Here is a 61,277-nt window from a genome sequence, read left to right as displayed (position 1 = left end):
TGACAGAGGCCACGTCATGTGATCTGCTTCAAACAGAGCTTTATTTAAAGGCACACTGCGTAACATTTCGGACTTCACCATCAGTACAAAACAGGCTCCTGATGATCAGCTCAGCTCAGAACATGTTATTACTGCAGTGGTTCATCAGAGAACGAACCTGTTTCAATCTCACATCCTGCTGACTTTAATCACATCTTCTCCATGGAGACGAGATGGAGACGCTCCCACCCCCGGGACATGATTTACAATCAAGTGTTAGGAGAGCGGAGCCACTCACAGCAACAACACATGTTTATGTTTAACCCCTTAACTCCCACCTGGACCGAGCACATTTTCTCCAGCTTTACCCCAATCCAAAAGCTTCTGGAAGAAAGGTGTGAAAATAGCAACAAAACTGAGACGAAAACAAGGATGAAAATGTGAAAAAAGTGAGAAAACATTGGCGAAAAAGTGACAAAAAATTGACAAAAAAAGGAGAAAAAATGGACGAAAAATTGACAAAAAATGGACGAAAAATTGACAAAAAAATGAGAAAACATTGGTGAAAAAGTGACAAAAAATGGACGAAAAAGTGATAAGAATTTGACAAAAAAAATGCTAATAATTTGACGCAAAAGTGACAAAAAATGTACAAAAATTTGACAAAAAAATGAGAAAAAAGTGACAAAAAATGAGAAAAAAGTGACAAAAAATGTACAAAAAATGACAAAAATGGACAAAAAGTGATAAGAATTTGACAAAAAAAATTGAATAATTTGACGAAAAAGTGACGAAAAAAAAGACAAAAAATTGACGAAAATTGACAAAAAAATTGACAAAAAATGACACAAAAAAGACAAAAAAATGACAAAAATGTGATGAAAAATGTGCCAAAAATGTCATAAAAATGTCACAAAAAATTTACGAAAATTGACAAAAATGTGATAAAAATTTGACAAAAAAAGTGACAAAAATGACACAAAAAAAGACAAAAATGTGACAAAAAGTGAAAAAAATGAAGAAAAAAAAATTACAAAAAAGTTACAAAAATGAATTGAATACCACAAAAAGTGATGTAAAAAAATCTGATGACATGAGGAAAAAGATCAATTTAGTTTTGTAGGTCTTTCAAATGAGGCGTTACACTGGCCTACAGGATTTGGGTAAAGCTGAACTGGAGAAAATGCTCTGGGTTCAGGCGGGAGTTAAGGGTTTAAATAAAAGAACAATCCAGAACAATGTCTCTCTCTGACCTGTCACAGGCTTATCTCAGGTCAGTCCATGATTCAGGTCTGTCTGAGTCACATCCTCACCATCACGTCCTCCTGCTCCTCAGACGAAGCTCTGCTGATGCTTCAGTGTGACCTGGGACCCTCTCAGCTTCAGCTCAGCTTCACACGGCAGATCCCTCTCTTTTCCACTGTCTGGACATTCTGTAAAAGGATTAACATCAAGTAAGTGTCCGCCATTGTGTAGCTGTGTTAGCATAATGCTTTAAAACATGGTTGTATAAGCAATAGTATAAACAATTAGAGTCAGGGCCAGTGGGTCACACGTGAAACACACAGAACTGCAAATAATCATAATAATACTTCATTTATTTTATTTCATTTTAATACAAATGTTAACTATGGCAAGTTTTAATCAAACAAAATCAACAACTGTAGGAATATAGTGCAAAATGTAAACAACAACAACAGCTACAGTGACTTTACCTCATTCATCTGTGACTCAGAGAAAATGTGATGTTTTAAAAGTCATTTTTTAACATGAACATTTGTTGATGTAACAACCTTTGCAAAAAACGTTTGAAGAAAGAGGAAGTTGATGCTACAAAGCAGTGTTAATTTCGTCGACTAAAATATTTAGTCTTAATTTTAGTCAAAGTGATATTTTTGTGACTAAAATTGGACTAAAACTAAATTAAAAGTTTTTCATGAGATTAAAACTGTGACTAAAATGTCCAGATGTTTGAGTCGACTAAAATCAGACTAAATAAAAATGAAAAGGAGAGACTAAAATCATCCAAACTTGTATTGACCGTCTGAAAAAGCCTCATATCATTTAAATTCTCTGCCAAATGAACAGGTCTGAGCTTTGTTCATGTGGAAGCAGCTCCATGAAGTCGAGGACCACGATTAAATATGATTATAATGAATATTCTAAATGCAAAGTCGACTAAATAAGTCTTAATTTTAGTCGAGTAAATTGACATGTAATTTTAGTCGACTAAAACTAGACTAAAATTGAAACTTTTTTTTGACTAACTCTTGACTAAAATTAAATTACATTTTAGTAAAAAGACTAAGACTAAAACTAAACTAAAATATGTTGTCAAAATTAACACAAAGCTGTGATTGATAATTATCAAGACACCACAGTGTTTCCTTCACTCTGCGAAAGGAGTGAAACAGCGCCCCCAATTTGACGCTGGTGGCCAAACAGTGTACTGCATCCACATTTACCATCGAGAATGAATGGGAAGAGTTCGTTTTAACCACATGCTGGGCCTTAAATAAAACTGTCCATGTTAGTTACACATACTCACGTACTTGTACTGAAGTAACTGTACTTTACCAGTAGTTTTCTCATACAGTTACTTCTACTTGAGTCATACTAAATGAAGTATCTGTTTCTTACTTGAGTAAAAGTGTCTCGTTTCCTGATGTTCGTGAACGCGGCTCCAGCCTGATGCCTTGTGCTAACTGTTAGCTGCTGTAAAGTTAAGTTTCTGTAAGATTCTCCACAGAGGGGGGGTCATGGCCCCCCCTGGCCTCTGTCCCGTGGTTATGACGCGGTCATCGTGTCGCTGAGGTCACTTTTCACCTCCTCCTCTTTGTTTTGTCCAGTTTTCCACAGTTTCAGCTCCGCTTTAGCCGCGGAGCTAACGCGAACCGGACGCGTGAGAGTGGACTTTAGACCTGGGGGGTGTCCGGGAGTGAAACCTCTGACAGCGCCAGCAGCAGCTCCTCTGTGCTCCTCAGAACCCCCTCAGATGGACCTCCAGATGGACTTCCAGACGCTCTGCTCTCAGGACTTCTACGCGCGGGTGTCGGAGCGGAGCGGCTGCGGAGCGGAGCGCGGCGTTCCGGAGGCGGAGGCGCGGCGGGAGTTCAGGCGCTGCGGAGGTGAAGGGTCAGGCGTGAGAGGAGCGGGGGGTCACGGGGGGGGCGCGGGGGCTCCTGGGGGGTCACGGGGCTCCGGGTCACTCTGGGTCACGGTCTGAGTCTGTGTTTGTGAAACAGGAGTCACGTACTTGGATCACGCCGCGGCCACGCTGTTCCCGGAGTCTGCGCTGAGGAACTACTGTGAGGACGTCAGTGCCAACCTGTACGGTGAGGAGGCACCAGCTTAATAATAATAATAATCATAATAATAATGTATTATTATCATTATTATAAACCAGTGTTAATTTTGACAACATATTTTATTTTAGTCTTAGTCTTTTGACTAAAATGTAATTTAATTTTAGTCAAGATTTAGTAAAAAAAAAAAACTTTTCAATTTTAGTCTAGTTTTAGTCGACTAAAACTGCATGTCAATTTTTTTGCATTTATAATATTCATTATAATCATGTTTAGTATCACTTTTTAGGTTCGTTTTTTCAGACACTAAGGTTAGAGAAAAACCGAACCTAAAAAGTGATACTAGAACACAAGCAGACACAATGAACGTTACGAAGTTTAATCATGTTTAATGTTGTTCCTCTGCTTCATGTTTCTGCTCCACATGAACAAAGCTCAGAGCTGATCCTTTAAACATGATCTGAGGCTCTTTCAGACGCTCAATACAAGTTTGGATGATTTTAGTCTCTCCTTTTCAGTTTTATTTAGTCTGATTTTAGTCGACTCAAATATCACTTTGACTAAAATTAAGACTAAATATTTTAGTCGACGACATTAACACTGTTATAAACTACTGCTGAGACTGCGGCCCCCGCGACCCAGTCCCCCAGATAAAGCGGAAAAAATAGATGGATGAACTACTGTGAGGACGTCAGTGCTAACCTGTACAGTGAGGAAACATGAGCTCAATGACGGGCGATTTAAGGATACCTTTTCCCCTTTATCTATCTATCTATCTATCTATCTATCTATCTATCTATCTATCTATCTATCTATCTATCTTTCTTTCTTTCTTTCTTTCTTTCTTTCTTTCTTTCTTTCTTTCTTTCTTTCTTTCTTTCTTTCTTTCTTTCTTTCTTTCTTTCTTTCTTTTTTCCTTCCTTCCTTCCTTCCTTCCTTCTTTCCTTCTTTCCTTCTTGGTCATGTTTTTACTAATATTTTTCTACTTTTACACATTCATGATTATTATTATTCATTTTTTTCCCATTTTTTTTTCAAAATTTCTGCCACAATTTCTCCTTTTTTTGTGATCTTTTGTTTTTTTTATTGAAGTGTTACATTGCATTGGCATTTTGCACTTTTTTGCATGCGTTACACTTTCATTTTACACCCTCTTTGTTTCCCACGTCCCCATTTCCCTTGTGTTGGGCAGAGAAACTCAACAATGCGTAAAAAGCCGTCCCCAAAAATGAACGTCCCTTTTTTTTTTTCAAAGAATAATTTTTCCTACGTTATCCCAGTTTATTTATAATTTCCCTGTTTTTCCCCTCATTTTTGCAGTTTTTTCTGTACTAATGTTTTCCCTATTCCTCCCCATGTGTTTCCTCATTTTTTTTCTAAATGTTTTCCTTATTTTCTCCACATTTTCTCCCATTCTTCCACATCTTGGATCCTCTGCTCCTGTTCTGAAGTGTTATATCTGATGTGAGACTAAACCGTCCTGAGGAAGATGGAGCCCTGTGACTGTCAGGCGCTCAGGAGAGGGAGGGGGGTCATGTGACCTGACGGCGCCGCTCGGCCTCACATGTTCTCGCTCCGTGACCAACTGACATTTCTCTGATTTTCTCCTAAACGTCTCGTCATGTTTTACTCAAAGATCTGTTTTCAGCTCGTCCTCCACATTTGAAAAGATCGAAAACAGCTCCATCCGTCTCCTTCTCCAAACCGCCGAGGACAAAGCTCTGGTGTCAGGAAGTTCACGTCCTACTGGTGTCCACAGAACAGAGCTCCACAGTCCCGCCCCTGCAGTCCTGTGGCTCCGGAAGCAAAAAATCCCTGTCTACACGACCGTTGATTTTCCAAAAATTCAAATATTAAGAGTTTAACGTCACCGCAAAAGCTCAATCAATCAATCAATCAATCAATCAATCAAAACAACTTTCTTCATCCCAATGGGCAGTTCTGTTCACTGCTCTCTGGTCATAAAAAACAGTAAATGGAAACACATACGAGCACATACAGACGTCCTGAACTGTAAGAGCATCAGAACACAAGAGGACCAGGAAAAAAAGAACAGGATAAACTCTGCCTTCCTCGATGTTGTCATTTAAGTTTCTGACAACTAGGGCTGTGCAATTAATCGAAATTCGATTGCGATTTCGATTACAACAGTAAACAATTACAAAATTAGCATAATCGCAAAAAATCGATTATAATATTTTTTTTCTAATTTTTTAATTTTTTTACATTTTTATTTTTTTACATTTTTTTTTCTAATTTTTAATTTTTTAATTTTTGTCCTTTTTTTTATGGGTTTTTGTCTTTTTTTGCTGGATTTTTGTCACTTTTTTGATGGATTTTTGTCACTTTTTTGATGGATTTTTGTCACTTTTTTGCTGGATTTTTGTCACTTTTTTGATGGATTTGTGTCATTTTTTTGATGGATTTTTGTCACTTTTTTGATGGATTTGTGTCATTTTTTTGATGGATTTTTGTCACTTTTTTGATGGATTTGTGTCATTTTTTTGCTGGATTTTTGTCACTTTTTTGATGGATTTTTGTCACTTTTTTGATGGGTTTTTGTCTTTTTTTGATGGATTTTTGTCACTTTTTTGATGGATTTTTGTCACTTTTTTGATGGATTTTTGTCACTTTTTTGATGGATTTTTGTCACTTTTTTGATGGATTTTTGTCACTTTTTTGATGGATTTTTGTCACTTTTTTGATGGATTTTTGTCACTTTTTTGATGGGTTTTTGTCACTTTTTTGATGGATTTTTGTCACTTTTTTGATGGATTTTTGTCACTTTTTTGATGGATTTGTGTCATTTTTTTGATGGGTTTTTGTCACTTTTTTGATGGATTTTTGTCACTTTTTTGATGGATTTTTGTCACTTTTTTGATGGATTTGTGTCATTTTTTTGATGGATTTTTGTCACTTTTTTGCTGGATTTTTGTCACTTTTTTGATGGATTTGTGTCATTTTTTTGCTGGATTTTTGTCACTTTTTTGATGGATTTTTGTCACTTTTTTGCTGGATTTTTGTCACTTTTTTGATGGGTTTTTGTCACTTTTTTGATGGGTTTTTGTCACTTTTTTGATGGATTTTTGTCACTTTTTTGATGGATTTGTGTCATTTTTTTGATGGATTTTTGTCACTTTTTTGCTGGATTTTTGTCACTTTTTTGATGGATTTGTGTCATTTTTTTGCTGGATTTTTGTCACTTTTTTGCTGGATTTTTGTCACTTTTTTGCTGGATTTTTGTCACTTTTTTGATGGATTTTTGTCACTTTTTTGATGGGTTTTTGTCTTTTTTTGATGGATTTTTGTCACTTTTTTGATGGATTTTTGTCACTTTTTTGATGGATTTTTGTCACTTTTTTGATGGATTTTTGTCACTTTTTTGATGGATTTGTGTCATTTTTTTGATGGATTTTTGTCACTTTTTTGATGGGTTTTTGTCTTTTTTTGATGGATTTTTGTCACTTTTTTGATGGATTTTTGTCACTTTTTTGATGGATTTTTGTCACTTTTTTGATGGATTTTTGTCACTTTTTTGATGGATTTGTGTCATTTTTTTGATGGATTTTTGTCACTTTTTTGATGGATTTTTGTCACTTTTTTGATGGGTTTTTGTCACTTTTTTGATGGATTTTTGTCACTTTTTTGATGGATTTTTGTCACTTTTTTGATGGATTTGTGTCATTTTTTTGATGGATTTTTGTCACTTTTTTGCTGGATTTTTGTCACTTTTTTGATGGATTTGTGTCATTTTTTTGCTGGATTTTTGTCACTTTTTTGATGGATTTTTGTCACTTTTTTGCTGGATTTTTGTCACTTTTTTGATGGATTTTTGTCACTTTTTTGATGGATTTTTGTCACTTTTTTGATGGATTTTTGTCACTTTTTTGATGGATTTTTGTCACTTTTTTGATGGATTTGTGTCATTTTTTTGATGGATTTTTGTCACTTTTTTGATGGATTTTTGTCACTTTTTTGATGGATTTGTGTCATTTTTTTGATGGATTTGTGTCATTTTTTTGATGGATTTTTGTCACTTTTTTGATGGATTTGTGTCATTTTTTTGATGGATTTTTGTCACTTTTTTGATGGATTTTTGTCACTTTTTTGATGGATTTTTGTCACTTTTTTGATGGATTTGTGTCATTTTTTTGATGGATTTTTGTCACTTTTTTGATGGATTTTTGTCACTTTTTTGATGGATTTTTGTCAACAAATAATCGTTTGAATAATCGTGATTTCAATTATGACAAAAATAATCGTGATTATTATTTTTTCAATAATCGAGCAGCCCTACTGACAGCAGTCGGAATGAAGGACTTTGAATAGCGTTTCTTTTCTGTTGGGGGACGACATATCGGCCCCCGGAGCCATCAGAGCAAAGTGCGACCGCAAGACATGGTTTTGTTGACCCAAAATCGATGGAGTCTTTTGGACGACTCTTTTCTTCCAGACTGAGGCGAGGTCTTCAAAACGCACACCAGGAATCTGACCCCACACTTTGACAATGTGGTTCAGACGGTTCTTGTTTTCCACAGACCGGCGTCAAACCAGCAAATAAAAGAAAAGGTTAAGACACTTTCAATAAAACAATGATAAAAGTTACTTAAAGTATTTGCTGATGCATTAAAAGAGTTCAGTTTCCTCGTCAGGTGAACTCGCTGCTGTCCACGTTTCACACTTTGCTCTGTGTTTTTATCAAATCGTAGAGAGGAATCAAAAACAGTCCCCAAGTCCTTAAAAGAGTCGACCTTTTCCACCTCCTCCCCCGTGGATGAAGCTCGGTTTGGGGCGCTCTGGATTCCTCCTAAAGTCAACTATGGAGCAATTCATGACCATAAAATGTTCATTTCAATCCAAAAAGAAGACTTGATGTTGAAGAAAAGGCAAAGGTACAAGGCTGTGACATCATTCACTTCCTGACTATAGAAACTCCGTATCCCAGGAGCCATTGCGACATCGCGCCCGCTGGTCAAGGCAACCAGGTTTTCAGCAAACACGGCCAGTTTCTGTTACTTTCAGACAAAAGTTCTATATTATTTCACTGTTAAACAATCTGAATCTGCTAATGGAATAAACATGATGGTGGTTCGTTTAATTGGACATTTTTCTGACGTTTTTCTTCCTCTCAGTGTTAGATCTGGATAAAATGTCCACTCTCGGCCTGCATTATGTTGGAATACATTGTTTATAATATGTCGTCTACATTACAATAAATAAACACGTGTGGGAACGTGAAGCTCCACCAATCAAAAGCCTGGTAGTAGATCATGGGTCCAACAGGTTCATGATCTGTGACCTGAGGTTCCTCTGTCGTTCATCTCGTCCAGACTCTGAGCCTTTACCTCGCTCGTCTGCAGCTAAAGGTGTTAATGTGGTTAATGTGGTTAATGTGGTTAATGTGGTTAATGTGGTGTTAATGTGGTGTTAATGGTGTTAATGTGTCTCCACAGGAAACCCCCACAGCCACAGCCCGAGCAGCCGCCTGACACACGACAGTCTGGAGCGAGTGAGACTCAGGTGACGAGGCTGAACCTTCACACGAGGAGCTCCTCCTCTTTTCCTCCTCTTTTCCTCCTCTTTTCCTCCTCTTTTCCTCCTCTTTTCCTCCTCTTTACCTCCTCTTTTCCTCCTCATTTCCTCCTCTTTTCCTCCTCTTTTCCTCCTCATTTCCTCCTCTTTTCCTCCTCATTTCCTCCTCTTTTCCTCCTCATTTCCTCCTCTTTTCCTCCTCTCTTCCTCCTCTTTTCCTCCTCATTTCCTCCTCTTTTCCTCCTCATTTCCTCCTCTTTTCCTCCTCATTTCCTCCTCATTTCCTCCTCAGTTCCTCCTGGTTTCCCCCAGGTTTCCTCCAGGTTTCCTCCTCTTTTCCTCCTCTTTTCCTCCAGGTTTCCTCCAGGTTTCCTCCAGGTTTCCTCCTCTTTTCCTCCTCTTTTCCTCCAGGTTTCCTCCAGGTTTCCTCCAGGTTTCCTCCAGGTTTCCTCCTCTTTTCCTCCTCTTTTCCCCCAGGTTTCCCCCAGGTTTCCTCCAGGTTTCCTCCAGCTTTCCCCCAGGTTTCCCCCAGGTTTCCCCCAGGTTTCCTCCAGGTTTCCTCCAGGTTTCCTCCTGGTTTCCTCCAGGTTTCCCCCAGGTTTCCCACAAGGTTTCCTCAAGGTTTCCTCCAGGTTTCCTCCTCTTTACCTCCTGGTTTCCTCCAGGTTTCCTCCTGGTTTCCTCCAGGTTTCCTCCAGGTTTCCTCCTCTTTACCTCCTGGTTTCCTCCTGGTTTCCTCCTGGTTTCCTCCAGGTTTCCTCCAGGTTTCCTCCTCTTTACCTCCTGGTTTCCTCCTGGTTTCCTCCAGGTTTCCTCCAGGTTTCCTCCTCTTTACCTCCTGGTTTCCTCCTGGTTTCCTCCAGGTTTCCTCCTGGTTTCCTCCAGGTTTCCCCCAGGTTTCCTCCAGGTTTCCTCCTCTTTTCCTCCTGGTTTCCTCCTCTTTTCCTCCTGGTTTCCTCCTCTTTTCCTCCAGGTTTCCTCCTGGTTTCCTCCTGGTTTCCTCCTGGTTTCCCCCTGGTTTCCTCCAGGTTTCCTCCAGGTTTCCTCCTGGTTTCCTCCTGGTTTCCTCCTGGTTTCCTCCTGGTTTCCTCCTGGTTTCCCCTGGTTTCCTCCAGGTTTCCTCCTGGTTTCCTCCTGGTTTCCTCCAGGTTTCCTCCTGGTTTCCTCCTGGTTTCCCCTGGTTTCCTCCAGGTTTCCTCCTGGTTTCCTCCAGGTTTCCTCCTGGTTTCCTCCAGGTTTCCTCCTGGTTTCCTCCTGGTTTCCTCCTGGTTTCCCCTGGTTTCCTCCAGGTTTCCTCCTGGTTTCCTCCAGGTTTCCCCCAGGTTTCCTCCAGGTTTCCTCCAGGTTTCCTCCTGGTTTCCTCCTGGTTTCCTCCTGGTTTCCTCCAGGTTTCCTCCTGGTTTCCTCCTGGTTTCCCCCTGGTTTCCCCCTGGTTTCCTCCAGGTTTCCTCCAGGTTTCCTCCTGGTTTCCTCCTCTTTTCCTCCAGGTTTCCTCCTGGTTTCCTCCTGGTTTCCTCCTGGTTTCCTCCTGGTTTCCTCCTCTTTTCCTCCAGGTTTCCTCCTGGTTTCCTCCTGGTTTCCTCCTGGTTTCCTCCAGGTTTCCTCCTGGTTTCCTCCAGGTTTCCTCCTGGTTTCCTCCAGGTTTCCTCCAGGTTTCCTCCTGGTTTCCTCCAGGTTTCCTCCAGGTTTCCTCCTGGTTTCCTCCAGGTTTCCTCCTGGTTTCCTCCAGGTTTCCTCCTGGTTTCCTCCAGGTTTCCTCCAGGTTTCCTCCAGGTTTCCTCCTGGTTTCCTCCAGGTTTCCTCCAGGTTTCCTCCTGGTTTCCTCCAGGTTTCCTCCTGGTTTCCTCCTCTTTTCCTCCAGGTTTCCTCCTGGTTTCCTCCTGGTTTCCTCCTGGTTTCCTCCAGGTTTCCCCCTGGTTTCCTCCAGGTTTCCTCCAGGTTTCCTCCTCGTTTCCTCCTCGTCTCCTCCTCGTCTCCCCCTCGTCTCCTCCTCGTCTCCCCCTCGTCTCCTCCTCGTCTCCTCCTCGTCTCCTCCTCTTTTCCTCCCCCTCTCCTCCTCGTCTCCTCCTCGTCTCCTCCTCTTTTCCTCCCCCTCTCCTCCTCGTCTCCTCCTCGTCTCCTCCTCTTTTCCTCCCCCTCTCCTCCTCGTCTCCCCCTCGTCTCCCCCTCGTCTCCTCCCCCTCTCCTCCCCCTCTCCTCCTCACCTCCGCCTCTCGTCCTCGTCTCCTCCTCGTCTCCCCCTCGTCTCCTCCCCCTCTCCTCCTCGTCTCCTCCTCGTCTCCCCCTCGTCTCCTCCCCCTCTCCTCCTCGTCTCCTCCTCGTCTCCTCCTCGTCTCCTCCTCGTCTCCCCCTCGTCTCCTCCCCCTCTCCTCCCCCTCTCCTCCTCGCCTCCTCACCTCCGCCTCTCGTCCTCAGGATCCTGCAGTTCTTCGACGCTGACCCGGACCAGTACTCGGTGGTCTTCACCTCGGGCTGCACGGCGGCGCTCCGGCTGGTGGCCGAGACCTTCCCGTGGCGCCCGGGCAGCGTGTTCGGGTACCTCACGGACAGCCACACCTCGGTGGTCGGCATGCGGGGGCTGACCTCCGCCCTGGGCGCCGCCTCGCTGCCCGTCGCTCCCGAGGACTTCACGGACGAGGAGGACGAGGAGGACGAGGACGAGAAGGACCACGAGGACCACGAGGACCACGAGGGCCACGAGGAGACGCCGCACCTCTTCTCCTTCCCGGCGCAGAGTAACTTCTCCGGGAGGAAGTACCCGCTGAGCCGCGTGACGGGCGTCAGGGCGCGGCGCCTGTACCCGGCCTCCGCCCACAGGGGGCGCTGGAGGGTCCTGCTGGACGCCGCCTCCTTCGTGTGCACCTCCCCGCTCAGTCTGAGGCGCTGCCCGGCCGACTTCGTCCCCGTGTCCTTCTATAAGCTGCTGGGCTTCCCCACGGGCCTGGGCGCGCTCCTCGTGCGCCTCGACGCCGCCTCAGCGCTAAAGAAGAGGTTCTTCGGAGGCGGGACGGCGGCCGCGTACCTCGCAGGGGAGGATTACTATGTGGAGGCGAGGAGCACGTCCGACAGGTAAGGGAGGCGCAACTGGTACATCCACTCACCGGGAAGCACAGAGACAAGGAGCGAGAGGCTCAGGCATCCTCACGAGGTTAAACGAGGTTAAACGAGGTTAAACGAGGTTAAACGAGGAGAGAGAGGCTCAGGCATCCTCACGAGGTTAAACGAGGTTAAACGAGGAGCGAGAGGCTCACACATCCTCACGAGGTTAAACGAGGTTAAACGAGGAGCGAGAGGCTCACACATCCTCACGAGGTTAAACGAGGTTAAACGAGGTTAAACGAGGAGCGAGAGGCTCAGGCATCCTCACGAGGTTAAACGAGGTTAAACGAGGAGCGAGAGGCTCACACATCCTCACGAGGTTAAACGAGGTTAAACGAGGAGCGAGAGGCTCACACATCCTCACGAGGTTAAACGAGGTTAAACGAGGTTAAACGAGGAGCGAGAGGCTCAGGCATCCTCACGAGGTTAAACGAGGTTAAACGAGGAGCGAGAGGCTCAGGCATCCTCACGAGGTTAAACGAGGAGCGAGAGGCTCAGACATCCTCACGAGGTTAAACGAGGTTAAACGAGGAGCGAGAGGCTCAGGCATCCTCACGAGGTTAAACGAGGTTAAACGAGGAGCGAGAGGCTCAGGCATCCTCACGAGGTTAAACGAGGTTAAACGAGGAGCGAGAGGCTCAGGCATCCTCACGAGGTTAAACGAGGAGCGAGAGGCTCAGACATCCTCACGAGGTTAAACGAGGTTAAACGAGGAGCGAGAGGCTCAGACATCCTCACGAGGTTAAACGAGGTTAAACGAGGTTAAAAGAGGAGCGAGAGACTCAGACATCCTCACGAGGTTAAACGAGGAGCGAGAGGCTCAGATATCCTCACGAGGTTAAACGAGGTTAAACGAGGAGCGAGAAGCTCAGGCATCCTCACGAGGTTAAACGAGGAGCGAGAGGCTCAGGCATCCTCATGAGGTTAAACGAGGTTAAACGAGGAGCGAGAGGCTCAGGCATCCTCACGAGGTTAAACGAGGTTAAACGAGGAGCGAGAGGCTCAGGCATCCTCACGAGGTTAAACGAGGTTAAACGAGGAGCGAGAGGCTCAGGCATCCTCACGAGGTTAAACGAGGAGCGAGAGGCTCAGACATCCTCACGAGGTTAAACGAGGTTAAACGAGGAGCGAGAGGCTCAGACATCCTCACGAGGTTAAACGAGGTTAAACGAGGTTAAAAGAGGAGCGAGAGACTCAGACATCCTCACGAGGTTAAACGAGGAGCGAGAGGCTCAGGCATCCTCACGAGGTTAAACGAGGTTAAACGAGGAGCGAGAGGCTCAGGCATCCTCACGAGGTTAAACGAGGAGCGAGAGGCTCAGACATCCTCACGAGGTTAAACGAGGTTAAACGAGGAGCGAGAGGCTCAGGCATCCTCACGAGGTTAAACGAGGTTAAACGAGGAGCGAGAGGCTCAGGCATCCTCACGAGGTTAAACGAGGTTAAACGAGGAGCGAGAGGCTCAGGCATCCTCACGAGGTTAAACGAGGAGCGAGAGGCTCAGACATCCTCACGAGGTTAAACGAGGTTAAACGAGGAGCGAGAGGCTCAGACATCCTCACGAGGTTAAACGAGGTTAAACGAGGTTAAAAGAGGAGCGAGAGACTCAGACATCCTCACGAGGTTAAACGAGGAGCGAGAGGCTCAGATATCCTCACGAGGTTAAACGAGGTTAAACGAGGAGCGAGAAGCTCAGGCATCCTCACGAGGTTAAACGAGGAGCGAGAGGCTCAGGCATCCTCATGAGGTTAAACGAGGTTAAACGAGGAGCGAGAGGCTCAGGCATCCTCACGAGGTTAAACGAGGTTAAACGAGGAGCGAGAGGCTCAGGCATCCTCACGAGGTTAAACGAGGTTAAACGAGGAGCGAGAGGCTCAGGCATCCTCATGAGGTTAAACGAGGTTAAACGAGGAGCGAGAGGCTCAGGCATCCTCACGAGGTTAAACGAGGTTAAACGAGGAGCGAGAAGCTCAGGCATCCTCACGAGGTTAAACGAGGAGCGAGAGGCTCAGGCATCCTCATGAGGTTAAACGAGGTTAAACGAGGAGCGAGAGGCTCAGGCATCCTCACGAGGTTAAACGAGGTTAAACGAGGTTAAAAGAGGAGCGAGAGACTCAGACATCCTCACGAGGTTAAACGAGGAGCGAGAGGCTCAGACATCCTCACGAGGTTAAACGAGGTTAAAAGAGGAGCGAGAGACTCAGACATCCTCACGAGGTTAAACGAGGTTAAACGAGGAGCGAGAGGCTCAGGCATCCTCACGAGGTTAAACGAGGTTAAACGAGGAGCGAGAAGCTCAGGCATCCTCACGAGGTTAAACGAGGAGCGAGAGGCTCAGGCATCCTCATGAGGTTAAACGAGGTTAAACGAGGAGCGAGAGGCTCAGGCATCCTCACGAGGTTAAACGAGGTTAAACGAGGTTAAAAGAGGAGCGAGAGACTCAGACATCCTCACGAGGTTAAACGAGGAGCGAGAGGCTCAGGCATCCTCACGAGGTTAAACGAGGAGCGAGAGGCTCACACATCCTCACGAGGTTAACCTGAAGTCTGTCAGATATAAAGTGAGGCTCACAAACCCACAGGTTTAACTTCTGCTAAAGTCAGACAGAAAAACTCACATTCGTCCTTGACTTGAATCATTTCACAGAAATATTAAAAACTCCAAAAGTTTCAACAAATCCATAAAGTTGTACAAATGACTGAAATAACTTTACAGATTTAACCCTAACCTGAGTAAGGTTTTGATATTTTAACTGTTATAATATATATCATATTATACAAGAATAAGTTTGAACACTCACCTTACAACAACAACAACAACAACAACAACAACAACAACAACAACAACAACAACAACAACAACAACAACAACAACAACAACAACAACAACAACAACGATCCTGTGTCTGAGTCTCCATAACAAAGTCAGTCATGATGATGCAGTTATTATCACATTATATTATATTATTAGTATTATCATTATTATGAGGCAAGGCAAGTTTATTTGTAGAGCACAATTCATACAGTTCACAGTTGCATAAATACAAGAAAACAAATAGAATCAATAAAAACATCAACATATAATCAATCAATTACAGTAAAAGGCGAGAGTGCAGATAAAATACTTTCAGTTATTTGCATTTTTAAGTCTTGTTTGGATTCGCTCTGTCTTGAGCACTATTTTTTCTTGCTCGTTCACACAAAGTTACCTCTGTTTTTGTTGCTCCTTCTCATCTGGACGTCAACATAAAATTAATCAATTACAGTAAAAGGCGAGAGTGCAGATAAAACACTCTCAGTCATGTGCTCGGGCAAAAAGAACTGTTTTCAGCCTGGATTTGAACATTGTCAGAGTCGAGGCCTGTCTCACATCCTCGTGAAGACTGTTCCAGATTTTAACTATAGCCTCAGCGTGTTTAGTCCTGACTCTGGAACCACCAGGAGGCCCCTCCCCTCCCCGAGATGGTTCATACGGCTCTAACATGTCAGAGCAGAGCTGTTTTAAAGTCTATTCTCTGAGTGACAGGAAGCCAGTGCAGAGACCGGAGCACTGGACTAATATGGTCGTATTACCTGGTTCTTGTCAGGACTCGAGCAGCAGCGTTCTGGATGTTCTGTAAAAAAAAAGAAAAATTGGGGAAAAAGTGAAAAAAAATGGCAAAAATTAGGAGGGGGGAAAAGTGGGGGAAAAATTAGAAAAAAGTGGGAAAATTGGGGAGAAAAGTCCCCAAAAAAAAAAATTGGGGAAAAAATTGGAAACATTTTGGAGAGAAAAAAAATGTAAAAAATAAATAAATTGGGGAATAAAGTGAAATTTTTTGGGACGAAATTTTTTTTTTGAAAAAATTTAAGGGAAAAAAGTGAAAACAAAATGGCAAAACTTAGGGGGGGAAATTGAGAAAAAAGTGGGAAAATTGGCGAGAAAAGACAAAAAAAAATTGGGGGGAAAAAGTGTAAAAAAATTTGAAAGATTTTGGAAAAAAGTGAAATTTTTTGGGGGAAAAAATGGGGGAAAATTTTGGAAAAAAAAATTAAGGGGAAAAAGTGAAAACAAAATGGCAAAAATTGTGGGTAAAAAGTGGGAGAATAAAGTGAAAAAATTTGGGGACATTTTTTGAAAAAAATCTGACAGCTGGTTTAGAGAGGCCAGTGAGCAGCCGGTGCAGTATCTAACCTGCTGGAGACAAACACATGGATAAGTCTCTCTCAGTCTGGTTCTGACACTATTCCTCTGATCTGAATGTTTCTCAGATGGTAAAAATGGCTGATGTTGTTGCTTTGATGTGGCTGTTTAAGTTCAGGTCTGAGTCCATGATCACTCCTGGATTTCTAACCTGATTTTTTGGTTTTAGAGAGAGAGAGAGAGAGAGGTTATTATTATTAGTTTTATCATAATATTATCATAATTATGGGGCGATGAACCTGGTTTAGACTCGGCTTCTGTTTCTGAACAGATAAAGAACTAATGAAATACGATAATGAAACATAAAGAGCTAAAGAAACAGCGGATGATGAATAGTAGAGACAGAAGCAGCTCGTCCTCCCCCCCTCCCCCCCTCCCGCTGCTGCTGCTGTTCGTAAATTCACTTTTTAAGAGAGAAATCCTTCGTCTGCAGAATCCTTCCTTCCCCACAGAGTCTGAACTCTCTCTCTCTCTCCTCTACACTTCATTTCGAGCCTTTCGCTGAAACTAAAGGCGCTTTAACCAGAGCCTGATGTTTCCTACAGTGAGAGTGAGTTTTCCTCAGGTTTGCTCTGGTTCCTGGTAGGTTTTCTGGACTTTCCACTAGGGATGTACCGATCCGAGATTCAGTATCGGTTCTCGGTAGCCGATCAGGCTTTTTTAGAGTATCGGATTGGATCGGATTTGATGACTGGACGGGTCCGATACAAGACGGCCGTGAATCTGCGGTCCTGATTCTGCAGCGGCTCCAGTCTGCAGGTTTATCACAGCACAGCGGTAAACCTGCACATGGAGCCGCTGCAGATCCAGGACCGACAGATTCACGGCCTTCATGCCATCGCTAAGCTAGGACACTGAATTTACTTATTTGATTTGATTTATTCTTATTATTGTGTCTTTCACATAAGTGCTCAGCTCTCGTGGGCTTACAAGACACATTTCAAAACAGAATTAAAACACATGCTTCTGAAATACTTTCTAATTTAACCTCTTAACTCCCGCCTGAACCGAGAGCATTTTCTCCAGTTCAGCTTTACCCAAATGCTGTAGGCCAGTGTGACGCCTCATTTGAAAGCTAAGATCTACAAAACTCATCAAAATAGATCTTTTTCTACATGTCATCAACATTTTTTCCATCTTTTTTTGAGGGGTATTCAACTCATTTTGTAACTTTTTTGTAATGTTTTTTAATCCATTTGTTGTCATTTTTTTTTGTCATTTTTTGTCACATTTTTGTCATTTTTTGGTCAGTTTTCTCACTTTTTTGTCACATCTTCATCATTGTTTTCGTCTCAGTTTTGTTGTTATTTTCTCACCTTTTTTCTAGAAGCTTTTGGATTGGGGTAAAGCCAAACTGGAGAAAATGTGCTCGGTTCAGGCGGGAGTTAAGGGGTTAAAATTCAAAGCTAAAGCCAAAACGTCAGCAAAAAAGTGACAAAAATCCAGCAAAAAAATGATAAAAATCCAGCAAAAAAGTGACAAAAATCCAGCAAAAAAGTGACAAAAATCCAGCAAAAAAGTGACAAAAATCCAGCAAAAAAGTGACAAAAATCCATCAAAAAAAATGACAAAAATCCAGCAAAAAAGTGACAAAAATCCAGCAAACTCTGTTTATGAAAAAAAATACAACTGGTAAAACTGGTAATATCCATAGGCAATAATATATAATGATATACAGTATATTATATAAAAATCTAATAGTACAAAAAGACTGTATCAGATCGGTATCGGCCAGATGAAGTGTCAAAAATATCGGATCGGATCGGGAGCTCAAAAAAGCGGATCGGTGCATCACTACTTTCCACCTGACTCTCTCCTTCCTCCTCCTCCTTCAGGCTGGAGGACGGCACCATCTCCTTCCTGGACGTGATCGCGCTGAACCACAGCTTCGACGCCCTCCACAGACTCACCGGTACGAAGCGTTACCGCGGTCGGTTACCACGGTTACCACGGTAGTTTGGTTAAAGCTTGTGTGTTCCAGGGGGCATGCGGAGCGTCCAGCTGCACACCTTCGCCCTGGCCCGCTACACGTACCTCGCCCTCTCCAGCCTCCGCCACGGCTCCGGGCGCCCGCTGGCCCAGGTCTACGCCCACGGGCGCTTCCGCAGCCCCGCCTCCCAGGGCCCCATCCTGACCTTTAACCTGCTGGACGCGCGGGGGGGCTTCATCGGCTACTCACAGGTACCAGGCTTTACCGTGGGGAACTGGTGATCCGCTGACTCAGGTTTGTCTCTTAACCTCTTAACTCCCACCTCAACAGCCAAACTCTCCAAATCGAAAAGCTTCTACAAAACAGCGATAAAAACGAGAAGAAAATGAGGATGTAAACACGACAACAAACGCTTAAAAGTGAGAAAAATCCAGCAAAAAAAAATACAAAAATCCAGGAAAAAAATGTCAAAAAATCAGCAGAAAAGAAAAAAAAACTGCATAAAAATGACAAAAATCCAGAAAAAATGTGACAAAAATCCAGCAAAAAAGTGACAAAAATCCAGCATAAAAGTGACAAAAATCCAGCAAAAAAAGGACAAAAATCCAGCAAAAAAGTGACAAAAATCCAGCAAAAAAAGGACAAAAATCCAGAAAAAATGTGACAAAAATCCAGCTAAAAAATGATAAAAATCCAGCAAAATGTGACAAAAATCCAGCAAAAAAGTGACAAAAATCCAGCAAAAAAAGGACAAAAATCCAGCAAAAAAGTGACAAAAATCCAGCAAAAAAGTGACAAAAATCCAGCAAAAAAAGGACAAAAATCCAGAAAAAATGTGACAAAAATCCAGCTAAAAAATGATAAAAATCCAGCAAAATGTGACAAAAATCCAGCAAAAAAGTGACAAAAATCCAGCAAAAAAAGGACAAAAATCCAGCAAAAAAGTGACAAAAATCCAGCAAAAAAGTGACAAAAATCCAGCAAAAAAGACAAAAATCCAGCAAAAAAGTGACAAAAATCCAGCAAAAAAGTGACAAAAATCCGCCTCCCAGGGCCCCATCCTGACCTTTAACCTGCTGGACGCGCAGGGGGGCTTCATCGGCTACTCACAGGTACGAGGCTTTACCGCGGTGAACTGGTGATCCGCTGACTCAGGTTTGTCTCTGTTTCTTAACCTCTTAACTCCCACCTCAACATCCAAACTCTCCAAATCGAAAAGCTTCAAAACAGCGATAAAAACGGGAAGAAAATGAGGATGTAAACACAACAAAAAACGCTTAAAAGTGAGAAAAATCCAGCAAAAAAGACAAAAAAAAAAGAGCAAAAAAATGATAAAAATCCAGGAAAAAGTGACAAAAAATCAGGAAAAAAGTGACGAAAATCCAGCAAAAAAAAATACAAAAATCCAGGGAAAAAATGTCAAAAAATCAGCAGAAAAGAAAAAAAAACTGCAAAAAAGTGACAAAAATCCAGCAAAAAAGAAAAAAAAAAAACTGCAAAAAAGTGACAAAAATCCAGAAAAAAGTGACAAAAAATCAGTAGAAAAAAGACAAAAATCCAGCAAAAAAGAAAAAAAAAAAATTAGCAAAAAATACAAAAATCCAGGAAAAAATTGTCAAAAAATCAGCAGAAAATAAAAAAAAACTGCAAAAAAAGTGACAAAAATCCGCCTCCCAGGGCCCCATCCTGACCTTTAACCTGCTGGACGCGCAGGGGGGCTTCATCGGCTACTCACAGGTACCAGGCTTTACCGCGGTGAACTGGTGATCCGCTGACTCAGGGTTGTCTCCGTTTCTTAACCTCTTAACTCCCACCTCAACATCCAAACTCTCCAAATCAAAAAGCTTCAAAACAGCGATAAAAACGAGAAGAAAATGAGGAGGTAAACACGAGAAAAAACGCTTAAAAGTGAGAAAAATCCAGCAAAAAAGACAAAAAAAAGTCAGCAAAAAAATGATAAAAATCAGGAAAAAATGACAAAAAATCAGGAAAAAAGTGACAAAAATCCAGCAAAAAAAAATACAAAAATCCAGGGAAAAAATGTCAAAAAATCAGCAGAAAAGAAAAAAAAAACTGCAAAAAAAATGACAAAAATCCAGCAAAAAAGTGACAAAAATCCAGCAAAAAAGTGACAAAAATTCAGCAAAAAAGTGACAAAAAATCAGTAGAATAAAGACAAAAATCCAGCAAAAAAGAAAAAAAAAAACTGCAAAAAAGTGACAAAAATCCAGAAAAAAAGTGACAAAAATCCAGGAAAAAAAAAGACAAAAATCCAGCAAAAAAGACAAAAAAAAATTAGCAAAAAAATGACAAAAATCCAGGAAAAAATGACAAAAAATCTGGAAAAAAATGACAAAAATCCAGCAAAAAAAATACAAAAATCCAGGGAAAAAATGTCAAAAAATCAGCAGAAAATAAAAAAAAAACTGCAAAAAAAGTGACAAAAATCCGCCTCCCAGGGCCCCATCCTGACCTTTAACCTGCTGGACGCGCAGGGGGGCTTCATCGGCTACTCACAGGTACCAGGCTTTACCGTGGTGAACTGGTGATCCGCTGACTCAGGTTTGTCTCTTAACCTCTTAACTCCCACCTCAACAGCCAAACTCTCCAAATCCAAAAGCTTCTACAAAACAGCGATAAAAACGAGAAGAAAATGAGGATGTAAACACGACAAAAAACGCTTAAAAGTGAGAAAAATCCAGCAAAAAAGACAAAAAAAAAAGAGCAAAAAAATGATAAAAATCCAGGAAAAAATGACGAAAAATCAGGAAAAAAGTGACAAAAATCCAGCAAAAAAATACAAAAATCCAGCAAAAAAACGATAAAAATCCAGCAAAAAAATACAAAAAATCCAGGAAAAAAATACAAAAATCCAGAAAAAAAAATACAAAAATCCAGCAGAAAAAAAACAAAAATCCAGAAAAAAATACAAAAATCCAGCAAAAAAATACAAAAATCCAGAAAAAAAACGATAAAAATCCAGCAAAAACAAAAAAAAAATCCAGGAAAAAAAATGTCAAAAATCCAGCAAAAAAAATACAAAAATCCAGCAAAAAAAAAACAAAAATCCAGAAAAAAAATACAAAAATCCAGCAAAAAAATACAAAAATCCAGCAAAAAAACGATAAAAATCCAGCAAAAAAATACAAAAATCCAGGAAAAAAAATGACAAAAATCCAGAAAAAAAAATACAAAAATCCAGAAAAAAATATACAAAAATCCAGGAAAAAAAATGACAAAAATCCAGCAAAAAAGACAAAAGAAATAGCAAAAAAACGATAAAAATCCAGCAAAAAAAATACAAAAATCCAGCAAAAAAAATACAAAAACCCAGCAAAAAAAATACAAAAATCCAGCAAAAAAACGATAAAAATCCAGCAAAAAAAATACAAAAATCCAGGAAAAAAAATGACAAAAATCCAGAAAAAAAAATACAAAAATCCAGAAAAAAATATACAAAAATCCAGGAAAAAAAACGATAAAAATCCAGCAAAAAAAATACAAAAATCCAGCAAAAAAACGATAAAAATCCAGCAAAAAAAATACAAAAATCCAGCAAAAAAACGATAAAAATCCAGCAAAAAAAATACAAAAATCCAGGAAAAAAAATGACAAAAATCCAGAAAAAAAAATACAAAAATCCAGAAAAAAATATACAAAAATCCAGGAAAAAAAATGACAAAAATCCAGCAAAAAAGACAAAAGAAATAGCAAAAAAACGATAAAAATCCAGCAAAAAAAATACAAAAATCCAGCAAAAAAAAATACAAAAATCCAGCAAAAAGACAAAAAATCCAATAAAAAAGTGACAAAAGAGCAACAAAAAAGTAATAAAGTGACACAATAAGTGACAAAAACACATGAGGGAAATAAAAAGTGGCGACAATGGCAAAGAGGAGAGAATGCGTTTGCTTTTGGCGGGTGGTCAGAGGTTAAACCACATCAGCTCAGTTTCCGTTGGCTCTGAGGCTCCTCCTCCGTCTGAACTTTCCCTCAGAGCCGCCATGTTGGTCCGGCGTCACCGCGACAACTCAGAGGTTCTTAAAGAGACAGAGGCCTATTTCAAGACATTCACTACAGCCATTTTGAGAGAGACATTTTATACAAGGCAGTTATTCTAATTTACTGCATTTACAGACCAACAGGTTTGTCATCATTGTAGTGTGATATAGACTGGTGCTATGGGGCTGACAAAAGCAGAACACCCCCTCTTTAAAGCAGAACACCCCCTCTTTAAAACTTTAGTCAACATTTTCGCCTAAACCAGTTTAACAATTACATTTAGGCTATTAGTGTATTATCATTATCAACACTTAAATATCATTAAAATCACCAAAAGAAGATAAAGCTTCTCCACAACTGGGACAAAATGAGCTGTTGTACATTTAGAAAGTGCTCGGTTCTGCTGTGACTGGACCGTCCTCCTGAACCGCGTGAGGAACATCTGCTGAGGCTTTAGCAGACGCCACGAGGCTCTGGATGGTTCTGTGCATGTGGAGCAGGTTTGTGTTTTCTTACCTCTAATAACATGAGGTGAGTCATGGCTCGGGCGCTGATTCAGTCTCCTCATCACAGCTGTTGCTTTCTATGTTCAATCTGATCTTACATCAGTGAAACGTTCCGCTCCTTCCTTCGTTTGCTACATTCATTTGATTATATTTAGCACCATCTTTTGACTAAAGTTTTTAGCTCATGTATAATGGAGTACGAAGGCCTGTGCTTTCCTTTTCCCTCCAGTCGGCGCCGCGGCTCAGTATCACTTTCTAAATTTCCTCATAATTGATGTAACAACTGAACACAACCAGGCTGAAGTACAGCGGTTTCTCCACAGAAGTTTGTACAAACAATAATGATGGATAATATGTCAGGGCCCGGACGCCCTTTAACCCCTTAACCCCCACCTGAACAGAACACATTTTCTCCAGTTTGGCTTTACCCCAATCCAAAAGCTTCTGGAAAAAAGGTGAGAAAATGGCGACAAAACTGAGACAAAAACAATGATGGAAATGTGACAAAAAATTGATGAAAAAGTGGCAAATATGTCACAAGAAATTGACAAAAATGTGATAAAAATGTGACAAAAAATGACAAAAAATTTACGAAAAAATGACAAAAAAATGACAAAAAAATGACAAAAAAATGACAAAAAAATGACAAAAAAATGACAAAAATGTGACAAAAAAATTGACAAAAATGTGACAAAAAATGACAAAAAAAATTGATAAAAAATTTACAAAAAATTTGTCAATTTTTTTGTTGAATCCCCAACAAAAAAATGATGGAAAAAAAATCTGAAGTGAAGTGTGAAGTAATTATAAACTTAACCGCCAAAACCAAATGCATTCTCTCCTCTTTGCCATTGTCGTCACTTTTTATTTCCCTTATGTGTTTTTGTCACTTTTTATGACTTTTTGTCTTTTTTTTGCTGGATTTTTTTTTTTCATTTTTTTTGCTGGATTTTTGTCTTTTTTTCTGCTGGATTTTTGTCATTTTTTTGCTGGATTTTTGTCATTTTTTTGCTGGATTTTTGTCATTTTTTGCTGGATTTTTGTCATTTTTTGCTGGATTTTTGTCTTTTTTTCTGCTGGATTTTTGTCACTTTTTTGATGGATTTTTGTCATTTTTTGCTGGATTTTAGTCTTTTTTTTGCTGGATTATTGTCATTTTTTTGCTGGATTTTTGTCTTTTTTTGCTGCTCTTTTGTCACCTTTTTGTTGAGTTTTTGTCATTTTTGTCGCTTTTTTAGGTCACTTTATAGTCTTTTTTTGTTGTGTTTACATCCTCATTTTCTTCTTTTCTTTGTTCTCGCTGTTTTGAAGAAGCTTTTAGATTTGGAGAACAGGAGAAAACATGTTCAGGTGGGAGTTAAGAGGTTAATAAAATGAATCGGGGTTATTGTTGGCTGGCGTGTGTTGCAAATGAAACAAACGAAGCAAAATAACTGCAGGTTTTGGCTGAAACTGACCACATTTTTTGGCTCAAAAGTTTCCGTTTTGTCCAGCTCTCTTTCCTCTGTTCGTTTTGCAGATCTCCACAAATGAAAAGCTTGTGCCTGCATAAAGCCTGGATGTATTTAAATTCCCCTCATTCCTCGGTTTAATGAAACGGCTTCAGAGAAATGTGCTCAAACGAAAACATCATCCGAAAGGTCTCTGTAAACGAGAGTTATTTTACAGTTTAGACGCGAGCGCTGTGAACAAACCCAATTAAAACAAAGTCATGGCCAAAAGAGAGACGTTTCCCGGCCGTTTATCTCCTTCAGCCGGAGCGGAATGTTGTTTTGATGGTGGACTCGTTTGTGAGGACACGTGTTGCTGCTCAGAGATGGAGATGGAAGTGAGTGAGTGTCATTAAGGCTCCTCTTGTGGAGCTTTTAATATCTGTGAAAGCAGAAAGAAGCAGCAGCTGCAGAGACGGAGCGTGTCCTCGGATCATCAGGCTTTAGGTCCAAACTCGGCCAGTGGATGCTGTTTAACCTGTTAACTCCCGCCTGAACTGAGAGCTTTTTCAGTTCAGCTTTACCCAAATCCTGTAGGCCAGTGTAACACCTCCTTTGAAAGACCTACAAAACTCATCTAAATGGAGCTTTTTCCTCACGTCGTCAGATTTTATTCCCATCATTTTTTGGGGGGTTTTCAACTCATTTTTTTCAACTCACTTTTTCATTTTTTGGTAAATGTTTTGTCTTTTTTCGTCACTTTTTGGTCACATTTTCATCATTGTTTTTGTCTCAGTTTTGTCTTTTTCCTCACATCATCAGATTTTTTTTCCATAATTTTTTGGGGGGGTATTCAACTCATTTTTGTAACTTTTTTGTATTTTTTTTTCTTAATTTTTTTTCACTTTTAGTCACATTTTTGTTGGGGGTTTTTTGGATCATTTTTCCGTCCATTTTTTGTCACTTTTTGGTAATTTTTGTCATTTTTTTTATCACATTTTTTTCCATCCTTTTATTGGGGGGGTATTCAAGTCATTTTGTAACTTTTTTGTCTTTTTTTTTCTTCATTTTTTTGGAGTGTTGGTGTTTTTGGTGTTTGGTGTTTTTTTGGATAATTTTTCCGTAAATTTTTTCATTCATTTTTTTCATTTTTGTCATTTTTTGTAAATGTTTTGTCACTTTTTGTCACACTTTTTTTTTTGGTCATTTTTTGTGATATTTTTGTGACATATTTGGCACTTTTTCATCAATTTTTGTCATTTTTTTTGGGTCTTTTTTCCGTCCAGTTTTTGTCACTTTTTGGTCATTTTTTGTGACATTTTTGGCACGTTTTCATCAATTTTTGTCTTTTTTTTTTTCGTCAAATTTTTGTACATTTTTTTGTCATTTTGGTCATTTTTTGTAAATGTTTTGTCACTTTTTGTCAGACATTTTTTTCGTCATTTTTTGTGTCAGTTTTTGTCAAAATATTTTTACATTTTTGTCATTTTTTTGTCAATTTTTCGTCACTTTTTTGTCACATTTTCATCATTGTTTTTGTCTCAGTTTTGTCTTTTTCCTCACATCATCACATTTTTTTTCCATCATTTTTTGGGGGGGTTTCAATTCATTTTTGTAACTTTTTTGTCTTTTTTTGTCTTCATTTTTTTTCACTTTTAGTCACATTTTTGTTGGTGTTTTTTTGGATCATTTTTCCGTCTATTTTTTGTCATTTTTTTAATCACATTTTTGTCTTTTTTTGTAAATGTTTTGTCACTTTTTGTCACTTTTTTTTGGGTCATTTTTTGTGACATATTTGGCACTTTTTCATAAATTTTTGTCTTTTTTTTTGTCTTTTTTCCGTCCAGTTTTTGTCACTTTTTGGTCATTTTTGGTCAAATTTTTATCACATTTTTGTCAATTTTTTGTGACATTTTTTGTCACATTTTTGGCATGTTTTCATCAATTTTTGTCATTTTTTTTTTCGTCAAATTTTTGTACATTTTTTTGTCATTTTGGTCATTTTTTGTAAATGTTTTGTCACTTTTTGTCAAACATTTTTTCCGTCATTTTTTGTGTCCGTTTTTGTCAAAATATTTTTACATTTTTGTCATTTTTTTGTCAATTTTTCGTCCCTTTTTTGTCACATTTCCATCCTTGTTTTCGTCTCAGTTTTGTCTTTTTCCTCACATCATCAGATTTTATTCCATCATTTTTTGGGGGGGTATTCAATTCATTTTTGTAGCATTTTTGTCTTTTTTTTTCTTCATTTTTTTTCACTTTTAGTCACATTTTTGTTGGGTTTTTTTGGATCATTTTTCCGTCCATTTTTTGTCACTTTTTGGTCATTTTTGTCATTTTTTTATCACATTTTTTTCCATCCTTTTATTGGGGGGGTTTTCAATTCATTTTTGTAACTTTTTTGTCTTTTTTTTTCTTCATTTTTTTGGAGTGTTGGTGTTTTTGGTGTTTGGTGTTTTTTTGGATCATTTTTCCGTAAATTTTTTCATTCATTTTTTTCATTTTTTTCATTTTTTGTAAATGTTTTGTCACTTTTTGTCACACTTTTTTTTTGGTCATTTTTTGTGATATTTTTGTGACATATTTGGCACTTTTTCATACATTTTTGTCTTTTTTTTTGTCTTTTTTCCGTCCCGTTTTTGTCACTTTTTGGTCATTTTTGTAATTTTTTTATCACATTTTTTTCCATCCTTTTTTGGGGGGGGTTTTCAACTCATTTTTTTCAACTCACTTTTTCATTTTTTGGTAAATGTTTTGTCTTTTTTCGTCACTTTTTTGTCCAATTTTTCTCACTTTTTGGTCACATTTTCATCATTGTTTTTGTCTCAGTTTTGTCTTTTTCCTCACATCATCAGATTTTATTCCATCATTTTTTGGGGGGTATTCAACTCATTTTTGTAACTTTTTTGTAATTTTTTTTCTTCATTTTTTGTCACTTTTAGTCACATTTTTGTTGGGGTTTTTTTGGATCATTTTTCCGTCCATTTTTTGTCACTTTTTGGTAATTTTTGTCATTTTTTTTAATCACATTTTTGTCTTTTTTTTAATCACATTTTTGTCTTTTTTTGTCTTTTTTTGTGTCATTTTTCATTTTTGTCATTTTTTGTAAATGTTTTGTCACTTTTTGTCAAACTTTTTTTTTGGTCATTTTTTGTGATATTTTTGTGACATATTTGGCACTTTTTCATCAATTTTTGTCATTTTTTTTGGGTCTTTTTTCCGTCCAGTTTTTGTCACTTTTTGGTCATTTTTTGTCACATTTTTGGCATGTTTTCATCAATTTTTGTCTTTTTTTTTTTCGTCAAATTTTTGTACATTTTTTTGTCATTTTGGTCATTTTTTGTAAATGTTTTGTCACTTTTTGTCAGACATTTTTTTCGTCATTTTTTGTGTCAGTTTTTGTCAAAATATTTTTACATTTTTGTCATTTTTTTGTCAATTTTTCGTCACTTTTTTGTCACATTTTCATCATTGTTTTTGTCTCAGTTTTGTCTTTTTCCTCACATCATCAGATTTTTTTTCCATCATTTTTTGGGGGGGTTTCAATTCATTTTTGTAACTTTTTTGTCTTTTTTTGTCTTCATTTTTTTTCACTTTTAGTCACATTTTTGTTGGTGTTTTTTTGGATCATTTTTCCGTCTATTTTTTGTCATTTTTTTAATCACATTTTTGTCATTTTTTGTAAATGTTTTGTCACTTTTTGTCACTTTTTTTTGGGTCATTTTTTGTGACATATTTGGCACTTTTTCATAAATTTTTGTCTTTTTTTTTGTCTTTTTTCCGTCCAGTTTTTGTCACTTTTTGGTCATTTTTGGTCAAATTTTTATCACATTTTTGTCAATTTTTTGTGACATTTTTTGTCACATTTTTGGCATGTTTTCATCAATTTTTGTCATTTTTTTTTTCGTCAAATTTTTGTACATTTTTTTGTCATTTTGGTCATTTTTTGTAAATGTTTTGTCACTTTTTGTCAAACATTTTTTCCGTCATTTTTTGTGTCCGTTTTTGTCAAAATATTATTACATTTTTGTCATTTTTTTGTCAATTTTTCGTCCCTTTTTTGTCACATTTCCATCCTTGTTTTCGTCTCAGTTTTGTCTTTTTCCTCACATCATCAGATTTTATTCCATCATTTTTTGGGGGGGTATTCAATTCATTTTTGTAGCATTTTTGTCTTTTTTTTTCTTCATTTTTTTTCACTTTTAGTCACATTTTTGTTGGGTTTTTTTGGATCATTTTTCCGTCCATTTTTTGTCACTTTTTGGTCATTTTTGTCATTTTTTTATCACATTTTTTTCCATCCTTTTATTGGGGGGGTTTTCAATTCATTTTTGTAACTTTTTTGTCTTTTTTTTTCTTCATTTTTTTGGAGTGTTGGTGTTTTTGGTGTTTGGTGTTTTTTTGGATCATTTTTCCGTAAATTTTTTCATTCATTTTTTTCATTTTTTTCATTTTTTGTAAATGTTTTGTCACTTTTTGTCACACTTTTTTTTTGGTCATTTTTTGTGATATTTTTGTGACATATTTGGCACTTTTTCATACATTTTTGTCTTTTTTTTTGTCTTTTTTCCGTCCCGTTTTTGTCACTTTTTGGTCATTTTTGTAATTTTTTTATCACATTTTTTTCCATCCTTTTTTGGGGGGGGTTTTCAACTCATTTTTTTCAACTCACTTTTTCATTTTTTGGTAAATGTTTTGTCTTTTTTCGTCACTTTTTTGTCCAATTTTTCTCACTTTTTGGTCACATTTTCATCATTGTTTTTGTCTCAGTTTTGTCTTTTTCCTCACATCATCAGATTTTATTCCATCATTTTTTGGGGGGTATTCAACTCATTTTTGTAACTTTTTTGTAATTTTTTTTCTTCATTTTTTGTCACTTTTAGTCACATTTTTGTTGGGGTTTTTTTGGATCATTTTTCCGTCCATTTTTTGTCACTTTTTGGTAATTTTTGTCATTTTTTTTAATCACATTTTTGTCTTTTTTTTAATCACATTTTTGTCTTTTTTTGTCTTTTTTTGTGTCATTTTTCATTTTTGTCATTTTTTGTAAATGTTTTGTCACTTTTTGTCAAACTTTTTTTTTGGTCATTTTTTGTGATATTTTTGTGACATATTTGGCACTTTTTCATCAATTTTTGTCATTTTTTTTGGGTCTTTTTTCCGTCCAGTTTTTGTCACTTTTTGGTCATTTTTTGTCACATTTTTGGCATGTTTTCATCAATTTTTGTCTTTTTTTTTTTCGTCAAATTTTTGTACATTTTTTTGTCATTTTGGTCATTTTTTGTAAATGTTTTGTCACTTTTTGTCAGACATTTTTTTCGTCATTTTTTGTGTCAGTTTTTGTCAAAATATTTTTACATTTTTGTCATTTTTTTGTCAATTTTTCGTCACTTTTTTGTCACATTTTCATCATTGTTTTTGTCTCAGTTTTGTCTTTTTCCTCACATCATCAGATTTTTTTTCCATCATTTTTTGGGGGGGTTTCAATTCATTTTTGTAACTTTTTTGTCTTTTTTTGTCTTCATTTTTTTTCACTTTTAGTCACATTTTTGTTGGTGTTTTTTTGGATCATTTTTCCGTCTATTTTTTGTCATTTTTTTAATCACATTTTTGTCATTTTTTGTAAATGTTTTGTCACTTTTTGTCACTTTTTTTTGGGTCATTTTTTGTGACATATTTGGCACTTTTTCATAAATTTTTGTCTTTTTTTTTGTCTTTTTTCCGTCCAGTTTTTGTCACTTTTTGGTCATTTTTTGTCAAATTTTTATCACATTTTTGTCAATTTTTTGTGACATTTTTTGTCACATTTTTGGCATGTTTTCATAAATTTTTGTCATTTTTTTTTTCGTCAAATTTTTGTACATTTTTTTGTCATTTTGGTCATTTTTTGTAAATGTTTTGTCACTTTTTGTCAAACATTTTTTCCGTCATTTTTTGTGTCCGTTTTTGTCAAAATATTATTACATTTTTGTCATTTTTTTGTCAATTTTTCGTCCCTTTTTTGTCACATTTCCATCCTTGTTTTCGTCTCAGTTTTGTCTTTTTCCTCACATCATCAGATTTTATTCCATCATTTTTTGGGGGGGTATTCAATTCATTTTTGTAGCATTTTTGTCTTTTTTTTTCTTCATTTTTTTTCACTTTTAGTCACATTTTTGTTGGGGTTTTTTTGGATCATTTTTCCGTCCATTTTTTGTCACTTTTTGGTAATTTTTGTCATTTTTTTATCACATTTTTTTCCATCCTTTTATTGGGGGGGTATTCAATTCATTTTGTAACTTTTTTGTCTTTTTTTTTCTTCATTTTTTGGAGTGTTGGTGTTTTTGGTGTTTGGTGTTTTTTTGGATAATTTTTCCGTAAATTTTTTCATTCATTTTTTTCATTTTTGTCATTTTTTGTAAATGTTTTGTCACTTTTTGTCACACTTTTTTTTGGGTCATTTTTTGTGACATATTTGGCACTTTTTCATCAATTTTTGTCATTTTTTTTGTCTTTTTTCCGTCCAGTTTTTGTCACTTTTTGGTCATTTTTTGTCAAATTTTTATCACATTTTTGTCAATTTTTTGTGACATTTTTGTGACATTTTTGGCACGTTTTCATCAATTTTTGTCTTTTTTTTTTTCGTCAAATTTTTGTACATTTTTTTGTCATTTTGGTCATTTTTTTGTAAATGTTTTGTCACTTTTTGTCAAACATTTTTTTCGTCATTTTTTGTGTCCGTTTTTGTCAAAATATTTTTACATTTTTGTCATTTTTTTGGTCAATTTTTCGTCACTTTTTTGTCACATTTCCATCATTGTTTTTGTCTCAGTTTTGTCTTTTTCCTCACATCATCACATTTTTTTCCCATCATTTTTTGGGGGGGTTTTCAATTCATTTTTGTAACTTTTTTGTCTTTTTTTTTCTTCATTTTTTTTCACTTTTAGTCACATTTTGTTGGTGTTTTTTTGGATCATTTTTCCGTAAATTTTTTGTCATTATTTAAATCACATTTTTGTCTTTTTTGTGTCATTTTTCATTTTTGTCATTTTTTGTAAATGTTTTGTCACTTTTTGTCACACTTTTTTTTGGGTCATTTTTTGTGATATTTTTGTGACATATTTGGCACTTTTTCATCAATTTTTGTCATTTTTTTGTAATTTCTTTTCTTCATTTTTTTTCACTTTTAGTCACATTTTTGTTGGTGTTTTTTTGGATCATTTTTCCGTAAATTTTTTGTCACTTTTTTTTTATCACATTTTTGTCTTTTTTTGTGTCATTTTTCATTTTTGTCATTTTTTGTAAATGTTTTGTCACTTTTTGTCACACTTTTTTTTTGGTCATTTTTTGTGATATTTTTGTGACATATTTGGAACTTTTTCATCAATTTTTGTCATTTTTTTTGTCTTTTTTCCTTCCAGTTTTTGTCACTTTTTAGTCATTTTTTGTCAAATTTTTATCACATTTTCGTCAATTTTTTGTGACATTTTTTGTCAAATTTTTGTCTTTTTTTTTTTTCGTCAAATTTTTGTACATTTTTTGTCATTTTGGTCATTTTTTTGTAAATGTTTTGTCACTTTTTGTCACACATTTTTTTCGTCATTTTTTGTGTCCGTTTTTGTCAATTTTTTTTTACATTTCCATCATTGTTTTTGTCTCAGTTTTGTCTTTTTCCTCACATCATCAGATTTTATTCCATCATTTTTTTGGGGGGTATTCAATTCATTTTTGTAACTTTTTGTCTCTTTTTTTCTTCATTTTTTGTCACTTTTAGTCACATTTTTGTTGGGGTTTTTTTGGATCATTTTTCCGTAAATTTTTTTGTCATTTTTTTAATCACATTTTTGTCTTTTTTTGTAAATGTTTTGTCACTTTTTGTCACTTTTTTTTTGGTCATTTTTTGTGACATATTTGGCACTTTTTCATCAATTTTTGTCTTTTTTTTTGTCTTTTTTCCGTCCAGTTTTTGTCACTTTTTGGTCATTTTTTGTCAAATTTTTATCACATTTTTGTCAATTTTATGTGACATTTTTTGTCACATTTTTGGCACGTTTTCATCAATTTTTGTCTTTTTTTTTTCCGTCATTTTTTGTGTCCGTTATGTCAAAATATTTTTACATTTTTGTCATTTTTTTGTCAATTTTTCGTCACTTTTTTGTCACATTTTCATCATTGTTTTTGTCTCAGTTTTGTCTTTTTCCTCACATCATCAGATTTTTTTTCCATCATTTTTTGGGGGGGTATTCAACTCATTTTTGTAATTTTTTTGTAATTTTTTTTCTTCATTTTTTTTCACTTTTAGTCACATTTTTGTTGAGTTTTTTTGGATCATTTTTCCGTCCATTTTTTGTCATTTTTTTAATCACATTTTTGTCTTTTTTGTGTCATTTTTCATTTTTGTCATTTTTTGTAAATGTTTTGTCACTTTTTGTCACACTTTTTTTTTGGTCATTTTGTGTGATATTTTTGTGACATTTTTTGTCACATTTTTGGCACGTTTTCATCCATTTTTGTCATTTTTTTTTTCGTCAAATTTTTTTACATTTTTTTGTCATTTTGGTCATTTTTTGTAAATGTTTTGTCACTTTTTGTCAAACATTTTTTTCGTCATTTTTTGTGTCCGTTTTTGTCAAAATATTTTTACATTTTTGTCATTTTTTTGTCAATTTTTCGTCACCTTTTCGTCACATTTCCATCCTTGTTTTCGTCTCAGTTTTGTTGCCATTTTCACACCTTTTTTCCTGAATCTTTTGGATTGGGGTAAAGCCAAACTGGAGAAAACGAGCTCGGTTCAGGCGGGAGGAGCACGTTTTCACTTCAGTCCTTTCACTAAATATTTCGACCCAAACGTATCTGGTGTGTTCGGTTTCCTCCTCGTTGCTCCAGGGAAAGGTCAGAGGAACCTCTCATCATCTCAGCCTCTGCTCTGATGTGTCTCCATCATCTCAGCCTCTGATGTGTCTCCATCTTCTCAGCCTCTGATGTGTCTCCATCATCTCAGCCTCTGCTCTGATGTGTCTCCATCATCTCAGCCTCTGATGTGTCTCCATCATCTCAGCCTCTGCTCTGATGTGTCTCCATCTTCTCAGCCTCTGATGTGTCTCCATCATCTCAGCCTCTGATGTGTCTCCATCTTCTCAGCCTCTGATGTGTCTCCATCATCTCAGCCTCTGCTCTGATGTGTCTCCATCATCTCAGCCTCTGATGTGTCTCCATCATCTCAGCCTCTGCTCTGATGTGTCTCCATCTTCTCAGCCTCTGATGTGTCTCCATCATCTCAGCCTCTGCTCTGACGTGTCTCCATCATCTCAGCCTCTGATGTGTCTCCATCATCTCAGCCTCTGCTCTGACGTGTCTCCATCATCTCAGCCTCTGATGTGTCTCCATCATCTCTGCTCTGATGTGTCTCCATCATCTCAGCCTCTGCTCTGACGTGTCTCCATCATCTCTGCCTCTGCTCTGATGTGTCTCCATCATCTCTGCTCTGATGTTCCTCAGGTGGATCGAATGGCCGCTCTCTACAACATCCACCTGCGCACGGGCTGTTTCTGCAACACGGGCGCCTGCCAGGCCTTTCTGGGCATCAGCAGCGAGAAGATGAAGAGCAACCTGCAGGTGAGAGGGGCGGGGTTAAGGAGCGACCTGCAGGTGAGAGGGGGCGGGGTTAAAGAGCAACCTGCAGGTGAGAGGGGCGGGGTTAAGGAGCAACCTACAGGTGAGAGGGGCGGGGTTTAAACTCCTGGTAGTAATACCAGGAGTAGTTTGGCATCTGCACAGGAAAGTGAAGATTACTGTGCGGATTTCGAACTACTCCTGGTGTTATTACGCCTTACAATATAGTTCCCCCTTTTATCCGCTTAGAAAATCCACATTGTTTAATTGTGTGTAATTATACTTTGTAGTGGAACACTTCACGTAACCATATTTAAATAGGGAAAACGTGGAAGAGCTCGGTAGCTTCTATCTTGACCTGTTTTGGAGCTATAGAGGAGAGAGGGAGAGGCTAAATGCTAACGCCGTCTGCGCTGTGTTTACGTGACTGAAGATCAGACAGGTCCTAAAGAACTCGTCACAGCTCAGGTAAGAACATATCTCAGTGTGGAAAAACACCGGCCTGTTCCTTTAAGAGTTCCTTATATAACAAACTGTATTGAAGTGTGGGGTAATGGAGGCACCACACTGCAAAAAGTAATTAACTAGATCAGTATAAACATCTCAATTTGAGCACAATAATCCACATTTTAGTTGTTTTCACTAGTTAAGAAGTTGTTGGCCATTTGTCCTGGATTATTTCACTTGTTCTGAGATGTTTCTGACTCGTTTCGATACATTTCGTCCTTATTTCAGGTCATTTTCTTTGCCAATGGGGAAAGAAAATTGTTCTTATCTCATTGGCAATTTTACTTTCTTATTTCAAGCGAGATTTACCCTAGAACTGGTCTGAAATGTCCTCAAACAAGCAAAGGAAACTCGGTCCGATCAGGAAAAGTGTCTGAATGAGTGAAAACCGCTCAAAACAAGAAACATTTCCTCAATTCAAGTCATTCAAGCCAATGCTTGATATTTACTTTTTGCAGTGCAGTTATACAGAAAGGCTGTTCTTACTCCAGAAGAAAGCTATAAGAATTATGACTCTCAAAGGTCCACGGGACACAAACAAACTGTTTATAAAACTGCAGACCTTGTAATTTAATGAATTGGTCAAATTTAAAATACTAAAAATTATGAGGAGAGTGAAAAATAAGTTGGTGCCAATACATATCCAAAACAAATGTATGTTAATCACAGACAGAAACAACAGAAGAAAGGGCAGTTTCTGGGCGCCATATTTACACACTTCACACTTTTCTTGTAATCATGTAACACAATCACTCAATTCAATAAAATGTATTAAAAGAAATGTACTTGGAAAATACGAAGGCGATTGATTTAGTCATTGATTTAGATCAGGGGTCAAAGTTTCCTCGGTGAAGGGCCGATTTTCATCATCGTCAAAAGACCAAAGGCCGGACCCTCCGATTGAAGCAACTGAAGTAAAGCATCACTTTCTACATATGCCAGTGTTGTACGTCACACACACTGGGAAAATGTCCATCTTAAATCAGATAAATGACTTAAAATCGCTTGAATAAAGTGTTTTTTTATGTTCAATTTCAGTCAGTTTGAACTAATCTAAGATCAGGTAAAAACGCTAATGCCAATGGAACAGATAGAAATAGAAATCCCACTGGAAATAAACAAATATTTATTTTTCACTTGAAATTATGCGAAATTAATCTGAATTAAGAAAAACTTGTGTTTGTTCCATTGGCTAGAACAGGTTTGATCTGCTTTAAGGCCAGACCAAATCAAACTTTAGATTTAGTCTCTTCATTCAAGTAGATTTAAGTCGTTTCTTCCTTTTATAGATGGGTATTCTTTTAGGATTATGCTCTGCTAAGACATTTTAAGGAACTGACAGCGTTGTTCACATTTCTAGAGCACTTTAACAGGAGCTCTGATTTGGGTCATAATATTTCTCAGAGTCATCTCGAGGGCCAGAGTTTGGTGATGGAGGGCCGGTTTTGACGTGTTCCTCTCGTTTCACATGAGCGTCCTGTTCCTCCTCAGAGCCTCAGATAAAGTAAAGTTTCCTCCTCTCATCTCCAGGCCGGTCACGTATGTGGAGACACCGTGGACCTGGTGGACGGGCGGCCGACCGGAGCCGTGCGCGTGTCCTTCGGATACATGTCCTCCTTCCACGACTGTCAGAGGCTGCTCCGCTTCGTGGTGGAGTGTTTCTGCAGCGGCGCCGTCTCCGTGGACGGGGGGGGGATCCAGGCCGCGCTCCGTCAGGCCACGCCCACCGAGACGGCGGCTCCAGGCCCGAGCGTGGAGGAGGAGGGGGAGGAGCCGCAGAGAGAGGACTGGGAGGAGCCACAGAGAGAGGACCAGAGCCACAAGGGGGAGGAGCCACAGAGAGAGGACCGGAGCCACGAGGGGGAGGAGCTGCAGAGAGAGGACCAGAGCCACAGGGGGGAGGAGCCGCAGAGAGAGGGCCGGAGCCACAAGGGGGAGGAGCCGCAGAGAGAGGACCAGAGCCACGAGGGGGAGGAGCTGCAGAGAGAGGACCAGAGCCACGAGGGGGAGGAGCTGCAGAGAGAGGACCAGAGCCACGAGGGGGAGGAGCTGCAGAGAGAGGACCAGAGCCACGAGGGGGAGGAGCCGCAGAGAGAGGACCAGAGCCACGAGGGGGAGGAGCTGCAGAGAGAGGACCAGAGCCACGAGGGGGAGGAGCCGCAGAGAGAGGACCAGAGCCACGAGGGGGAGGAGCCTCAGAGAGAGTCCCAGAGCCACGAGGGGGAGGAGCCGCAGAGAGAGGACCAGAGCCACGAGGGGGAGGAGCTGCAGAGAGAGGACCAGAGCCACAAGGGGGAGGAGCCTCAGAGAGAGTCCCAGAGCCACAGGGGCGGGGCTTACACGCTCGCCAACATCTACATCTACCCGGTGAAGTCGTGCGGCGCCTTCGAGGTGAGGCTTCTGTATAATGTGTTCATATCCTGAGCTCTTGTCATGTCAGTGCCCTCTGCTGGACACGTGTGGAACTATTTCTTTTTATTTAATGCCCCCTAGTGGCTAAAATGAGCATTCAGGTTACGATTCTAGAGATGCACCAGGTTTTTACTTCAGACACCGATACTGGAGGTTTGAGTATCGGCCGATATCCGATATTAGCCGATTCAAGAGGAGGGCTGGGTACAGTGATTTTGATCTCCTGGCCTTGTTGTCACTATTATTGATTGACTGTGGAATTCTTCCGCAGTCAATTATTGGTTTTCATGTTCTTTATTATTATTCCTCTTCCATCTTTTTCCCGATTTTCTAGAGCTTTCAGCACCTTCATGCTTTGTGCAATTTATGCAAGTTATGCATCAAAACGTTCCGCATGTTGAGGAGAAGGTGCTGTTACTTTAGTTCCTCATGTTGAGGAGAAGGTGCTGTTACTTTTGTTCCTCATGTTGAGGAGAAGGTGCTGTTACTTTAGTTCCTCATGTTGAGGAGAAGGTGCTGTTACTTTTGTTCCTCATGTTGAGGAGAAGGTGCTGTTACTTTAGTTCCTCATGTTGAGGAGAAGGTGCTTTTACTTTTGTTCCGCATGTTGAGGAGAAGGTGCTGTTACTTTTGTTCCTCATGTTGAGGAGAAGGTGCTGTTACTTTAGTTCCTCATGTTGAGGAGAAGGTGCTGTTACTTTTGTTCCTCATGTTGAGGAGAAGGTGCTGTTACTTTAGTTCCTCATGTTGAGGAGAAGGTGCTGTTACTTTAGTTCCTCATGTTGAGGAGAAGGTGCTTTTACTTTTGTCCCTCATGTTGAGGAGAAGGTGCTGTTACTTTTGTTCCTCATGTTGAGGAGAAGGTGCTGTTACTTTTGTTCCTCATGTTGAGGAGAAGGTGCTGTTACTTTAGTTCCGCATGTTGAGGAGAAGGTGCTGTTACTTTAGTTCCGCATGTTGAGGAGAAGGTGCTGTTACTTTTGTTCCGCATGTTGAGGAGAAGGTGCTTTTACTTTAGTTCCTCATGTTGAGGAGAAGGTGCTGTTACTTTAGTTCCTCATGTTGAGGAGAAGGTGCTGTTACTTTTGTTCCTCATGTTGAGGAGAAGGTGCTGTTACTTTTGTTCCGCATGTTGAGGAGAAGGTGCTGTTACTTTAGTTCCTCATGTTGAGGAGAAGGTGCTGTTACTTTTGTTCCTCATGTTGAGGAGAAGGTGCTGTTACTTTTGTTCCTCATGTTGAGGAGAAGGTGCTTTTACTTTTGTTCCGCATGTTGAGGAGAAGGTGCTGTTACTTTTGTTCCTCATGTTGAGGAGAAGGTGCTGTTACTTTTGTTCCTCATGTTGAGGAGAAGGTGCTGTTACTTTAGTTCTTCATGTTGAGGAGAAGGTGCTGTTACTTTTGTTCCTCATGTTGAGGAGAAGGTGCTGTTACTTTAGTTCTTCATGTTGAGGAGAAGGTGCTGTTACTTTAGTTCTTCATGTTGAGGAGAAGGTGCTGTTACTTTAGTTCCTCATGAGGAGAAGGTGCTGTTACTTTAGTTCCTCATGTTGAGGAGAAGGTGCTGTTACTTTAGTTCCTCATGAGGAGAAGGTGCTGTTACTTTAGTTCCTCATGTTGAGGAGAAGGTGCTGTTACTTTTGTTCCGCATGTTGAGGAGAAGGTGCTGTTACTTTTGTTCCGCATGTTTAGGAGAAGGTGCTGTTACTTTTGTTCCTCATGTTGAGGAGAAGGTGCTGTTACTTTTGTTCCTCATGTTGAGGAGAAGGTGCTGTTACTTTTGTTCCTCATGTTGAGGAGAAGGTGCTGTTACTTTTGTTCCTCATGTTGAGGAGAAGGTGCTGTTACTTTTGTTCCTCATGTTGAGGAGAAGGTGCTGTTACTTTTGTTCCTCATGTTGAGGAGAAGGTGCTGTTACTTTTGTTCCTCATGTTGAGGAGAAGGTGCTGTTACTTTAGTTCCTCATGTTGAGGAGAAGGTGCTGTTACTTTTGTTCCTCATGTTGAGGAGAAGGTGCTGTTACTTTAGTTCTTCATGTTGAGGAGAAGGTGCTGTTACTTTTGTTCCTCATGTTGAGGAGAAGGTGCTGTTACTTTTGTTCCTCATGTTGAGGAGAAGGTGCTGTTACTTTTGGGACTTCTGCAATTTACGTTTTTTCCGCAATCGGCCAAAATGTCGGAGATTTTTCCCATTGACTTATAATGGGGCTGCCGCAAATCCATGCTTTTCTGCACTTTTTTCTGCATTTTCTGCCATTTCTGCACTTTGTGCAGGTTCAGCTTCTGCAACTTGTGGGTTTTGAGAAAAAATTGGCTTCTGCAGATTTCCAGTTTTTTTATACGAGAGTTTGAAATGTTTGCATTGGTGTGTATGTGGGAATCCAGCCAATGGGGAAACTCCAGGACTTTCAGCCATTTGTGCTTCAGCCAATCAAGCACTGAGGCCATTTCAACAGTTTGACCAGTTTATGGAATATAAAAGTTTATGCAATATTAATAATTTATGCAAATTAACCACTTTATGCATTTTAAACCGTTTATGCAACTTAAGAGTTTATGCCATTTAGGATTTATGAATTTTAAAGAGTTTATGTAATTTACACAATTTATGCAAATTAATCCATTCATGCATTTTACCACTTTATGCAGTTTAAACAATTAATGCAACATGACATTTTATGCATTTTACCAGGTTATGCAAATCATATTATGCAAATTAAGCAATTTATTCAATTTGAACAGTTTATGCAATTTCTGCATTCGCTTCCCGCAATTCCGCAGTCAATCGCAATGGCAGCCATTGCATTTCTAGTTATTATTATTATTATTTTATTTTTTCTCTCAAACGTTCAAAGGGGTGTTCCACAGGGCTCTATACTGGGACCTTTACTCTTTAGGCTTTTTATAAAGGATTAGCCACATCTGTCCCGGTGTAAATCGCCAACTTTATGCGGACGATGCTGTTTTTTATGCCAAGTCACCGGAACAGCGGAGGTTCTGTCTGTGCGGCTGAGGTCAGTCAGGGTCAGGTCAGTCATTCATCAGCTGGTGCTAAATTTAACAAAAACTGTTTCAATGTGTTTTTCTATTAAAAGACGAAATGTAGAGCAACATTTTTTGATGACTTTGCAAAACAAAACTATAAAATCGGTAACAGATTTTAAATACCTTGGATTGGTCCTCGACCCCCAATTAAGATTTGACAAACATCTGAATAAAATATCGAAAACTATCCAAAGCAACTTAAATTATATTCCAAACCAGGCCCTCCTGTACATGACGCTGTGATATTCTCACATATATCATACATATATGTATGACATCATGGGCCCAGGCCACGCCCTCAGACACTAAATACATCAGGTCCTTATACGATAGAGCTGCAACTAACGATTATTCTGTAATCGATTAATGTATCGACTATTTTTGCGATTAATCGATTAGTCTCTTGGCTGTGAAAGGTGTAGGAAAATTATTTTTTTTCCATTTTTTTATCACATGAAGCTAAAGTGGCTCCGCGTGAGGACGTGTTGATGGAGTAAACGTTAAGTAAATGTTTGTCGGAGGCTCTTTGCGCTAATTCTGCTACTGATCGGACGAGACACAAACAGATGAACATGAAATTTACAATGTACAAAGTACTACATCACTTACTATAAAAACAAAGTAGGTTTTCATCAAAAATACTAAATTTTCATGTAAGTTTTGCTCTATTTGAGTCTGTGTGAATCAGAAAACGATTAATGGATTACTAAAATAGTTGACCCTTTCAATAATCGATTAGTTGTCGATTAATCGATTAGTTGTTTCAGCCCTATTATATAATCAAACTCTAAAGATCATGGACAAGAAGCCGATCCGCTTTCATCACTGCAAAAGCGATTTATGTTTTCTCAAACTAACTTTCAAATGTCTCAATAATCTGCGCCTGAGCCTCAGTTCATTTGTACATCAGTAATAACATCAGTAATAACATCAGTAATAACATCAGTAATAACATCAGTAATAACATCAGTAATAACATCAGTAATAACATCAGCAATAACATCAGCAATAACATCAGTAATAACATCAGTAATAACATCAGTAATAACATCAGCAATAACATCAGCAATAACATCAGTAATAACATCAGTAATAACATCAGTAATAACATCAGTAATAACATTAGTAATAACATCAGTAATAACATCAGTAATAACATCAGTAATAACATCAGTAATAACATCAGTAATAACATCAGTAATAACTGCAGAGCTCCTCATCTGGTCTGGTCCTTTACATATAAAAGTGCAAAGTGATGGAACTCATGACGCTGAACTCCAAACCATGACTGAGTTTAAAATGTTCACGTCTCCAGTTAAGTCTGGGCTGAAAACGAAACAGAATTGTGCCCATTTGTAAATGTGTAAATAGCACTGAGTTTGTGTAGATGATTTACTGTATATTGTGTGCATATACGTACGTTTTTTAGATAAAATGATAATGTCGTGTAGAAAGGCCCAACCCGGGACTGGAGCTGAAAGTTAGCACCAGCTATAAACTCTTTTTGCATCAGTAACAAGTCTGTTTTGTGCTATGTTGACTTGCAATGTCCCTGTCAGATAAATAAATAAATGTATAAAATGTGGGTGAAGCCAAACGGGACACCATGTGCTGGGTTCAGGTGGGGGTGAAGGTAAAGGCAGTTGTTGCTCTGCCGTACGTCTGTGACCTGCTGCTGCTGCTGCTGCTGAAGCGTGTTTGATCAGATCCTCCCGGGGTCTCGTTACCGCGGCTGTGATTAAAACTGTCCGGACGTGGACGAGCTTCAGCCTCAGACTCTGACACGGACCTTTGTGCATCTGTAGCTTCAGTTCTGGAGACGTAATGTCCGGCTGCGGCTCATGGACTAAACCCAAACTGACCCAGGGAGTGAACGGGAGTGAGAGAAGCAGAGAGAGGAGGCACTTCCAGGCACTTCGGCTTCCTGTCTTTTGCAGTACTTGGCTTGTTGCGCGGTGTGGCTATGCTAGTTCCTCTGACCTGAAGGTGTGAGCGCCTGGACTTCCTGTCTGTTTTCTTTTCCTGGAATAATAATCATATTTTCTAAAGATTACGTTGTGGGCGGTGAGTTCCCGGTAGACGATCATTTACTGTGTTCAAATCATGATGTAACGAGTTCAGAGGAGACGCCTGTGATCATGAAGGAGTGATAGTTTGTCTTGAAGCTAAAGGCTAACATGCTATGAAAAATATATATATAAAAAAGGCACTATTTCAAGTTGTGTAATGCATTAACCCCTTAACTCCCACCTGAACCGAGCACGTTTTCTCGACGAAAACAATGATGGAAATGTGGCAAAAATGTGACAAAAAAATGACCAAAAAATTACAAAAATGTGGTAAAAATGTGACAAAAAAATGAAAAAAAATGTGTTAAAAAATTGACAAAAAAGTGACGAAAAAATGACCAAAATGTGACAAAATGTGACAAAAATGCGATAAAAATGTGACAAAAAATGTGACAAAAAAATACAGAAATGTGATAAAAAATTGTCAAAAAAGGGACGAAAAATTGATGAAAAAATTACAAAAATGTGACACAAATGTGATAAAAAATTGACGAAAAGATGAAAAAAAAAAAATGAAAAAAATTTAACAAAATGTGACAAGAAAATTACAAAAATGTGTTAAAAAATTGACAAAAAAGGGACGAAAAATTGATGAAAAAGTGTTAAAAATGTCACAAGAAATTGACAAAAAATTGAAGAAAAAATGACCAAAATGTGACAAAATGTGACAAAAATGCGATAAAAATTTGACCAAAAATGTGACAAAAAAATACAAAAATGTGATAAAAAATTGTCAAAAAACGGACGAAAAATTGATGAAAAAATTACAAAAATGTGACACAAATGTGATAAAAAATTGACGAAAAAATGAAAAAAAAAAAAAAATGTGACAAAAAATTAACAAAAAAGTTTCAAAAAGGAGTTAAATACTCGACAAAAAAATGATGGAAAAAAAAATCTGACGTGAGGAAAAAAAGATCCTCTCGGTTCAGGCGGGAGTTACAGAGTTTAAATTAGCCTTTAGCTTCTCGTCTATGGAAATATTTCTACCAGGAACTCACTGGTCTGAGCTAATCTTAATGGAAATGAATACGAACAGGAAGTACTAGCGCCCACAGCTTCAGCTCAGAAGAACTAGCGTAGCCACATTGTGCAACAAGCCGATTGTACTTCCTGGAGGAGCTTCACAGCATCATGAGACTTGTCCTCCTGGTCAGGTGGAGCGCTGGCCTCTGACCCTCTGACACTCAGTCTTCATCATGAGACTTGTCCTCCTGGTCAGGTGGAGCGCTGGCCTCTGACCCTCTGACACTCAGTCTTTGCAGCATCATGAGACTTGTCCTCCTGCTCAGGTGGAGCGCTGGCCTCTGACCCTCTGACACTCAGTCTTTATCATGAGACTTGTCCTCCTGGTCAGGTGGAGCGCTGGCCTCTGACCCTCTGACACTCAGTCTTTATCATGAGACTTGTCCTCCTGGTCAGGTGGAGCGCTGGCCTCTGACCCTCTGACACTCAGTCTTCATCATGAGACTTGTCCTCCTGGTCAGGTGGAGCGCTGGCCTCTGACCCTCTGACACTCAGTCTTCATCATGAGACTTGTCCTCCTGGTCAGGTGGAGCGCTGGCCTCTGACCCTCTGACCCTCAGTCTTCATCATGAGACTTGTCCTCCTGGTCAGGTGGAGCGCTGGCCTCTGACCCTCTGACACTCAGTCTTCATCATGAGACTTGTCCTCCTGGTCAGGTGGAGCGCTGGCCTCTGACCCTCTGACACTCAGTCTTCATCATGAGACTTGTCCTCCTGGTCAGGTGGAGCGCTGGCCTCTGACCCTCTGACACTCAGTCTTCACAGCATCATGAGACTTGTCCTCCTGGTCAGGTGGAGCGCTGGCCTCTGACACTCTGACACTCAGTCTTTATCATGAGACTTGTCCTCCTGGTCAGGTGGAGCGCTGGCCTCTGACCCTCTGACACTCAGTCTTCATCATGAGACTTGTCCTCCTGGTCAGGTGGAGCGCTGGCCTCTGACCCTCTGACACTCAGTCTTCATCATGAGACTTGTCCTCCTGCTCAGGTGGAGCGCTGGCCTCTGACCCTCTGACACTCAGTCTTCACAGTATCATGAGACTTGTCCTCCTGGTCAGGTGGAGCGCTGGCCTCTGACCCTCTGACACTCAGTCTTCATCATGAGACTTGTCCTCCTGCTCAGGTGGAGCGCTGGCCTCTGACCCTCTGACACTCAGTCTTCATCATGAGACTTGTCCTCCTGCTCAGGTGGAGCGCTGGCCTCTGACACTCTGACACTCAGTCTTTGCAGCATCATGAGACTTGTCCTCCTGGTCAGGTGGAGCGCTGGCCTCTGACCCTCTGACACTCAGTCTTCATCATGAGACTTGTCCTCCTGGTCAGGTGGAGCGCTGGCCTCTGACCCTCTGACACTCAGTCTTCATCATGAGACTTGTCCTCCTGGTCAGGTGGAGCGCTGGCCTCTGACCCTCTGACACTCAGTCTTCATCATGAGACTTGTCCTCCTGGTCAGGTGGAGCGCTGGCCTCTGACCCTCTGACACTCAGTCTTCATCATGAGACTTGTCCTCCTGGTCAGGTGGAGCGCTGGCCTCTGACCCTCTGACACTCAGTCTTCACAGTATCATGAGACTTGTCCTCCTGGTCAGGTGGAGCGCTGGCCTCTGACCCTCTGACACTCAGTCTTCACAGCATCATGAGACTTGTCCTCCTGGTCAGGTGGAGCGCTGGCCTCTGACCCTCTGACACTCAGTCTTCATCATGAGACTTGTCCTCCTGGTCAGGTGGAGCGCTGGCCTCTGACCCTCTGACACTCAGTCTTCATCATGAGACTTGTCCTCCTGCTCAGGTGGAGCGCTGGCCTCTGACCCTCTGACACTCAGTCTTTATCATGAGACTTGTCCTCCTGGTCAGGTGGAGCGCTGGCCTCTGACCCTCTGACACTCAGTCTTCATCATGAGACTTGTCCTCCTGGTCAGGTGGAGCGCTGGCCTCTGACCCTCAGTCTTCATCATGAGACTTGTCCTCCTGGTCAGGTGGAGCGCTGGCCTCTGACCCTCTGACACTCAGTCTTCACAGCATCATGAGACTTGTCCTCCTGGTCAGGTGGAGCGCTGGCCTCTGACCCTCAGACACTCAGTCTTTATCATGAGACTTGTCCTCCTGGTCAGGTGGAGCGCTGGCCTCTGACCCTCTGACACTCAGTCTTCATCATGAGACTTGTCCTCCTGGTCAGGTGGAGCGCTGGCCTCTGACCCTCTGACACTCAGTCTTCATCATGAGACTTGTCCTCCTGGTCAGGTGGAGCGCTGGCCTCTGACCCTCTGACACTCAGTCTTTATCATGAGACTTGTCCTCCTGGTCAGGTGGAGCGCTGGCCTCTGACCCTCTGACACTCAGTCTTCATCATGAGACTTGTCCTCCTGGTCAGGTGGAGCGCTGGCCTCTGACCCTCTGACACTCAGTCTTCATCATGAGACTTGTCCTCCTGGTCAGGTGGAGCGCTGGCCTCTGACCCTCAGTCTTCATCATGAGACTTGTCCTCCTGGTCAGGTGGAGCGCTGGCCTCTGACCCTCTGACACTCAGTCTTTATCATGAGACTTGTCCTCCTGGTCAGGTGGAGCGCTGGCCTCTGACCCTCTGACACTCAGTCTTTATCATGAGACTTGTCCTCCTGCTCAGGTGGAGCGCTGGCCTCTGACCCTCTGACACTCAGTCTTTGCAGCATCATGAGACTTGTCCTCCTGGTCAGGTGGAGCGCTGGCCTCTGACACTCTGACACTCAGTCTTTATCATGAGACTTGTCCTCCTGCTCAGGTGGAGCGCTGGCCTCTGACCCTCTGACACTCAGTCTTTATCATGAGACTTGTCCTCCTGGTCAGGTGGAGCGCTGGCCTCTGACACTCTGACACTCAGTCTTCATCATGAGACTTGTCCTCCTGGTCAGGTGGAGCGCTGGCCTCTGACCCTCTGACACTCAGTCTTCATCATGAGACTTGTCCTCCTGGTCAGGTGGAGCGCTGGCCTCTGACACTCTGACACTCAGTCTTTATCATGAGACTTGTCCTCCTGCTCAGGTGGAGCGCTGGCCTCTGACCCTCTGACACTCAGTCTTTATCATGAGACTTGTCCTCCTGGTCAGGTGGAGCGCTGGCCTCTGACACTCTGACACTCAGTCTTCATCATGAGACTTGTCCTCCTGGTCAGGTGGAGCGCTGGCCTCTGGGACCTCGGGGGCTCCTGTACGACCGCAGCTGGATGGTGGTGAACGGGAACGGAGTCTGTCTGAGCCAGAAAAGAGAAGCTCGACTCTGCCTCATCAAACCACGAGTCCAGCTGAGCAGCAACCGCCTGCAGCTGCAAGCCCCAGGTCAGAGGAGAAAGAGAATAAAGAGAATGTTCTGTCTCAGGTCAGAGGAGAAAGATAATGTTCTGTCTCAGGTCAGAGGGATAAAGATAATGTTCTGTCTCAGGTCAGAGGAGAAAGATAATGTTCTGTCTCAGGTCAGAGGATAAAGATAATGTTCTGTCTCAGGTCAGAGGGATAAAGATAATGTTCTGTCTCAGGTCAGAGGGATAAAGATAATGTTCTGTCTCAGGTCAGAGGAGAAAGATAATGTTCTGTCTCAGGTCAGAGGATAAAGATAATGTTCTGTCTCAGGTCAGAGGGATAAAGATAATGTTCTGTCTCAGGTCAGAGGGATAAAGATAATGTTCTGTCTCAGGTCAGAGGGATAAAGATAATGTTCTGTCTCAGGTCAGAGGGATAAAGATAATGTTCTGTCTCAGGTCAGAGGATAAAGATAATGTTCTGTCTCAGGTCAGAGGGATAAAGATAATGTTCTGTCTCAGGTCAGAGGGATAAAGATAATGTTCTGTCTCAGGTCAGAGGGATAAAGATAATGTTCTGTCTCAGGTCAGAGGATAAAGATAATGTTCTGTCTCAGGTCAGAGGGAGAAAGAGAATGTTCTGTCTCAGGTCAGAGGGAGAAAGATTATGTTCTGTCTGAGCCTCAGGTCAGAGTGTGACTGTGAGACTGTGAGTCTTGCCCGGATACCTCTGTGATGTGGTCCTGAAGCTCCTCTTTGTGCCTCAGGGATGGAGAGCGTGTCGGTGCCGCTGGAGCCTGAAGCTCCTCCTCAGGTCTGTCTGAGTAAAGTGTGCGGCGACAGGTGAGTGACATCACACTCATGACCCGGGTTTTCTCTCCATCTTTATTCTGTTTTTATTCCCGTTCATGTAAAGTCCTCGAGTGTCGACAGTTTATTATTAAACCCACGGCCATTAAGAGTTAACCTTTCCAAAACCCCGCCCCCAAACGCTCATTCAATCAAACTTTATTTATAAAGCGCTTTTCATACCGAATGAGACATCACCGAGAGGGAGCATATACAGATTAAAAAGCACTGGGCCTAAAACTGAACCCTGGGTCACACCACATGTAATTCCATGGACCTCAGAGGAGCAGGTGTCCACACTGTCTGTGAGGGAGGAAGTAAACCATTTGTGTTCAGCACCAGAGAGGGAGAAGTGTTTTAAACGAGTTAAAAGAATAGTGTGGTCGACTGTATCAAAGGCTCAGATCCAGAAGAACCAACACTGTGACCTTCTGTGAGTCATAATCTAATCTAAAGTCATTTAAAGTCTGTAAGAGGGCGGTCTCGGTGCTGTGGTTTACCCTAATGCCAGACTGGAATTTCTCATGGACATTTTCTGCAGGAATAAAATCACTAAGTTTGATAAAGACAAGTTTTTCTAAGATTTTGCTTAAAAATGGTAAGTTGGAAACTGGTCTGAAATTGTTAAAATCATTAAAATCCAAATTGCTCTTCTTCAACAGGGGCCTCACCACCGCCCCTTTAAAGGCAGCAGGGAAGACCCCCGTCTGAAGAGAGCAATTCATCATGTTTAGAAGCTCGTCTCTAAAAGATCCATAACATGTTTTAAAAACGGTGTTGGGGCCGGGTCTAAAGGACATGTGGTGGAACTCACTGAGGAGAAAACTTTATCAAACATCTCAGCTTTAACCAGGACAAAACTGTCCAGTGTTTCCTCTGGAACAAACAGACCATCAGATGTATTTAGAACCGTGTTACTTTGGGTAGATAAAATATTACATCTGATAGTGTCTCTTTCCTCTGAAGTGTCTGCAAACGCCTCAGAGTCTGTGGGGTTAAAGGAGGTTTGTTTAAATTAGGCTTTAAAACATTTTCTATGGTTGAGAATCAGACTTTTGGGTTATTTTTATGATCGGTGATTATTGTGGAAAAGAATTTGTTTCTTGCATTTCTTATTGCTGTATTGTAGGTCTTTTGGGCACAGAATATTTGATAATTTATTGTTATTTTCCTTTTCCTCCGTCTCCTCTCGGCCGTCCTGCAATTTCTCTTCAGTTGTTTTAGCTCCTCGTTTCTCCAAGGGGGAAGTTCGGGTTTAGGATTAATCTTTTTAAGTTTGAACGGTGCAACTGCATCGAGGGCAGTGAGTAGTTTATAAAGATACAGTAGTATAAATGTTCCTGTGTTTGGTATAAAGACACAGTAGTATAAATGTTCCTGTGTTTGGTATAAAGACACAGTAGTATAAATGTTCCTGTGTTTGGTATAAAGACACAGTAGTATAAATGTTCCTGTGTTTGTGGTATAAAGATACAGTAGTATAAATGTTCCTGTGTTTGGTATAAAGACACAGTAGTATAAATGTTCCTGTGTTTGGTATAAAGACACAGTAGTATAAATGTTCCTGTGTTTGTGATATAAAGACACAGTAGTATAAATGTTCCTGTGTTTGTGGTATAAAGACACAGTAGTATAAATGTTCCTGTGTTTGTGGTATAAAGACACAGTAGTATAAATGTTCCTGTGTTTGGTATAAAGACACAGTAGTATAAATGTTCCTGTGTTTGGTATAAAGACACAGTAGTATAAATGTTCCTGTGTTTGTGGTATAAAGACACAGTAGTATAAATGTTCCTGTGTTTGTGGTATAAAGATACAGTAGTATAAATGTTCCTGTGTTTGGTATAAAGACACAGTAGTATAAATGTTCCTGTGTTTGTGGTATAAAGACACAGTAGTATAAATGTTCCTGTGTTTGTGGTATAAAGACACAGTAGTATAAATGTTCCTGTGTTTGTGGTATAAAGACACAGTAGTATAAATGTTCCTGTGTTTGTGGTATAAAGACACAGTAGTATAAATGTTCCTGTGTTTGGTATAAAGACACAGTAGTATAAATGTTCCTGTGTTTTTGGTATAAAGACACAGTAGTATAAATGTTCCTGTGTTTCTTGTATAAAGACACAGTAGTATAAATGTTCCTGTGTTTGTGGTATAAAGACACAGTAGTATAAATGTTCCTGTGTTTGTGGTATAAAGACACAGTAGTATAAATGTTCCTGTGTTTGGTATAAAGATACAGTAGTATAAATGTTCCTGTGTTTGGTGTAAAGATACAGTAGTATAAATGTTCCTGTGTTTGTGGTATAAAGATACAGTAGTATAAATGTTCCCGTGTTTGGTATAAAGACACAGTAGTATAAATGTTCCTGTGTTTGTGGTATAAAGACACAGTAGTATAAATGTTCCTGTGTTTGTGGTATAAAGACACAGTAGTATAAATGTTCCTGTGTTTGGTATAAAGATACAGTAGTATAAATGTTCCTGTGTTTGTGGTATAAAGACACAGTAGTATAAATGTTCCTGTGTTTGGTATAAAGACACAGTAGTATAAATGTTCCTGTGTTTGTGGTATAAAGACACAGTAGTATAAATGTTCCTGTGTTTGGTATAAAGACACAGTAGTATAAATGTTCCTGTGTTTGTGGTATAAAGACACAGTAGTATAAATGTTCCTGTGTTTGTGGTATAAAGACACAGTAGTATAAATGTTCCTGTGTTTGTGGTATAAAGACACAGTAGTATAAATGTTCCTGTGTTTGGTATAAAGATACAGTAGTATAAATGTTCCTGTGTTTGGTATAAAGACACAGTAGTATAAATGTTCCTGTGGTATAAAGACACAGTAGTATAAATGTTCCTGTGTTTGGTATAAAGACACAGTAGTATAAATGTCCCTGTGTTTGTGGTATAAAGACACAGTAGTATAAATGTTCCTGTGTTTGGTATAAAGACACAGTAGTATAAATGTCCCTGTGTTTGTGGTATAAAGACACAGTAGTATAAATGTTCCTGTGTTTGGTATAAAGACACAGTAGTATAAATGTCCCTGTGTTTGTGGTATAAAGACACAGTAGTATAAATGTTCCTGTGTTTGTGGTATAAAGACACAGTAGTATAAATGTTCCTGTGTTTCTGGTGTACAGACACAGTAGTATAAATGTGCTGCAGCTCCGTCTCCTTCCTCCTCGTCCCTCGTCTGTTTTTCCTGTTATTTCCTGTTATTTTCTGGCGGATAAGCAGCAGCGTCTGATAAGAATCGGCTCCGACACGCGCAGCATGTCGTGTCGGTGTCTGGGTCAGACGCTGCAGATTTCCCCCGGGGGCGCTGTATGAAAATAATCCGTGGTGTTGTTTTCCTTTCGCAGGGTGGAGACGCTGGACTGCGGGGACGGCGCGGCGGCCTGGCTCTGCCGGTTCCTCGGGCAGACGAGCCGCCTGATCAGGCTCAGTCCGGATTCCACTCGAGGCGCGAGGAAGCGGCCCGGAGGAGGTGAGCGTCGTCTGCAGGGAAGCGAGCGGCCTGTGGGGGAAAACAAGGCCTTTCCCAGACAATGTGAGGCCATGTGTGAGTCACAGGGTTATTCTGACCACGAGTCTGAGAAACATCACAGGCATCAGGGACTTAGTGACCGGCTGTGAAGCACCTTCAACCCCTTAACTCCCAGCACATCTTCTCCAGTTTGGCTTTACCCCAGTCCAAAAGCTTCTGGGAAAAAGCAACAAAACAATGATGAAATGTGACAAAAATGTGAGAAAAAATTGATGAAAAAGTTGCAAAAATGTCACAAAAAATGGACAAAAAAATGTCGGAAAAATGACAAAAAAAGACAAAATGTGACAAAAAAATGACCAAAAAATGTATTAAAAAATTACTAAAAAATAACAGAAATGTGACAAAAAATGACGAAAAAAATACCAAAAAAAATGATAAAAAATGAAAAAAATGTATAAAAAAAAACTATTGACGAAAAAATGACAAAAAAATGACCAAAAAAATGACAAAAATGTGACAAAAATGTGACAAAAAAATGACAAAAATGTGACAAAAAATGACAAAAAATGACAAAAATGACAAAAAATGTGACAAAAAATGACAAAAATGTGACAAAAAATGACAAAAAATGACAAAAAATGACAAAAAATGACAAAAAATGTGACAAAAAATGTGACAAAAAATGTGACAAAAAATGTGACAAAAATGTGACAAAAAATGACAAAAAATGACAAAAATGTGACAAAAAATGACAAAAAATGACAAAAAATGACAAAAAATGACAAAAAAATGACAAAAAATGACAAAAAATGACAGAAAATGTGACAAAAAATGACAGAAAATGTGACAAAAAATGACAAAAAAATGACAAAAAATGACAGAAAATGTGAAAAAATGTGACAAAAAATGTGACAAAAAATGTGACAAAAATGTGACAAAAAATGACAAAAAATGACAAAAATGTGACAAAAAATGACAAAAAATGACAAAAAATGACAAAAAATGACAAAAAATGACAGAAAATGTGACAAAAAATGACAAAAAATGACAAAAATGTGACAAAAAATGACAAAAAATGACAAAAAATGACAAAAAATGACAAAAAAATGACAAAAAATGACAAAAAATGACAGAAAATGTGACAAAAAATGACAGAAAATGTGACAAAAAATGACAAAAAAATGACAAAAAATGACAGAAAATGTGAAAAAATGTGACAAAAAATGTGACAAAAAATGTGACAAAAATGTGACAAAAAATGACAAAAAATGACAAAAAATGACAAAAAAATGACAAAAAATGACAGAAAATGTGACAAAAAATGACAAAAAATAACAAAAAAATGACAAAAAATGACAGAAAATGTGACAAAAAATGACAAAAAATGACAAAAAATGACAAAAATGTGACAAAAAATGACAGAAAATGACAAAAAATGACAGAAAATTGACAAAAAATGACAAAAAAATGACAGAAAATGACAGAAAATGTGACAAAAAATGACAAAAAATGACAAAAATGACAAAAATGTGACAAAAAATGTGACAAAAAATGACAAAAAATGACAAAAAATAACAGAAATGTGACAAAAAATGACGAAAAAAATACAAAAAAAAAAGATAAAAAATGAAAAAAATATATTAAAAAAACTATTGACGAAAAAATGACAAAAAATGACAAAAAAAATGACAAAAATGTGACAAAAATGTGACAAAAAATGACTAAAAAATGACAAAAAATGACAAAAAATGTGACAAAAAATGTGACAAAAAATGTGACAAAAAATGTGACAAAAATGTGACAAAAAATGACAAAAAATGTGACAAAAAATGACAAAAATGTGACAAAAAATGTGACAAAAATGTGACAAAAAATGACAAAAAATGACAAAAAATGACAAAAATGTGACAAAAAATGACAAAAAATGACAAAAAATGACAAAAAATGACAAAAAAATGACAAAAAATGACAGAAAATGTGACAAAAAATGTGACAAAAAATGTGACAAAAAATGTGACAAAAATGTGACAAAAAATGACAAAAAATGTGACAAAAAATGACAAAAATGTGACAAAAAATGACAAAAAATGACAAAAAATGACAAAAAATGACAAAAAATGACAAAAAATGACAAAAAATGACAAAAAAAGGACAAAAAATGACAAAAAAAATGACAAAAAAAGTCAAAAAAGTTACAAAACTGAGTTGAATACCCAACAAAAAAATGATGGAAAAATAATCTGATGACGTGAGGAAAAAGATCCTCTCGGTTCAGGCGGGAGTTAAGAGGTTAAAGGCACGACATCTGCTATTTCAGCCGTTCCAAAGTAAAATATAGGCATTTATATGAGAAATATCAGTGTTTTCTGGGGGTGCTCCGCCCCCTCTGCAGGTTGATCCCGCCCATGCAACATTAGCAGTAGTAGAAACATAAATATCGACATCATCATCATCTCCGGTCAGTGTTTTGATGGACTTCCTGCTCTGGCCTCATCAGGGGTTTTAATGGTTCTAAGAGTAAATCCACTTTGGGTCTGGTCAGAGCCATCAGTGAAGTGACAAACATGTCCTGGTTGCGTCGCTTTTTGCTTCAGCGCTTGGTCCCTGGTTCGGTTCTGGCGGAGTCGGGGCTTCATTGTTCTTCTGTTCCAGTTTCTCCTGACCCTGAAAACATGTACAATAGTGTAAAATATTGCTTCTCTGCGTTACTTTCTTTCTAACTTGACCTGTGCTCCTAATTACATTGACCGAGTGATACTGTGAAGCAATCCAACACACTCAAACCTTTAACCCCCGAGTCTTTCCATTCACCCAATGAAGATTTCTTATTGAAAATAGTGATGATGCAGAAAGGAAGACGCCCACGGGTGACAACTGACAAGTGAGAAGATGAGTCAAGGTGCGAACACAGGACCGAGCAACACCAGCCTCCAGCCGGGGCAAAGGGCGCTCTGACCCCCTGAGTCCACTTCGCACACGGGGGCCCAGAGGTCCAGGCAGTCTGATCACAAATGGAGATTTAAGATCAGACTCAATAGGAAAGACAGTTCGAGTGCACCGAGCCAAGTGTCCTGCAAATGATCAACCCAGAACAGGGGTGTCCAAAGTGCGGCCCGGGGGCCAAATGCGGCCCAATTTTTGGTGGCCCTCTGCCTTCTTGCTGAATCGGGACACATCATCAGAGATAGTCCTTTTTATTTGAAATGTAATAATTCTACACAATTCTAACCAAACAACTAACCTTGTACTGTGAGACAGAGCTAACTAACCACCAATTTATGGCCCTTCACCCTGTGTACGCTTCAGTATGCGGCCCCACGGGAAAAAAGTTTGGACACCCCTGACCAATAAGTTGACCCGATGGTCTGAGGAACGCTGGGCGAGGTTTACATTTTAAACAGTAACATCAAAGATCTCATACGTCATGTTACACACGTCAGCACATCTGTTGTTTTACATATTCCAGAACATTCTGCGCTTAAACTCGAAGTGAACCTTTCCCCAGTCTCTTGTGGTTTCAGATACATCAGCCTGCCCGTGTTTTTAGAAGCTCAGCCGCTCTCCATGGTCGTGTGGTCGGGGCTTTTTGTTCTTCTTAGATGGGCCCGTGGTCAAGGTGTTGCTTGTGGTCAGAGCCTCGTTCCACCACATAGACCTGTAACTCTTTTGACCCGTCACCACATTTGAGTTGTCATGGCGATGGCCCCAAAGGGTGAATTGGCTTGTTGCACGGTGTGGCTATGCTAGTTCCTCTGACCTGAAGGTGTGAGCGCCTGGACTTCCTGTCTGTTTTCTTTTCCTGGACATATTTTCTAAAGATTACGTTGTGGGCGGTGAGTTCCCGGTAGACGATCATTTACTGTGTTCAAATCTTGATGAGTTCAGAGGAGACGCCTGTGATCATAAAGGATCGATAGTTTGTCTTGAAGCTAAAGGCTAACATGCTATGAAAGAACTGAATAAACGCACTATTTCAAATGTTTAACCTCTTAACTCCCGCCTGAACCGAGAGCATTTTCTCCAGTTCAGCTTTACCCAAATCCTGTAGGCCAGTGTAACGCCTCATTTGAAAGCTAAGACCTACAAAACTCATCTAAATGGATCTTTTTCGTCACGTCATCAGATTTTTTTCCATCTTTTTGGGGGGGGGTTTCCACTCATTTTGTAGCTTTTTTGTCATTTTTTTATCACATTTTTGTCATTTTTTGTCCTTTTTTGTCCTTTTTTTGTAGAATTTTTTGTCAATTTTTCGTATTTTTTTTTGTCAAAATTTTGTCATTTTTTGTCAAATTTTGCGTCACTTTTTTGTCACATTTCCATCCTTGTTTTCGTCTCAGTTGTGTCGCTTTTTTCTCAGCTTTTTTCCAGAAGCTTTTGGACTGGGGGTAAAGCCAAACTGGAGAAAATGTGCTCGGTTCAGGTGGGAGTTAAGGGGTTAATGCATGAAGTTAACGTTAGCCTTTAGCTTCAACTCACTGATCCTTATAAACATAAATATTTACTCTGTACAGCAACTCGTTAACCTGCAGGAAGTGATCGTCTACCAGGAACTGTAGGAAATACCATGATTCGAACGGGTCGAAGCTCATCTTAATGGAAATGAATACAAACAGGAAGTACTAGCGCCCACAACTTCAGCTCAGAGGAACTAGCGTAGCCACATTGTGCAACAAGCCAATACATCCACATACAGAGCCTCTGGAAAGTATTCATACACCTTGAACTTTTGCACATTTTGTCATGTTTTCAACCCTAAACATAACGATTTTATTTTGATTTTTTTTACTGAACGTTCACACACAAGTAACAGACGACTGTGAAGTGAAAGCAAAATGATACATGATTCTGTTATTTTTCAAAAAAGTGAAAAGTGGGGCGTGCATAAGTATCATACAGATGAATGAATACTTTGTGGAACCTCCTTTTACTGCAATAACAGCAGAAAGTCTTTTGTGGTTTGACTCTACAAGATTAGCACATGTAGAGACTGACATTTTAGCCCATTCCTCTTTACAAAACAACTCCAGCTCTGTCACATTAGAAGGAGAGCGTTTGTGAACAGCAGTTTTCAGATTATTCCACAGATTTTCAATAGGATTTAGGTCAGGACTGTGACTGGGCCATTCTAACACATTAATATGTTTTTATTGAACCATTCCACAGTCGTCGGTTACTTGTGTGTGAACGTTCAGTAAAAAAATCAAAATAAAATCTTCATGTTTAGGGCTGTAAACATGACAAAATGTGCAAAAGCTCAAGGTGTATGAATACTTTCCAGAGGCTCTGTATGATCATGCTTTAGAGATTTCGCTTCTGCCGTGTGTTCTGTGGTTCCAGAGCGGCTCTTTAGTCCCGGAGTCATATTTAACAAGCGACACGAGCGTTTTTCCCTTTTCATTTGAAGCTGGTTCATGAATGAAGTGAATAATGAGCGGCTCCTGCGCGGCCTCGAACGCAGCGCGATCCCCCACAAACACGATCCTGCAAACACGATCCTGCAAACACGATCCTGCAAACACGACTGGATAAAGGCGTCACAGAGGAGACGCTCTGAGCGACTGACGACGGCTCTTTATAAATCAAGGAGAGACGTTTGTGTCTCGTTTCTCCACGTCTCAGTTTTATCCGTCAGATATATAATATATTTACAGTATATTTATGTAAACGTCAGTTAAGACCAGATCAGATTCTATTAAGAGTGTAATTCCTCCTGGTACGACAGACACTTTCTCTACTGATGAATTTATTCTCTTCATCTTAATAAACACACTGTGAAAACTAGAAAACACAGACGATAATTAGCTTCAAGAAAAATAAAGACAATTGGCAAATCAAAATAACTAGCTTCAGCTTTCTTCTTATTTAGTTTGTTTCTTGTTAAACTTTTACCTTGTGTCTATCATGCTTCTTCTTCTTCTTATGATAATGAACCTCTACTCTGCAGACGAAAACTGGCTTTAGCGACACAGCGCCCTCTGGTGGCACTCAACCATAATAACATAACAATACATAGAAAACAAAGTGAAAGGAAAGTGTGGCAGTTACAAAGAGACTGTGTATGTTTTATGTGGAGAAGGTGCTTCCCCCTGTGTGCTTCAATATGACACATTTATTATGTAAATGCGCCTTGGTTTTTCTTCAGAACTCGCTCCGAACCACACTGTTCACACTGTTTTAACCCTTAACTCCCACCTGAACCGAGCACATTCTCTCCAGTTTGGCTTTACCCCAATCCAAAAGCTTCTGGAAAAAAGGTGAGAAAATAACAACAGAACTGAGATGAAAACAAGGATGAAGATGTGACAAAAAACTGGCAAAAAACTGATAAAAAGTGGACAAAAAACGGACAAAAAATGGACACAAAATTGACAAAAAATTGACAAAAAACAGGCAAAAAACAGACAAAAAACAGACAAAAAACTGACAAAAAATTGACAAAAAACTGACAAAAAATTGACAAAAAACAGACAAAAAACTGACAAAAAACTGACAAAAAACGGACAAAAAATTGACAAAAAATAACGAAAAAATGACAGAAAGTGACAAAAAAGTGGCAAAAAAAATTACAAACAATTTGACAAAAAATGTACAAAAATGAGTTGAAAGCCCCCCAAAAAATGATGGGAGAAAAATCTGATGACGTGAGGAAACAGATCCATTCAGATGAGTTTTTTTCTAGATCTTAGCTTTCCCCTTTGGCTTTACCCCAATCCAGAAGCTTCTGGAAAAAAGGTGAGAAAATAACGACAGAAATGAGACGAAAAGAATGATGAAGATGTGACAAAAAAGTGAGAAAACTTAGACAAAAAACGGACAAAAAATGGACAGAAAACTGACAAAAAAAGGACAAAAAAAGGACAAAAAAAGACGAAAAAATAGCAAAAAAGTGGCAAAAAATTGACAAGAAAAGTGATGAAAAAAGTGGCAAAAAAATTACAAACAATTTGACAAAAAATGTACAGAAAAGTTACAAAAATGAGTTGAACCCCCCCAAAAAATGATAGGGAAATAATCTGATGACGTGAGGAAAAAGATCAGATGAGTTTTGTAGATCTTAGCTTTCAAATGAGGCTGGCCTACAGGATTTGGGTAAAGCTATAAGATAAGATAAGATAAGATAATACTTTATTGATCTCACAGATGGAGAAATTACAGTTCAGTCTCAGTTCAGGCGGGAGTTAAGAGGTTAAAGAGAAATGTGAATCTGAGATAATCACAGTCAAAAGAGCGGCTAAAATGTCCGACTTCCCCGACTTTAATAACGGCTCGTGGAGAAGTTTAACTATTTCACTTATTTTAAAAGTATTTCCCAGATTCTGCAAAGTCCATTTCTTTGAACCCCCAAAAAAGGAATTTTTATCAAGTTTATTCTTTATTCTTCTTAAACCAGATCCAAAATCCCTCTGAGCTTTGGAACCAACAGAGCAACACATTTACTGCAGTAAAACTAAAAAAGTATCTAAAGGTCTGAATGTGTTTAAATCACAGGACTTTTATTTTAACTCCAAATCAAAGATGTAGTGAAGTAAAAGTAAAAAGTCATCATAAAAGGTAAAGTAAAAGTACCTCAGATTTGTAGTTTTACTTCATTACTTTCCACCACTGGGAACTAATATGTCACATAATAAAAGCACAGACTTATTTTCTTCTCCTGCTGAAAGAATCTGATCTTCTCTGCGTCTTTGTGGATAAACGTTTCTCTGCCTTTGCCAGGTTTGGATTTTGCCAAAACTGAAGAAACTCCGACACGTTTGAACAGATTTGGCAAAGATGGAAATATATGAGTTTGATTTTCCGCAGCGTCAAACGGCCAAACGGGATCCTTTTCCAAAACGCCTTTTAAGGACGTGATTTATTGTGATGAGAAACAGGAGGAACATCTACACTTCAGTGTCTCTGTAACCGCTGCTGTCGCCACAAAGGAAATGACCATATTTGGATCACAGCCTTTCCTGCTACACGTGGATACCAAACCTGTCAGTATTTGTGAATGAATGAGCGTGGGAAACACCAGACACTTCCTGGATCAATCTCAGAGAAGTGGATTCTAAGCAAGTAAAAAATGTCTTACTTTAAGAAATAAGTTCTTATTTGTTCCATAAAAAGTAAAAATGTCTCATTGAGCAAAGTTTTCTTGAGAAAAAAAATCTTATTTTAGGAAATAAAATCCAGCCATTTCTTGTTCAGATAAATTTGCTAAAAACATGATGATTTTTCTTCTAACAAGAAAGAAAAACGTTTTGAATCTTCTTCAGTTTTAGACAAAGACAAACTCAGATCAACAGCTCTTAATGTAAGAACTGCTTCTCACAGAGAGAAAGTGGGCAGCTCGGTGGCACAGCGGTTAGAGCCTCAGCTTCACAGCTCGAAGGTCCCGGGTTCGATTCCCACCAGGACGGGGCCTCTCTGTGTGGAGCATGTTCTCCCCGTGTCTACCACTGAAAACATGTACAATAGGTGAATCCTAAATATTAGTATTTATTAAGAACATTTTGCTCAAAAATGTGTGTAATTTAGAACATTTTACTTAAATCAAGCAACATTTAAGTCAAATACCCACAATTTTTCACGTTTTCCTTAAATTATTCCATTTCCTGAGGACATTTTGCTTAATTCTATCTGTTTATTTGCTTAAATTTAGTGTTTTTTTCTTGTTTTATGAAGAAAAAAATATTCTAGAAATAAGAATTCTTAGCAAGAAAAAAGTGCTGACCCCATTGGCAGAATTTTTTCCTTAAAACAAAACAAAATGTCTAATTTTAAGATTTTTTTTCTTTGTCTTTAGTCGGGTACTTTTTGCAGTGTGGATGAATAAGTGTCACCTGATGTGTGGATGTGAAACTTTGGTGATGACTCAGAAATACGTGAATGTGCCAAGGCAACACTTCAGGCATGTTTTTAATGAGGGAGTGACAGAATAACATGATGGAAAGCTTGACCCCCCCTTTAATAATGAACTAAAGCTACTTTAGGAGGGGGGGGGGGGTTTGAGCTGAATGATCCTGGAGCTCTGTTGTCGGGGCCTCGTGCCCTGTAGGGTCTGACATAGACCGGTCCTGTAGGTGACCATGAGGTGGTCCTTCTGTGGACCCACCACCTGCAGGGGGCGCCATAAGGGGCCGGTGCAACAGCCGCCCCCACCACCCGGACACGTGGAAGAAAATGGATGGATTTTTCTATTGGAGCAAAAACTTCAACACATTTTTCCTCATATGGATCTGAGGGACACAGAAGCTTCACTGAGTCTGAGGTCAGAGGTCAGAGTCAAACTACTGTGGGGACGTTCACCCCGGGGCTCTGGTCCTGATGTTTCCTGATGTTTTCCTGATGTTTCCTGGTGTTTGACAGTCGCCTCACATCGTCTCAGTCGAGCGCAGCAGAAACGGCCTCTTTGACCCTGAACGCATCACTCTCTGCGCCTCATCACTCTCGGCGCCTCATCACTCTCGGCGCCGCCTCATCCTCACCCCCGACTCTCATCACGCTGTGAATCCATCTCCCGAGTCACAGTTTCTACTGTAAATCATCCCAGATCTGAGTCAGACCCGAACCTGAGAGTCTGTGGCTTTAAACCTCAGCAGTTTAAAGGAACAGGCCAGCGTTTTTACATCCTGAGATATGTTCTTACCTGAGCTGTGACGAGTTCTTTAGGACCTGTCTGATCTTCAGTCACGTCAACACAGCGCAGACGGCGTTAGCATTTAGCCTCTCCCTCTCTCCTCTATAGCTCCAAAACAGGTCAAGATAGAAGCTACCAAGCTCTTCCACGTTTTCCCTATTTAAATATGGTTACATGAAGTTCGAAATCCGCGCAGTAATCTTCACTTTACTGTGCGGATGCCAAACTACTCCTGGTATTATTACTCTTACAATATAGTCCCCCCTTTTATCCGCTTAGAAAATCCACATTGTTTAATTGTGTGTAATTATACTTTGTAGTGGAACACTTCACGTAACCATATTTAAATAGGGAAAACGTGGAAGAGCTTGGTAGCTTCTATCTTGACCTGTTTTGGAGCTATAGAGGAGAGAGGGAGAGGCTAAATGCTAACGCCGTCTGCGCTGTGTTTACGTGACTGAAGATCAGACAGGTCCTAAAGAACTCGTCACAGCTCAGGTAAGAACATATCTCAGTGTGGAAAAACGCTGGCCTGTTTCTTTAAAGAGAGTCTGTGTGGCTTTAAACCTCAGAGTCTGTGGCTTTAACCTCAGAGTCTGAGGCTTTAAACCTCAGAGTCTGTGTGGCTTTAAACCTCAGAGTCTGTGGCTTTAACCTCAGAGTCTGTGGCTTTAACCTCAGAGTCTGTGGCTTTAACCTCAGAGTCTGTGGCTTTAAACCTCAGAGTCTGTGGCTTTAAACCTCAGACTCTGTGGCTTTAACCTCAGAGTCTGTGGCTTTAACCTCAGAGTCTGTGGCTTTAACCTCAGAGTCTGTGGCTTTAACCTCAGACTCTGTGGCTTTAAACCTCAGAGTCTGTGAGGCTTTAAACTTCAGAGTCTGAGGCTTTAAACCTCAGAGTCTGTGGCTTTAAACCTCAGAGTCTGTGGCTTTAACCTCAGAGTCTGTGGCTTTAACCTCAGACTCTGTGGCTTTAAACCTCAGAGTCTGTGAGGCTTTAAACTTCAGAGTCTGAGGCTTTAAACCTCAGAGTCTGTGGCTTTAAACCTCAGAGTCTGTGGCTTTAAACCTCAGAGTCTGTGAGGCTTTAAACTTCAGAGTCTGTGGCTTTAAACTTCAGAGTCTGAGGCTTTAAACCTCAGAGTCTGTGGCTTTAACCTCAGAGTCTGAGGCTTTAAACCTCAGAGTCTGTGGCTTTAAACCTCAGAGTCTGTGGCTTTAAACCTCAGAGTCTGTGGCTTTAACCTCAGAGTCTGTGGCTTTAAACCTCAGAGTCTGTGGCTTTAAACCTCAGACTCTGTGGCTTTAACCTCAGAGTCTGTGGCTTTAAACCTCAGACTCTGTGGCTTTAACCTCAGACTCTGTGGCTTTAACCTCAGAGTCTGAGGCTTTAAACCTCAGAGTCTGTGGCTTTAAACCTCAGAGTCTGTGG

At 39.5% G+C, this 61,277-nt stretch overlaps 1 protein-coding gene across 1 annotated transcript; it reads left to right on the top strand.

Annotated features, from left to right (window-relative positions):
- Positions 1-2,716: 2,716 nt before the first annotated feature.
- LOC306982651 (molybdenum cofactor sulfurase-like) lies at positions 2,717-50,372 on the top strand (the record flags this gene model as incomplete). The annotated part of the gene is made up of 11 exons (XM_079583120.1): positions 2,717-3,107; positions 3,225-3,314; positions 8,738-8,804; positions 11,232-11,885; positions 17,933-18,009; positions 18,079-18,278; positions 35,594-35,815; positions 36,194-36,454; positions 45,759-45,921; positions 46,649-46,724; positions 50,099-50,372. Exons 1-11 carry the CDS (start codon positions 2,975-2,977, stop codon positions 50,370-50,372), a joined length of 2,217 nt encoding a protein of 738 aa, XP_079439246.1. The 5' UTR covers positions 2,717-2,974.
- Between the last annotated feature and the right edge of the window lie 10,905 nt (positions 50,373-61,277).

This window comes from Gobius niger (assembly GCF_951799975.1).
Source record: "Gobius niger genome assembly, contig: SCAFFOLD_78, whole genome shotgun sequence".
NCBI classification, from domain to species: domain Eukaryota; kingdom Metazoa; phylum Chordata; class Actinopteri; order Gobiiformes; family Gobiidae; genus Gobius; species Gobius niger.
This window is presented reverse-complemented; position numbering and strand designations above follow the sequence as displayed.